General features: G+C 39.4%; 2 protein-coding genes and 1 pseudogene across 4 annotated transcripts in view; 2 read left to right on the top strand and 1 right to left on the bottom strand.

The window, feature by feature from the left end:
* The window catches only part of DSE (dermatan sulfate epimerase), a 49,749-nt gene extending 24,527 nt beyond the window's left edge, over positions 1–25,222 (top strand). For 2 of the 3 annotated variants that reach the window (XM_077770839.1, XM_077770840.1), the window contains exons 2-5: positions 12,200–12,453; positions 17,157–17,396; positions 19,733–19,940; positions 22,537–25,222. In XM_077770839.1, the coding sequence (XP_077626965.1) occupies positions 12,200–12,453; positions 17,157–17,396; positions 19,733–19,940; positions 22,537–24,292 (2,458 nt within the window). In that variant the 3' untranslated portion in view covers positions 24,293–25,222. Of the gene's footprint in view, positions 1–12,199; positions 12,454–17,156; positions 17,397–19,732; positions 19,941–22,536 lie in introns of those variants that run through there. The other variant, XM_077770841.1, reaches the window with a different exon arrangement.
* An 11,588-nt stretch (positions 25,223–36,810) lies between these two features.
* Positions 36,811–37,737, bottom strand: LOC144237157 (DNA repair nuclease/redox regulator APEX1 pseudogene; annotated as a pseudogene).
* Positions 37,738–57,802: 20,065 nt separating this feature from the next.
* On the top strand, positions 57,803–66,382 carry CALHM6 (calcium homeostasis modulator family member 6). The gene is made up of 3 exons (XM_077770836.1): positions 57,803–57,893; positions 65,083–65,192; positions 65,831–66,382. The coding sequence occupies exons 1-3, from the start codon at positions 57,803–57,805 to the stop codon at positions 66,251–66,253; spliced, it is 624 nt and encodes a 207-aa protein (XP_077626962.1). The 3' UTR covers positions 66,254–66,382.
* Positions 66,383–72,089: the final 5,707 nt, after the last annotated feature.

Here is a 72,089-nt window from a genome sequence, read left to right as displayed (position 1 = left end):
AAAAATTTAAAAAAAAAGAGAAGAATGTGTATTCTGCTACTGTTGGATGGAATGTTTTCTAGATGTATATGTGGGGGTCCATCTGGTCTAATGTGTAGTTTAAGTACAATTTTCCTTACTGATTTTTTTTGCCTGGATTATCTATTTATGGTTGAAAGTGGGGTATTGAAATTTCCTATTACTATATTGCTCTGTTTCTTCAGATCTGTTAATATTTGCTTTATACATTTAGTTGTTTCTGTGTTGGGTACATTATATTTATAAGTGTTACATCGTCTTGGTGAATTGATTCCTTTATCATTACGTATTGACCTTCTTTGTCTCTTGCTACCATTTGAGATATCAGCACGGAACCTGACATGGGGCTCAGACTCCAGTGGTGAGATCATGACCTGAGCTGAAGTCAGGACACTTAACTGACTGAGCCACCCAGGCGCCCCTGATGACTTTACTTTTAACACATACAAAAGCTCTACATTTTTACACTCTTCCCCACCATATTTTGTGTTTCTGATGTCACAATTTACATTTTAACTATTGTATATCTATTAAGAGATTATTATATAGTTATTTTTAATGTTCTTTTAAAATTTATATTAAAGTACTAAGTGTTTTACTCACCACCATTACAATATTAGAATATTCTGAATTTAAGTATATATTTATTTTTACCTGTGAGTTTTATACTTTCTTATGTCTTCATGTTAGTAATTAGCATCCTTTCATTTCAGCTTGAAGAAGTCCCTTTTAATACTTCCTGTAAAGCTGGTTAGTGGTGATGAACTCCTTCAGCTTTTATTTTGTTCAGCTTTATCTTTTCATTTCTGAAGGACACCTTTACTGGGTAGAGTATTTTTTGACTGGCAGGGTTGTTGTTGTTGTTATTATTAATATTAAAACATTTTCAATGTATCATCCCACTCCCTTCTGGCCTGAAAGGTTTCTGCAGAGAAATCTCATAGTCTAAAGAGGGTTTCTAAGTATGTTAACCACTTATTCTTCTTATGCTGCTTTTAAGATTCTTTCTTTCTTTTTTAATGTTTATTTTTGAGAGAAAGAGAGAGAGATGTCTGAGTGTGAATGGGAGAGGGGCAGAGAGGGAGACACAGAATCCGAAACAGGCTCCAGGCTCTGAGCTGTCAGCACAGAGCCTGACACGGGGCTCGAACTCACCGCAAGATCGTGACCTGAGCCGAAGTCAGACACTTAACAGACTGAGCCACCCAGGTGACCTAAGATTCTTACTTTATCTTTAAATTTTGACAATTTAAATGTATCTTGTGGGTCTATTTTGATTCATCCTTTTTTAACCCTTTGAGCTATCTGTATCTGGATGTCTGTTTCTCCCCAATTTAGCCATGATTTCTTTGAATAAACTTCTGTCCCTTTCTCCCTCTTTTGTTTCTGATACCCCTATAATGTTTATTTTGGTCCTCTTCACAGTGTCCATTAAGTCCCTTAGGCTATCTTTCCTTTTTTTTTTTCCTTCTCTGACTGGATGAATTTCACTGCCCTGTCTCTAAATTTATTGGTCCTTTTCCCGCTTGAAATAGTCTACTGATGAATCCCTCTATTGAATTTTTCAGTTTTATTGTTATTTTCTTCAGCTCTGTGATTTTCATTTGGTACTTTTAATATTTTCTTTGTGTTGAAATGCTTGCTTATTTCATACGTTGCTCCCCTGACTTTGGTAAGCATCTTTATGACTATTACTTTAAACTATCTATCAGGTAATCATTTCTCTGTATTTCATTAAGATTGCTTCCTAGGGATTTATCTCATTCTTCTTTTTGGACCATATTGCCCGTTTGTTCATTTTTTTTTTTAAATCAAATCCCAAACATTCATTTCATTTCAGTATTTATTTGACTTACATTTAATTTAAAATATTTGAAACACTTACATAGTTCACAGTGTGCCATATCAGAAACATATTACACATGATCCATGATAAACAACCTTATGCATGTGTGCTTTTTATTTGTGGGTTTATATTTCTGTAAGTAATGTAAATAGGTCAAAAGATAAAATGTTCATATAATTTTGTTAAATTATTGGTAAGCTCTACTGTATAGGATTTGTACTATTTTGTATCTCTACAGCATTTTGAGAGTGACCTTGTTTCTCTATAGCTTTTACTAGAGTGTTTGTCATAGTTTGATATTTTACTAATCTGGATGTTACCTTATTGTTGATTTAATTTACATTTCTTTTATTATAAGTGGAGATGAGAATTTGGGAGGGGAGATATTTACCTTTCTTTTTTGTTAACTGTCTTATTTGTCTTCTGTTCATTTTTCTAGTGAGGTTTTGATCTTTTTAAAAATATTTAAGAGCTTTTTGTATGTTTGGATAAGTGTACTTGTATTCCAAATATATGATGCAAATATTTTTTTCCCAATTTGTTATTTGTGTTTGACTTTGCTTGTGGTGTTTTCCCCCCTATGCAAAAGTTGTTTTTAAAGTTTTATATGGCCAAAACGATCACTTTATTTTTTCTATGCTTTCTGTTTTTGATTCATGATTGGAAAGGTTTCCCTTCCCCAGGTCAAAAAGGAATTCATGATTTCTTCTGAGAGTACTATGATTTAATAATTTACATTTGGATGCCTAATTTATTTAGAGTTTACTTTGTTATATTCCTTGAGGTTTGGATTCAATTTTATCTTTTTTTCAAATGACTATCCAGTTTTTCCAATATAACTTATTTAAAGATATTACTTTTTCCTATTGATTTTGATCCCACCTTTATCAGGTGCCAAATTTTCACATGTTTTGCACCTTTTTTCTCTTTTGCTTCATTGGTGTGTCTGTCTGTTCATATGTCAGTAACACTCTGTTTTGATTAGTGAAGTTTTACAGTGTGTTTTCTCCTCTGGAAGAGCTAGTCACCTTCCATCATTGTTCTTTTAATTGACTTCCCTGGCTATTCTTGCATGCTTACTTTTTGCAATCAAGTTGACTATTTTAAGACATTGTTTCTTACATGATCGCTGGATGCTTGCATATCCACTGACTGAAGCAATGACAGCAATAAGCTGTCCTGCTGAACTCTTTGAAACATATTTTACATTGTTAACGTATATATGTATATGTTTATAACAGTAAGTGTGTTTCTGCTTATAAAATACCAAGATACTTTTTTAAACGTGCAAAAATCATTTGATTAAGCTTTGTGAACAGTATAGGCAAATCTGTGTTATTCTCTCCTATTCTTTGTGGGTTTCAGAATTTCTCTACTATAATGGATTCTTTGATAGTTTTTCATTAGAATTTGATAGGTAAGGACTAGGGTCCTTTGAGCTCTGCCATTCCAATGAAACAGAGGTCTTGTTATCAATTTGAATCATCTTGCCTATCATGTTTCTCCCCTTTATCTTTTCAAGCTGGACACTAGCCCAGGCTGGACACTGGCCCACTGGTCAGCTAAAAGGGATTACAAATCATAAAAGCTATTTGATTCTATTTAAATAGATTATGCTTGGATGACATACGTGGATATTTGGTTAAGACTTTGTGTCAGTGAATTAAACATTGGAATAATGACACAGCAGTGCCTTTTCCCTTTAACAACACTACTCTACATTTTATTTGCATTAGCTTGGTATATTTTGACATTCAAATTAATTAATTTTCTCTACACATTATTTAGAATATTTTTAAGTAAAATAGAATATTCCCTTTAATTTTTGCTTTTGCATAAGTGATTCCTCAATATTCTGCTTCAGTGAAGCCAACCTAAACTAAACTTTTGTATTTTAGGTTTTGCTATTTGAGATACTGAATTCTTAGCTTTAAAATGAAATTGGTAATGTTTTGCTATACTGAATCTAATAATTTAATGAATATAGAAATATAGATAGTGGGAGAAAATGTCTTATTTTTTAGGGTGATAAGGTATTTTTCCTGAAGATTTCTTAATGTATATATATTCCTTCCAGTGATACTTTTACCGAGTAGGGAATAAAGTAGATGTTGAAAAAAGAAAGCTCACTGACCGTTTCTGTTTGTTGCAACTCTGTCCTGCTTAAGGGGCTCAAGGTTCTGGGTATGCAAGTTCAGGCCCACTAGTCCCTTTACCAACTATACCTGGAGTAGTATTTGGGAGCCCCAAGCTCAGTAGACATCTATGGAGAGAGAGTTGTTTCAGGCATTCTACATGATTGGTATTTCATGTTCCTTGGGTTGAGTGTTGACCAACCATATGAACACAGAATAACAGTATCTCTTCTTCTAATGTCTGCCTTTTTTCTCACATCTCTTGCCTTGTATCTGCCTTGGTGTCCTGCAAATGGCAAGAAATGCCATGTCAGCCTAAGTGCCCTTCTGCCTGGCTCTTGGTAGGTCTGTTAACTGTAGCACTTCCTTCTTGCTGGGTTCTTATTGCAAACTTGGTGACACTCTTTGAAAGCACTGTGCTGTCCCCTCACTAAGAAGAAGTAAAAACAGTTCTAGATTCAGGTAATCTTGGATTGCATTCTTGGCTCCACCATTTAACTGTGTGATCTTAAGCATGTAATTTTCCTATCTTTAAATGCCACTTTTATAATTTATAAAATGGGCATGTAATACCTGATGTGAGTTTTGAAGATTAGATAAAGGACATAAGGGTCTTGGCACATACCATGTGCTTAATATGAAGTATAACTTCTCTCTCTCCTCCCAGTTATAAGTAGTGAATTTTGCTTGATGATACAAATGCCACTCTTAGCCACCTGATCAAACACTTGGAATATGGACACCAAGCGAGGCCAGGATTTAGCTGAATATGCCCCTTGGATACCTGGCCACCCACTCAGAGGCCCCTCCATCCAGTCTCTCTAAATTCCAGGTTGATTCTGCTCTTCTTGGCAAATCACTGTCAAGGCCCCAATGTGCTTCACAGGCAAGGCCACATGGCTTAGAAATCCACTTCCTTTGGCTAAATTTTATAGGAATAACTTACAAAATTTAACGTATTAACTGACATTTAACATTCATCGTTAGTTTTCATGTTTAACTTACGGAGGGAAAAAAGATGAATCACCACTGCCATTAGTCATGTTTTAAAAACAGTGGTAATACATGGCTCTCCTAACTTATTGGAAGTTGTTTCCAGACACACAAAGGCATTTAGTTGAAAATTGAATGACTTTCTATCAGATTACCATCTTCAGGACGATTTTAGAATGAATAGACTAATTTACATCTTAAAATAGAATTGACCTTAATTTGGCATAATTGGGTGGTGTGACCAAGTGCACACAGTAGGCAGAGAATGTGGCTTATATACAGTAGACACAATAGCAGTGAAGGTAGCAAAAGTGAAGTTTACTCTTGGGAGTAATTTCTGAGTGTTCGTTGCTGTGTTCCACATTTAAATTCCTAATTATTTTAAAGCTTCTTTTTTTCTTAAATTTATATTTTATATTGCTATAAGTATCTAGTGTCTGAAATAAACCGGATTTTTTTTAACATTAAATTTTTTTTAATGTTCATTTGAGAGAGAGAGAGAGAGAGAGAGAGACATAGCGGGAGCGGGTAAGAAGCAGGGAAAGAGAAAGACACAGAATTCAAAGCAGGCTCCAGGCTTTGAGCTCTTAGCACAAAGCCTGACGTGGGGCTTGAACTCATGAACTATGAGATCATGACCTGAGCCAAAGTTGGATGCTTAACGCCCAGGAGCCCCTAAACCAGATTTTTTAACATGAATCTTCTACTTTATGAATTTACTAAATATTTTATAGGTTAATAAAACTAAATGGTATCTCAAAATGAGAACAAGGATTGTTTTGAGTTCTGCTTTTTGTAAAAGTTAAACAGTAGAGCTTCATTTTAATATGCTTATAAAAATGTATAAGTTTGCCTATACCATGGGTCAAATCATGACCTTCAAAATATAGTTACATTTGGAAAAGCCTGACATAAAATTGTTAGGCTGTAAAAAGTGCTAGAAAATAGGACTAATAACCATAATAACATTGTAAAGGGAGTTACGAGCTGTCTCATTGTTTCTAATATTTATTTTTTCTATACTATTGATTCATTTAAATAAATATCAGTGATTACTTGACCCCTCTTAGATGTTAAATACCAAACTTATGTTATTCCAAGTATTTACCTTAACAATGTTTGTGTAAATGAAATAACATAAAAAGTTAAACAAGATTACGTAAAGAGTAATCTGTGAACCTTGTAATAATAAATGTTAATCTTTTCACAGGTGGCTATTTTCTAAAGACTGTATATCTATTGGAGCTGTAAGAAAAAGATTTAAATACAATCCTTTGATCATAAATTATACAAATAAAAATAGATGCCAACATTATTATTAAACTTCTTTTTATTCATTTTATCAAATAAGCTGTCCAATTTTAAGTAATACAGACTTCTTAGAATGCCCACCGTACTCTGTACATAATAGATGGCTCAAAAGGTGTTTAAGATAATGGAGGCAGTCTGTTCATATAAAACTGTTACAAAAATTTGGATCAATGAAGCTATTGCATTTTGGAAAGATTTTTATGCCACTTTTCTTCCTCTTATAGCCAACTTGATTCATGGAAGCAGCACATCTTGATAACCTCTATTCCTTTCCCCACCAACACTATACCCCCCAACCTAGGCCATTAATAGTTTGTTTTCGTGTTCTCATCCTCCTGTTTCAGATAAATCCACTTAAACTTTTCTTTAAAGTATTCTAGGCAGCAGTTTTTAAACTTTTTAGGGTCAGAACTGTTTTACACTCTTAAATATTAATGAAGACATCAAAGAGCTTTGTAAAAGACTTATACCTATCCATGTTTACTATGTTAAAAATGAAAGCCGAGAAATAATTTAAAATATGTATGCGTTCATTTTAAAAGTTCATTTTTTTCTTTAGGAAGAAAAGTCCATTTCATATTAACATCATATTTTTAAGAAGAAATAACTATTTTTTTAAAACAAAGTATTTAGCATGAAGGAAATCTTTGTTTCACATTTTTGCAAATTTTGCATGTCTGCCATATTCAGTCTGTTGCAGTGTGGTGTTTGGGTTGCTAGATATGAAGAAAATACAGCTGCTTCATATCAATATGTGATTGAAAAGGACGGAGTCCTTAAGAATCTTTTCAGATAATTATGGATATTCTTTGATTCTACAGTAGAACTTGACAAGTAGTAGTTTCATAATTGAACTCTGCCTCATAAAAGTCAGTTTGGAATTCAGTGTGGAATCTGAAACATGTTAATGAATTCCTCATATCTTTTAATTGGTAGAAAAATCCATTAGTAGATTTTACACTTCGAGGGGAATCTTTTATCTGTTCATGGTTTTGTAATATCTTGCCTTTTTTATTTTGAATGTTTGCTTGCTGAGTTATTCCAGTCTTCCAAGTGTTGACATATTTAGTTATACAATATAAAAATAAATCACATTTGTTATTACTGACCTCATCAGAAAGCTTTTAAGTATTGGTAAACTCTTAAGCACATAGTAGCAGATAACTCGTTTTCTAAAATTCTTATTTTCTCTTAGAAGCTCAAATTTAGTCATTGGCAGCAAAGGCTTTTAATTTTCTTTGAACCATCAGGCTTCCTTGTTTATCGTCAAGAAAACTTCCACTTAAATACCCAAGTCTAAATAACTGTAACTTGTCAGTTGTCACTTTCTACATAAAAATGATGTTTCATGAAAAAAAGGACCTACTTCAGCTCAGAATGCACAGTTTCTTTTCATTGTGATCATTACTACACTTTGGTGTCCTCTGTGCTTTTTACATAGTTTTCATTTCATCACACAGAATACGGAAAAGAGATATACTCAAAGAGTTGAGATTTTATAAAATTAATCATTTTTACCACTTTATCAAGGATATTCTTTTTTTTTTTCAATTTTTTGAATGTTTATTTATTTTTGAGAGAGACCACATAAGCAGGGGAGGGGCAGAGAGAGAGGGAGACAGAGAATCCCAAGCAGGCTCCAAGCTGTCAGCACAGAGCCTAAAGCGGGGCTCAGATTTTCAAACGTGGGATCATGACCTGAGCCTAAGTCAAATGCTTAACAGATTGAGCCATCCAGGGCCTCCTTTATCAAGATATTCTTAAGTGAAACTGACGTGTGTGTGTGTGTGTGTGTGTGTGTGTGTGTGTGTAACTTAAGAGTTCATGGCAGCATGTAGAATTATGCAAGCATTGCTAGAGCAGTTTGATGCCCTTGCCTGAATTCTTGCTTAAGGTGCCAGTGTTTTTATCCTGTAAGTGCTGTGGCACCATCAATGCAAATATCATCATATAACGTATTATTGAGAAAATAATTTTTATTTGAGGATTCCCTCAAAGAGTCTCCAAGACTCTGGAGATCCATGGACCTTACTTTAAGAATGATTCTTAAGGGGAGAAGGTATATAGCTTATAAAAAGAGGACTACAGTAAAAATTTTCCTAAACCTCCTCCTAACTAACTTTCCAGTAAAATTAACCTCCATTCCTGTGTCATCTGGCAGCAGCTCTCACAGAATGCTGAATGTCAAGGCTGCTCAGCTGTCCTCTGCATTCATCTCTATTCCCACCAGTAGAGAGATGTGCTTTGCAAATATCAGTTGTATTCTCAAATGAGTTTATGTCAGTTTCACTAATACTTGTAATTATACAATTTTAATAGTATTAGGTGAATAGAATAAGTGTGAGTTAAAAAAAAATGGTGTTTCTAAAACTAACTTAAATGTATTGGAATGACTTATTGTAAAAGATTGCTATCATATAATTTATTGTGGATGAGATTTGTAAAAGGTGAGGGAAAAACCTACAAATCTGGAAGGATTCTGCATTCCTTCACAAATAACACTAATTCCTATATTATAAAGAAACTAAAGTTTGAAATTGTGATGATCTGTTATGTGTGTTCTTTGCAGGAAAGAACAATGAAACTGATCTTTAGACCCACATTTGAAGAAAAGGCTTTTAACTCACCTTCAAAAGATTAGGGAATGTGTGTACATATAGATACATGTGTGTATCTTTTTTTTTTTTAAACAATTAAACACTTAACCAGCTTTTCCAGTAGCTTTATGGACCAGTAGTCAGGATCACACTGAATCAGACAGTTACTTTGCTGCCATCCATGTGCTAGAAGCAAATTTCCTTTGGTTTCCATGATAGTAAAATATGCTCTTTCCCATCATTGCACTTTGTATCTGTGGCTGGGTCAGATTGTATAGTTAGAAGTATAACTATTACAGGTTCGATTTCATAATGATATAGTGATAAGCTGGATTGTATACACCTTTTTTTTTTTAAATCAGTATGCCAGCATTTTGTTGAATTGGAAACTGCCTGGAATAAGCAAGTATATGGGGGATTTGGGGATTTGCACAGAAATTGCATAGAAATACTTCCTGAAGGATGAGAATTATAATAATAAATGATCTTTGATCTATGGATATAAGTTCACTGGTTGATCAGATGTGTCATGGTTGGATAGATGATAGTGGTTCATTGATGTCAGCCTTACCATGGCCAGGTATATATGCTGTCATTTATAGATGCATCGTGACATGCTACAAAGACATGGGCTCGGAAACAAAAAAACTTGATTCTCTGCCTGGCTTACTTAGCGACCACCAGGAGTCAGTGAAGATTGTGTTCCTAACTCCCTAACAGTAACCTTGCAGGATAAGTAGTTTTCCCTAGAAGTGGGGAATTAATTCACACTCTTCATAGTCTGTTTACAGCTAGTACATATTAGTTGCAAGGTGGCTTTGTACAATTAAAAAACTCATCAACCTTAGTTATTTTAGCACAAGGCTCTATCACCACACTAACTAAACACTGAAATTTTTAAATGCCAAGAGATTTCTCCAGATGCCTGTATTTCATGATGATCGCACATTCACTGTTAAAAGTGTGGCCTGGTTTTATAGGCCTGTTCCTTCTTTTTTCTTTCTTTCCAAAAATGTTTACTGAGCATCTGCTGTGTGTCAGACACTGTTGTAGGATTAGGGATCCAATAGTGAATACAATAGAGGAAAAAATAAAGCCCTGCACTTGTAGAACTTAAAATCTAGTAGAGGATACATATATACATACATATACATGTACATACACATATACATGTACAAACACAAATGTTAAGAGGACAAAGAATGAGAAAAGGAAATAAGACACTGTTAGTTGGAATTCTGCAGGTGACCTCAGAAGGCATCATTATGATCACATCTTTCATATAAACTCCTAAAAGAAGAATATAGTCTAGAGGAAGTGGTCTCTCAGAACATTGTTTTTGGTTTTGGTTTTGGTTTTTTTTTTTTTTTTTTTGAGAGAGAGAGAGAGACAGCGTGAGCAGGAGAGGGACAGAAAGAGAGGGAGACACAGAATCCGAAGACAGGCTCCAGGCTCTGAGCTGGCTGTCAGCACAGAGCCCAACACAGGGCTTGAACCCACAAACTGTGAGATCATGACTTGAGGCGAGGCCAGATGCTTAACGAACTGAGCCACCCAGGTGATTATTGTTTTGTGTGTGAAGAGAGAGAATCTTTTTCTTTTTTTTTAAATTTATTTCTAGGAGAGAGAGAGAGAGACAGCGTGAGCAGGGGAGGGTCAGAGAGAGAGGGAGATACAGACTCCCAGATAGGCTCCAGGCTCTGAGCTGGCAGTCAGCACAGAGCCCAACGCGGGGCTCGAACCCACGAACCGTGAGATCATGACCTAAGCAAAAGTGGGACGCTCAACCGACTAAGCCACCCAGGCGCCCCAAGAGAGAGAATCTTAAGCAGGCTCCATGGTCAGCCCAGAGCCTGATGTGGGGCTTGATCCCATCACCCTGGGATCATGACCTGAGCCAAAATCAAGAGTTGGCCGCTTAGCTGACTGAACTACTCAGGTGCCCTTTTCAGAGCATTTTTAAGTATTCTTGCCCTTGGATCTATAGGGTTTGTATGGGAGAAATATTGCATTTTAGTTTTCACAGACTCAAATTGAAATTTAGCATTTCTTCCAAATCATGTGCATAGGTAATCTCTATGGTAATATTGGGAGAATTTGTAACTTTGTTGCAGGCAGATATTTTCATATTCCATTATAATTATTGTAGATACTGTTGTTTCTGCTGATCACTACTTATAAATTATGGTAGTTACTACCCCTGCTACTAAATCTTGTTTTTTAGTGCGGTAATAAAGAAGCACAGAGATCACAATTTTTAAAAACTCTGTGTTGATAGTTAGATGTCAGAATAATAGATTTCCTTATATCCCTATGTATTCTATCCTATGAATTTTAAAGCATTGAGAAAGAGGCTGAGGATCCACCAGATTGCCAAGAGGTCAAAAGATTCATGGCGTAGAAATATTAAGCTTTCATTTAATCCCTAATCGAGAGTTTTCTTCTGCCTCCCAACCGTATAGCACTTCCTTCACTTGTGTCTTTCTCCTAGAGCTTAGTCAAATACATCTTGAGATGGTTGGGGCCTTCTGAATAGTTCCATAGAATTGTGATTGTGAAAGCTCCCCTTTAAAAAGCTTCCTGTGTAACACAAGCCACACAGTATTAAAATATTTGCAGAATAATGTAGCAAGTCCAGCAGAAAGTTGGCTTCCTAGAAAGTGATGGTTTCATAGTTCACAGGTCAGCTTTTACATTTCTCTGAAAGTTATTACTGAAAAGACCTTAAAGACAGTGCAGTTCATCTTCTGAGAAGGAACAAGATGTAGAAATCTGAGTTAGAATCCGTTCATTTCACTCACGTACACTAGATCTTATGGGCCATGATACCTTCACCTTGACCTGCCTGTGGAAAATAAGATGGGACATATGTATTCCACTGGTTTGGCAAGGAAGCCATAAGATTGGAACTGAGAACCTCTTATATAGGTAAAAAGGGGAGGATGAGTATTGGTTAAATGGGTACTCCTGAGAATTTTGCCCTGCTACTACTACATGTTATATGCTTTAGATCTCTTTGACCATATCCTTCTACCTCTCATCAAAAGTCAAAAGTCAAAATTCTCAACATCTTAATATTACCAGAAACCCGAGGGAAAAAATTATTCGTTCTGTCATTTTCCCATGAGATAAACCTTACGCCTGTGTCTACCTGTGGAAGAAAACGAATCCTGAGGCATTAAACCTCTTGGATTGTATCTTCAATCGTGCCCTTTCCTTCTAAGAAACAGACACTCAAAAAGTAGAATGAATGCTGTAGGACCATTACACTCACTCGCATGGTTGATTTTCCTTTGCAGGCTGGTGAAAGATGCTCCTTGGGATGAAGTCCCGCTTGCTCACTCCCTGGTTGGTTTTGCCACTGCCTATGACTTCTTGTACAACTACTTGAGCAAGACACAACAGGAGAAGTTTCTTGAAGTGATTGCCAATGTCTCGGGATATATGTATGAAACTTCATACCGGAGAGGATGGGGATTTCAGTACCTCCACAATCACCAACCCACCAACTGCATGGCCTTGCTCACGGGAAGTCTAGTTCTGATGAATCAAGGTGCGTGTGGATACAACCTAGGAAATGCCCAAGCCAGCATCAGTCATCGTTGCCTTGAGAGCAGAGAATTGTACCTAGCCTTGGTATATATGTTCATGCTTGGATCCTAAGCTCTTGAGATGAAGTAATATCTAGGGCATCTCTTAGACAATTGAGAGACGTCTCTTTCCTCATTTCTGCTAGTTATATTAGCCTACAGGTTATTTAAGTAAAGCTTTTGACTGTCCCAAGCCATATCCTTACAGCACACCATCAGTGGTAAATATTCTTTCTCCCAGAGAATTTTGACAGTGAAGACAGTTATCCTGGAGTTTTTTGTTTTGTTTCATTTATTTATTTATTCAAATTTTTATTTAAATTGTAGTTAGTTAACAAAGAGTATAATGTTGCTTTCAGGAGTAGAACCCAGTGATTCATCACTTACACATAACACCCAGTGCTCAGCCCGGGTGTCTTCCTTAATACCCATCCATCCATCTAACCCACCTCACACGTACCTCTCTCCATTAACCCTCAGTCTGTTCTCTGTCTTTAAGAATCTCTTGTGATTTGCTTCTCCCTCTCCCTTTTTATTTTCTCCCTTCCCATATGTTCATCTTTTTAAAACCTAAGTGGGTGGTTTATTATTTGAAATGAATGTTCTTTGCACATAGATGCCTATCATAACAATACTATTTTCTCTCTAATGACTTAAGCAATCTAGATCATTTAGCTCAGATTTGGAAGTGACTTTTGTGGATCACATAGCTACTTTGCATTAAAATATTATATAATTGCTGATGATGGATTTTCTCTGCTTTTATGATTCTGACTTAATTATAACACCTGTGAAAGTCTAAATGATTAAGATCACAGTGAATTATTAGGATATTATATACTTGGAATAGGCAAATCTAACAGAACTCTTGACTGCTTCCCCACAAGAGTTAGTATGCATTTTATAGATTATCCAACATCAGAGTTCCTCAAGTCTAGCTTTCTCCCTTGTCTTATCAACCAGCCATCACTTTTAATTAGTCTTAGAGGAAAAGAAACTAACTTTAACCGAGTATATGACATGTGTTAATCTGTGTCCCTTATCACACCAACCATATAAGGTAGCTGGATTTGGACCCAGTTCTGGCCAAACTTAAAGTTTACTCTCTTTCCATTATATTTTGTTGCCTCTCTTGGAATAGAGATTCAATTTATAGTAATTTAAGGAAAGCTTTAAGAGAGCAAAGATTCTTCCTAGCTCCCTTTGTTCCCTACTCTTACAAAAACAAACAAGATTTAAAAGATCAGAATGCAAATAAATAAATAGATAAATAAAATGAAAGATCAAAATGCAAACCTCCAAATATTTAGAAATCCTGAAGTCTGAGGGAAGACATCATTGTGAAATGGTGGAAGGACCCAAGATGAGCTAGATCTCAGCCCAGGGCCTTGCTTTTAGCCTAGTATAGTGTTCTTTCCTTCTTTCCTTCTTTCCTTCTTTCTTTCTTTCTTTCTTTCTTTCTTTTCCTTTCTTTCTTTCTTTCTCTCTTTCTTTCTTTCTTTCTTTCTTTCTTTCTTCCTATGTTTTATTTATTTATTTTGTTTTGTTTTGTTTTGTTTTATTTATTTCTGAGAGAGAGAGAAAGAGAGAGACAGCGTGAGCAGGGGGGGTCAGAGAGAGAGGGAGATACGGAATCTTAAACAGGCTCCAGTCTCTGAGCTGGCAGTCAGCACAGAGCCCAACACGGGGCTTGAACCCATGAACTGTGACATCATGACCTGAGCTGAAGTCAGATGCTTAACCGACTGAGCCACCCAGGCGCCCCTAGTGTTATTTCTTTATATAAAATTTTTGTTCTTTAGTAGCATGAAGAGAGCCTATTTCATGGTAGATAAAATTGCTCCAGATAATACACAGACACTGGAAATACTAGTTCAGGTTGGACCAAAATGTGTAATTCTCCTCTGACAGGAGTTTTCATGTGCATTTATTTTGTGATTACAGTTCTGGGTTGCTCAGAACTATGGGATACAGTCTTCCAGAACTCCCACATAGGCAGTGTACACATTTTTTTTTAAGTTTATTTTTTAAGAGAGAGATGGGGAGGGGCAGAGGAAAGGGGGACAGAGGATCTGAAGTGGGCTCTGTGCTGACAGCAGAGAGCCCAATGTGAGGCTTGCACTCACAAACTGTGAGACCATGACCTGAGCCGAAGTCGGAGGCTTAACTGACTGAACCACCCAGGTGCCCCAGCAGTGTACACATTTATAAGACGATCAGACAGACGAAGAGAAGAAATCTCTGGCCCTGCACATCTCAGTTAGTAATTATAGTCCTGGCTTCGTTGGCATACTCCCTGCCTTTAGGAGCTACCTCACAGATTGTTTCAGCAATTCCACCTTCTCCATACCAGTCTCGTAGACACTGACCAGGTAGCTTAGTATATCGGTAGTTCTCAGTGGACTCACATAAAAGCTCAAAAGTGGGAGAATTAGAACTTGGTGCACAGGGACCACAGGATCACACATAAGCAGTTTACACATCAGTTGGAAAGAAGACAGATATGAAATGTTTAAATGATTATGCAATAGTTATAATAGCAACAGAGAATAAGACGTATCATGAAGCTATGGTTAAATATCAGTTGAGTGTATTAAGTTTGAATTCAGGAAAACAGTATTCTTTAGGTGAGTTTGAGAAGGTTCATAGAACTTTGAAAGATAGATAGGATATGGATAAGTGAAAATAATGAAGAACATTCCAGACAAGGTCTATGGATGGTAGAAAAACACAGAGCATAGCATCAGTAACAATACCAGTGCCTCATATTGACAGATTTGAAGTTTACAAAGGTAGACATTGCCTCATATCTCCTGAACAAGGTTGTTGTAAGGAACAAATAAGGAAACACCAGGTAATGTGATATCAGGGAGCAGTAAGTTAGCAGACCCGATTTTAGGCATCACATTGGTGTCTGGTTGGATATGGAGGATATGGAGAAGAAAAAGATGATGACTAGAATTTCTATTTTTTATTTTTTTAATGTTTATTTTTGAGAGAGAGAGTACAAGCAGGGGAGGGGCAGAGAGAGAGGGAGACAGAGAATCCAAAGCAGGCTCTGCAATGTCATATTTTGCCTCCATTGTGGGGCTCTAGTCCTTAAACTGTGAGGTCATGACCTAAGCCGAAGTTGAACGCTCAAATGACTGAGCCATCCAGGCACCCCTGGAATTTTAAACCCTAATGATTAGAGAATGGAGACTGAAAACTATTCAGGAGACTGGCATTTCAGGTGTAGAGCTAGAGAGGAGGAGTCAATGTATAATTAACAGTCACCTCTGCAAAGCTGAGCCTGAGACGGTGCTGCCCTCATGAGATAGAAGCCAGGTCTTACATAGCCTGGGACCTTGGATTTAGGCTGGGATCTGGGGGTCCTAGGGCCCCTGGAAGCCCTCACCTCCAGCACAAATAGTAAGCCATGGTAGTATTCGGCACTGCTGATCACACACGTCTGTGGGGTAAAGCCACAAAACTCCATCCGCACCAGGAGACAATGAGCTTAGTTTTATTCTCACTGTTATATGTTTTAAATATAAGCAAACAAAATAAACCTGAAATGTAAAGACCTAGGTTCGGATCAAAGTGCTCTTCATTTTTACTTGGGTGTCAGAGTTCTTGAACAAGGCAAGCTTCCTGTAATTTTGGAGTAATAATACCTAATTGAATTGTTAAAAGGATTAAGTAAGATTGTGTTCAGTGCTGTGTAGATAATAAATGTTTTAGAAATGTGAATTCTATAAAAGTTGGTAGGCCTTTAATTTTCAGTTGCAGAAATAAAAAAATGTGACAGGATGAGTGCTTGAACAAAATTTTGGACCTGATTTTAGGCAGATTCAGGACTCTAAGTTGTTTTCACCATTAGATTGTCACTTCAGTGGTCTCTACCCCGCTGTGCTGCCTTTTGAGATCCTCTGGAATCTAAAAGCACATAAAGAATGAGAAACTGTCTTCTAATGACAAGACAAATTGGAGACTATCTGCTGAGCCTTTATAATATTTGTAGCTTTATACTTTATAGTATTTGTAGCTTATTAAAAATCCTATAAAATAATGGTGCAAGTTTTATGAAGTATTAAGCTTCAAAAATATTTTCAATTAGTAGTATTTATAAAACTTGAAGGGGCACCTGGGTGGCTCAGTCGGTTGCATGTCTGACTTCGGCTCAGGTCATGATCTCATGGCTCTGTGAGTTCGAGCCCCACGCCGGGGCTCTGTGCTGACAGCTCAGAGCCTGGAGCCTGCTTCAGATTCTGTGTCTCCCTCTCTCTCTGCCCCTTCCCCGCTTATGCTCTGTCTCTCTCAAAAACATAAATATTTTTAAAAATTTAGAAAACTTGAATAAAATCTCAGTATACAGATCTTTTCCTATAGACATAAAGTTATCTTAGATGTGATGGAGTTTCAGTTTAAGGTTGGAAAATGGTACTCATTTCAGGGTTTATCTTCATTTGATTAATAAATGACTTGTATTCAAGAACTTTTTAACTTACATCCAACCCAAACCTGGATTAGCAGAATGTTGTTTGTAATGTTGAGAAGTGAGTTTTACAAAATGCCATTTGTAATATAAACTAGTCAGACGACTCAGAGGGTTTTATTTGGCTATAATTTTGTTTGTGCTTTATGAGAGCCATGGTCATTGTTTTCATGTGTTTTCATCCTTCAGGGTATCTCCAAGAAGCATACTTATGGACCAAACAAGTTCTGACCATCATGGAGAAGTCTCTGGTCCTGCTCCGAGAGGTGACAGATGGCTCCCTCTATGAAGGAGTTGCCTATGGCAGCTACACCACTAGATCACTCTTCCAGTACATGTTTCTCGTTCAGAGGCACTTTGACATCAACCACTTTGGCCACCCGTGGCTTAAACAACACTTTGCATTTATGTATAGAACCATCTTACCAGGTATGGTGAGGAATCAGAAGTGGGAAAACATTACCTATCACCGTTTTTTCTGATTATGAAAATGGGCTCGACGAGGAAAAGAAATGTGGGGGTTGAGTCATATTGAGGTTAAATTTTTTGTAAAAAAAAAAAAAGAGTCAAAGAAGAATTCAGGAGTTACATAATACATGGAACATTTTGGGGAGTTAATGTGAGGATTTGTGATTTACGTACTACAAAGCTCAGAGCATAATGGATCAGATATAATTTGTAGCCCCCATAGTACTTTTATTTCTGTAGATGTAAAACTTGGGTACGTGTACAAATAACTTTTCAAGAATCTTGACAAAATATAAACATTTATGATTACATGTTAATTTTCCTTGACTGCTTGATCCTGGATTGATTCTCTTTAATTTTTTAGTTTTTAGTGTTTATTTCCAAACTATATAGATATTCAGAATGAGAGATTATACCTACGTATTTGCTGGAACGTTAGTGTTTTCTTTAAACAGTTTATTGAAATAAATAATATAAAATATTAAAAAATGATTGACTATAGGGGCCCCTGGGTGGTTCAGTCAGTTAAGTGTCCAACTTCAGTTTATGTCATGATCTCAAGGTTGGTGAGTTCGAGCCCCACATTGGGCTCTGTGCTGACAGCTCAGAGCCTGGAGCCTCCTTTGGATTCTGTGTGTGTCTCTCTCTCTGCCCCTCCCCTGCTTATGCTCTCTCTCCCTCTGTCACTCAAAAATAAATAAACATTAAAAAAAATTTTTTAAAGGAATTGTTATAAAACTTCTAATTCTGTGTTGTTATGTAGGTTAGGCTTCTAAGAGAACTGGCTCTAAAGATGTATATGATTTAAGAATGCATTCATTTCTAGGACAGCCTTGTAACTCTCATTTCTAAACAAGATTAAGATGTTAGAAAAAGTTTAGAAGTTAGATTTTCATCAGGATGGGGAGTCCCCCCCCCCCAGTGAAATGCAGCTTTTAAATGATGATTCTAGACCTACATTAAAGAATCCAGTCTTTAAATCTTTTGCTCTGGTTGTGTACAAATGGACTGAATAGAATCTCCATTATTGGATTAGATATCCAGAAAATACTGCAGAGCAAAAGAACCCTAAGATTCTTAAAGTTTAGTTGAGACTTAACATTACTGCTTATTCTTAGATAGGCAGGAGAGGTCTGTTTTGTAGTTTATCTTGATAAAAAGGCCATCTAAAGCAAGGGGTCTTGAAGAGGTCTCAGAGCTTTATAATTTGAGCTGAGATCTAACAGGCAGCCACATCACTGCCATGAGCTGTGTCCCTGACTGCATTCTAAACTGGAAAAGACAGTATAAATACCTCTAAGAGAAAGATTCATGTATTTGTGTCAATCAATCTAGCAAACCTATATCGAACATCTTTGTTCCAGGCATTATACAAGGTAGGGGATTCAGAGATAAATAAAGCATATCATCTGCTTTCAGGGAATTCACAGATTAATAGAAGATTCAGAAAGTCACATTTTATCATAAGTCTTTCTTGGGGTAGCATTCACTAAGCTGGTAGAAGCAAAAACAGTAGCTGTAAATTATGTAAATATAGTCATGGTATCTTTTCAGAAGGGATTATGTGTTAAAAGTCAGTCTGTTCTCAAGAGCCTTTCTTTTTTTTTCCCCTCTACAATGTCCATTCTAGTACTGATTATTCTTATTTCTGGCTCAGAATTGTCTCCCATTCTTTTTCAAGAACACCTGGGGCATATCCAGTCTTACCTGCTTTTGTTTTGCTGATATTCCTGTATGATCTTTGCATTTTCTCTCTAACTTCCAGCATTAGCAGGCTCTTCTATGGGAATTATTTTCTTCCTATAGAAATGGAGTTTCTCTCCTAAACTTATAACTTCCACTTTATTGGATGCCAGATCGAAGCATCTTTTGTCATTATCTGGGCTTAGAATGTGGGATGAGTTGGTAGCAGAGCTGGTGTACATTTGAGGTTCAGGAGCTCACCATACACCAGAAGATAGCCAATGTGTCTATGCAGATATAATTACACGTAGCATGGACATTGGAAAATGAGGAAGTGGGCAGTGTACATATGTGTTAATAATTGTGGAACTTCCATTAGCAATAATAAGCTGCCACATAGCAGACATAGACTTGCACACAAGATTTGTTGAAGGCCTTCAGAGGGATTCTGATACACTGGGCTGGGGTATAGTATGGACGTTGCATTGCGTTTTTTTAATCCAAGATACACAGTTGATTCTAATTAGCAACCAGGGTTGAAAATAATTGTTTAGATCTTTATGGGAGTATATAGTCTTCCATTTATCTTAATTCTGTCAAACTTCGTTCCCCAGGGTTTCAAAGAACTGTGGCTATTGCAGACTCCAATTACAACTGGTTTTATGGTCCAGAAAGCCAATTAGTGTTCCTGGATAAATTTGTCATGCGTAACGGCAGTGGTAACTGGCTGGCTGACCAAATCAGGAGGAACCGTGTGATGGAAGGTCCAGGGACACCATCCAAAGGCCAGCGCTGGTGCACTCTCCACACGGAATTTCTCTGGTATGACACGTGGGACTGCTGGGAGGAGGAGGAAGGAATTGTGCCAGGGATACAGCGTGCTAGTTTTTTGCAATTAAAAAAAAAAAACCAGCTATCTAAAGTTCTTTGTAACCCTTTCTCCGTCCCCTCCGCCCTTGCAACTTCAATTCATATCCCACAACAGCAGCGTTTGACACTGTTAGAAACCTTTCCTTACATGTAAGATCTCATTACTGTTTGCAGTTTTTGGTTTTCTCATATTGGGAGGTGCCTTAGGCTCACATATTTAATAGATGTGCATGTTTTGATTAACACCATTTTTGAAATCATATAAAGAGAAAAGCACAAAATTTAGATTCAGTTCCTCTGACAATCACACCAAATAAATAAATAAAGGTAGTAAAGTGTTTTTGTTTTAGTAAATGGAGCATTATAATCTTCTAATAGCAAAGCTTTTACTAAATTTCCAAAACTGTTTAAAAGTGTTTGACAGTATTTGACAGTTTCACTTTGATAATAAAAGAACCATGTAATTTTTTTTGCCTTAATCTTTTAAGCCCAGAAAGAGAAGCCAGGGCCTCCTGTTTAAAGTACTGCCAAGTATATTGTTGGCATCCAATAAATTAAAATAAAATTACAGGGAACTGGTTAATCATTAATCCTTGATGTCTTTTCAAGCTATTGAAATGTGTATTCAACTCCAAAATAAGCTTCTGTGGTTTGATTTACTTCTCTTGGTTATTATTTTTTTAATTTAAAAAAGAGGGAAAAAAACATTAATAAAGTTAAAACTGGTTATACTTTAACCAGCATTTTTAAAAACTATTGTCACAGGAAAAGTAGTAATTTAATGTGATTTCACTTCACTTAGCCTAAATAAATGACCAGGAGAGCCCTAGAAAGCTGACTATAGGAATCAGATTAATGCTAAGTTTAACTTGGTTCAAATTCTGCCATTTATAGGAGTATGCAGAGTGACCAAAATCAGAGGAGTATTGCCAGTTTGTCTTGTATCTGGATTTGTTAAATCACAATAATTAAGTCAACATTATTAACTAGACCCAAACAGAGACACAATTTCTGATGTCCTGAGATTCCAGCACAAGAGACAAGTGACCAAAATCAAACACCAGTAAGATTAACTCTGCCATTGGCGATTGATTCATTTTAGAGAAAAGTATCTAAGAGCCAGTAATCAAGGCCCTCCTTTCTTCCCTTGCGCAAGAAATCCTCCAAACCTGTCAGAAATGTTATCTCAAATCATCGAAAGCAAACAGTCTTGTTTATGATTACTTTGGGGGCTTTCCTGAATCACAAACTTGTGTTCTTAATCACTGTGAAAATGTAATGTTATTTATTATATTAATTTTACAGTTTTACATTCTTTTTTTAAGTTTATTTATTTTGAGAGAGAGTACGCACAAGCGAGGGAGGGGCAGAGAGAAGGAGAGACAGAATCCTAAGCAGGCTACACCCCATCAGCATAGAGCCTGATGTGGGGCTCGAACTCACAAACCGTGAAATCATGACCTGAGCTGAGATCAAGAGTCAGACACTTTTAAAAAAATTTTTTTAATGCTTTATTTTATTTTTGAGAGGGAGACAGAGTGCAAGTGGGGAGGGGCAGAGAGAGGGAGACATAGAATCTGAAGCAGCCTTCAGGCTCTGAGCTGGCAGCACAGAGCCTGATACAGGGCTCCAACTCACAAACCTTGAGATCATGACCTGAGCCCAAGTCTGACACTCAACCGACTAAGCCACCCAGGCACCCCAAGGGTCAGATACTTAACTGGCTGCACTGCCCAGGTGCCTGTCATCCACTTATATTCTTTTTTTTTTTTAATTTATTTTTAGTATTTATTTTTTGAGAGAGAGAGCAAGAGAGAGAGAGCACAAGTGTGAGTAGGAGACGGGCAGAGAGAGAAGGAGACACAGAATCTGAAGCTGTCAGCTCAGAGCCCAACATGGGGCTCAAACTCACAAACCACGAGATCATGACCTGAGCTGAGGTCAGACGCCTAACCGACTGAGGCACCCAAGTGCCCACCCCACTTATATTCTTAAGTGTGGTATTGGTAGTAAACTTTATCTAGTGTGTGAAGTTCAATTCTATTTAAATTTATTTTTTTAGAGGCTGAAAGTACTCTACCAAACTTTCAATAATATCAGCCATGGCAGAACAGCACTTCCTTACAACTCGAGGCTTGTTAGAGTCTAGATCCTAACATGGGGTTCTCTAGAACAGGAGCCCCTGGACTAGAAGTGTAGATGGGAGTTTAATTCTATGAGCCCCAGTCATTTGAATGAGATAGCAGCTCTGGGATCGTTAGATGAAGAAGGTCCGTGTAGTGATTAACAGCAGCAGCCATTTCAGGCTTAAACCCAAGGATCCCATGGTGTGAAGAAGTACTCCTGTCCCATTCACTAGGGTGCTCCCCTGTGCATGCTTATTCACAGGTGTTTCTGGAAATGTCCCTAATACAGAACACACTGCCGGCACTCTAGGTAGCATGTGTGGTTTCCTCCAGTCACGTCACAGAGTGGCATCACAGTCCTGATGTGTTATTTTAACTTGTACTAGAAACCCATTTAATTGTTTAAACATGAATCCTTTCAGGTACGATGCCAGCTTGAAATCTGTCCCTCCTCCAGATTTCGGCACCCCTACATTGCATTATTTTGAAGACTGGGGTGTTGTGACTTATGGAAGTGCCCTGCCTGCAGAAATCAATAGATCTTTTCTTTCCTTCAAGTCAGGAAAACTTGGGGGCCGTGCAATATATGACATTGTCCACAGAAACAAATACAAAGATTGGATCAAAGGATGGAGAAATTTTAACGCCGGTCATGAACATCCTGATCAAAACTCATTTACCTTTGCTCCCAATGGTGTGCCTTTCATCACTGAGGCTCTCTATGGGCCAAAGTACACCTTCTTCAACAATGTTTTGATGTTTTCCCCAGCTGTGTCAAAGAGCTGCTTTTCTCCGTGGGAGGGTCAGGTCACGGAAGACTGCTCATCGAAATGGTCTAAATACAAGCATGACCTGGCTGCCAGCTGCCAGGGGAGAGTGGTTGCAGCGATGGAGAAAAATGGAGTGGTTTTCATCCGAGGGGAAGGTGTGGGAGCTTATAACCCCCAGCTTAATCTGAGGAACGTTCAGAGGAATCTGATCCTCCTGCATCCACAGCTGCTTCTCCTCGTGGACCAAATACACCTGGGAGAGGAGAGCCCCTTGGAGACCGCGGCAAGCTTCTTCCACAATGTGGATGTTCCCTTTGAGGAAACAGTGGTAGATGGGGTCCACGGGGCTTTCATCAGGCAGCGGGATGGTTTGTACAAAATGTACTGGATGGACGATACTGGCTACAGTGAGAAAGCAACCTTTGCTTCAGTGACATACCCTCGGGGCTATCCCTACAATGGGACAAACTATGTGAATGTCACCATGCACCTCCGGAGTCCCATCACCAGGACCACTTACCTCTTCATAGGGCCGTCTGTAGATGTTCAGAGTTTCAGCATCCACGGGGACTCCCAGCAACTGGATGTGTTCGTAGCCACCAGCCAGCATGCCTACGCCACTTACCTTTGGACAGGAGAGACCACGGGACAGTCTGCCTTCGCACAGGTCATTGCAGATCGTCAGAAAATTCTGTTCGACCGGAGCTCGGCCATCAAGAGCGCCACCGTGCCTGAAGTGAAGGACTATGCTGCTATTGTGGAACAGAACCTGCAGCGTTTTAAGCCAGTGTTCCAGCTGCTGGAGAAGCAGATCCTGTCCCGAGTCCGGAACACAGCCAGCTTTAGGAAGACCGCTGAGCGCCTGCTGAGATTTTCGGACAAGAGACAGACAGAGGAGGCCATCGACAGGATTTTTGCCATATCGCAGCAGCAGCAGCAGCAGCAAAGCAAGTCCAAGAAAAACCGAAGGGTGGGCAAACGCTATAAATTTGTGGATGCCGTCCCTGATATTTTTGCACAGATTGAAGTCAATGAAAAAAAGATTCGACAAAAAGCTCAGATTTTGGCACAGAAAGAACTGCCCATAGATGAAGATGAAGAAATGAAAGACCTCTTAGATTTTGCAGATGTAACGTATGAGAAACACAAAAACGGTGGCTTGATGAAAGGCCGGTTTGGACAGACGCGGATGATGACGACAACTCGCAGCAGAGCCCCGTCTGCTTCATATACCAAACTATTCCTGATCCTGAACATCGCTATTTTCTTTGTCATGTTGGCAATGCAACTGACTTATTTCCAGAGGGCCCAGAGCCTGCATGGCCAAAGATGTCTTTACGCAGTCCTTCTCATAGACAGCTGTATTTTATTGTGGTTGTACTCTTCTTGTTCCCAGTCACAGTGTTAGCGTTAAAGCCATGCATTGCTTGATTGTTGTGTGGTCACAAGAGTCTATGCAAAAGAAAAAAAAAATCTTTTCTAAATTGCCCTAAATTGTTACTGGACGTTTTATCTCAGATTCATCTTAACAAATTAAAGGGAAGATGTTTTTCATACAAGAAAGCAGGCATATGGAGAAATCGGAATCGGAGAGGAAAAGGTTTATCAGAGGAAGAAGAATAGTGTGGTTGCCCCATGATTGTTTCTGGAAGGAATTGGCTTGGCTAATTTAGCAGTGCATACAGTTCTACTCTTAGAAGAAACGACAAGTCTGGTCTTAAGTAATATTTTTTCTTGAGAGAAAAAGATTGAAATAGATTTGGGTTTTATTAATATTAATTTAATGCTATTAGTTTCAGATACTATTTTATGGAAAAGACTGAAGCCCACAGTTCTGAGAAATTCAGAAAAAAATGTCTAATGGTGTAATCACATTGACAAATAAGTATTGCTAAGTCCTGGTATGGTGGTGTTCACTTTCTTGGAGAGTAGTTCATGAGTGAATTGACAGCAGGAGCTGCACATTGGATTACTATTCGGACAACATAATAAAATGATGACAGATGATCATTAAAAAATTGAAATATATTTTCAGTAGAAAACACATATCAGTGAATGAATATTTCCTTGATGATATTGGTCTCTGCACACATAATGCATCCATTGGTTGTTCAATAAGTAAGACAATTACAGACAACTTCATTTTCTGTTTTCCTTCCTTATATGGAAAACTATTGTAGACCCAGGGACTCTACTTCAAAGTAAAATATTTTATACCCCAAACATTGATTTCAATACCAAAGAAGATGGGGAAGCTAAAAATCGGATATGAGTCTTATGTTTTTTAATAGAAAACTTTAAGTTTATTTTGCTAAATAAACATCATAATTATGATTTATCTAAAGTGTCTTCATTGTTCTATTACATTAAATGCAGATGCAACGGTTTTGAAATCTGTGAAGGGAACTGTTATTTGGACCATGTGTTAATTAAACCTATAAAGTAGTGTTTGAAATGAAAGAAGTAATTTCTCTGCCCTGTACCTTTTCATTGTCTATTTTAAACATTTCAAACAAATTTGAAAGGTTGTCTATTTTAAACATTTGAAGCAAAAGCCAATTTCTTTTTCTTTTTTTTTTTTTTATTTCTGACACTTAAATATCAAACTTAAAAACCTACAATTGCCATGGTTATTTTTAGTTAAGTTCTCAGGTGGTAACAGGAGAGCGGAGTACTGGAAACATATTCCACAGTGTATATTTCAGCATAAGAAAATGATCTACTTACAAAGAACTTAAGAGTAAATTATCTCACATTCCACATAGTTGAGTCTTACAGATTTCTTCCTTGAAAACAGAAAATATGCTTCGCTCAAAGTTTACAGTAAGGACGAATGCACAGATATGGAGGTTGTAGTAAAGGCAATCTTTTCTTTTTACTTGTCCTTTTCGTTCATGGACATCCCAGTATGTAACAGAAAACAAGGAAATGGAGAAACTTTCAGTAGCGCCTTTTTGCAGTTCTAATTTTGAACTTTCTTGCGTAAAGTAAACCCAAGTTTTAACTTTTAACTGTGCTTCACCATTACACTTGGAATTGAGAAAATGACTTCTGAGGAAGTATTTTTCCTTCTTTCATGGGAGAAATCTCTGGGGAGGATGTCATTACACACTGTTTAAAAGAATAATGTTTTCAAAAGAATAATGCTTCCGTTTGTCCTGCATGGATGTTGTTACTGGGATTTAAACTTGCTTTATGTGACAGTTTCTCCGTTTACTTAACCTCATTCAAGATTCCTCTCTTGTCTTTCTCATTCAAAAGGATGAATTGTCTGAAATGATCAAAAGCAAATTTAAAAAGGGGGGGGGAGGGAGGATTGCTCTCTGAGGCTACCAAGCAAACCTGATCTCAGATCCAAACACTCAACACATACTTTCTAATACGGATAAAAAGTGCAAGCGAGTGCCAGATTCAGCTTTCCTTTTGTTTTCATTAGGTTAGGGCAGACAGTGAATTAGTCATCGTAGCATGGCCCAGTCTAACACATTAGTTCATTTTTTAAGCAATTTTTAAAAATATGGTAATCACGCGTCTTTGAAGCAAAATTCATTAACTGGGTTTTTTTCCCTTCTAATTGGACCTCGTATTTCACTTAAAAAGAAACTTCCAGAAGCAGTGACTTAAGTGGTTTAGTAAAAAAGAAAATGCTGAAACAAATCACAGCTCTTTATAAATGAGACATGTTTTATATCGGGGATAGTGCATATTTGAATAAAACCAAGCAATGTTAACTCTCCCTTGTAACTGAGTAATCAATTATGAAATCTGTTTCAGGGCTGCTCACTGCAAGGTGTGTTTCAAGTTCATTGAATAATATGTAAGCTGTTTTTCAGGAGATTGGCAGGACTCTAGCCCTAGCCTTAAAGAAACTTTGGGAATTAATAGCATACACATTTTGTGCAGTGGAAGGAGCATGCATATTCCTTGGTTGGTAACTGATTAGCTAACAAACAGCTATGGTGATGGATGAGACATAACATCTGCTAAGAACAGTCTTTTGAGGTCGTTGTTACAATTGTTAATAAAGTCAGGTGGAAGACCTTATTCTGGGATTGTTTTAATGATTAAAATTTATTGTATTGCCTAGAATATTGAATGAAGTCTTCCACAAATATTTTAGTCATGATTTTAAAGAAATAGCAAATGTCCTAAGTTTGATAGTTTTATCAGAATATTATGCACCGTGAATGTTTTCTTTCTTTTTATGTTTTATTTTTGAGAGAGAGAGAGAGTGACAGCGTGAGCAGGAGAGGGACAGAGAGGGAGATACCGAATTCAAAGACAGGCTCCAGGCTCTGAGCTAACTATCAGCACACACAGAGCCCGACGTAGGGCTCGAACCCACAAACAGATCATGACCTGAGCCGAAGCCAGACCCTTAACTGACTGAGCCACCCAGGCATCCCACCCTGAATGTTTTTTAAAAGAAAAATTTACATTATAATTGATTCCGTTTTTAAAACAAAATCTTGATCATTCACAAAACTGCCCACAAAGGAATTCGAGACTTCTCCAGATTTTTCAGAGGAAACAAGTTGTGAAATGTTGAATTTGTAAGTTAAAAAATACATTCATGTTTTTCCTTAGAAATATAAACAAGACTAAAATGGATATGATGATAGGGAGGAAGCCCATGTAATTTATCATCTGAACTAGGCACTTACGAGAGTTAAAGGAAGAGCAAACCACAGATATAAACCAAGACTGTTCTGGGAACACGAGGACATACAGCCATCTATGCTATAGATAATTCAGGAAATGAAAGTTCTGTCAGTCAGGGAGGTGCGTGTGAAGGTCTCACTTGTACTTTAGTGCTAAAAAGAAGGAACTTGAGATGATCTCATTTTGCCTCCAAAATATGCAGGTGGGGAAACAGCCTTCAGCAAAGGGGCTTTCCTCCCTCCCACTTCCTGTCATGCTTATTCCTGCACTCTTTCCATTTCCATTGGCAAAGCCTGTTGCCTTGATTCTCCCGTCTTTAGGATCACGTTTTGACGAGGTCAGTTTCTGTAGCTTGTTTAGCTCACTGGCAAAGATAAATACTTTCCCAGCAGTGTTTCAGCTAGATATTTGCTTTATGCTGTCACATCGATGAACTGCTGACATTTCTCAGGAAATGACTACAAACAATCCATTCCTTTGTCTTAAATAGTTAATTTTCGGTCATCTATTTTAATAGGTTCAAACTCGCTTAAGCAAGACACATCACCACTTGCAGAACAAAGGTTGCATTGTGACTTTCTGGTTCTTCTGGGCTGTATAGTTTCTCTCTCTTTTGGGGAAAGAGGTTTTTGGGAGTTCCTTTTCAGTTTTAGATTTTTTTTTCCCCTAAGTTATACATGAGTTTAAAAAGTAAAATAGTACTAAGAGGCTTTTTATGACCTAAGCTTTTTATGACCTTTTTATGACCTAATAAAAATAAATAATTTTTATTATTTATTTATTTTTAAATGTTTACTTACTTTGAGAGTTTGTGTGCAAGAGTGTGAGAAGGGGAGGGGCAGGGAGAGAGGGAGGAGGAGAATCCCAAGCAAACTGTCATTGGAGAGCCCAACACAGAGCTTGATCTATTGAATCATGAGACCATGACCTGAGTCAAAATCAAGAGTTGAACATTTTGGGGCACCTGGGCGGCTCAGTTGGTTAACTGTCCAACTCTTGATTTCAGCTCAGATCATGATGTCACAAGGTCCAGCCCTGCGTCAGGCTCTCCTGAACTGACAGTAAGGAGCCTGCTTGAGAATCTCTTTCCTTTCTCTCTCTGTCCCTACCCCGCTTGTGTTTTCTCTCTCTTTCTCTCCCCCCCATAAATAAATATTTTTTGAAAATTACCCAAAAAAGGTGGATGCTTTACCAACTGAGCCACCCAGGTGCCTCAAAAGGCATGTAATTTTAAACACATTCTGCCCACTCCTTTCTCACTCTAGATTTGTGCTTTCCAGAAGTAACTAATTTCGGATTGTCTTCACTGTTGAGTCCATTATGTCCTTGTTTATGATAAGGTCTAAAACTTCTTACCAATGAAGAAGAAGATTTAGCTCCCGGGACGCCTGGGTGGCTTAGTCGGTTAAGTGTCTGACTTTCGCTTAGGTCATGATCTCGCGGTTCGTGGGTTCAAGCCCTGCGTCGGGCTCTGTGCTGACTGCCAGCTCGGAGCCTGGAGCCTGTTTCAGTCTGTGACTCCCTCTCTCTCTGACCCTCCCCTGCTCACGCTGTCTCTCTCTCTCTCTCTCCTAGAAATAAATAAAACATTAAAAAATAATAATAATAAATAAAAAAAATTAAAAAAAGAAGAAGATTTAGCTCCCTTGTCCATCTCCCTCTTCACACATTTCATTCACCCCCAGCCTTCTAACAGAGCTGTCATAATTTTTGGTTAAGTCAGTATTCAGCATTTACGTACTATCACCATGATAAGTAGGACTCATGGGTTAGCCATGTAGAGCACTATTTTATTTATTTTCATGGAGAATTTTGTTTTCCCCAAAGTTAATGACTATTTCTTTTTTCCATTTGCTTAGTTGTCAAGCAATTTCATCTCATCTCCCAATTTTTCCCGTAGGAGTGGGAATCTCCCCCAAGTTCAGTCACCTCTGTAATCGGGTAAGCTCTCTGTGTTCTTGGGACCAGCCCTTCTTACATGGTATTTGTGCTCAGATCTCTTTTCTCCATCATTCTAAGGATTCTCTCTGCCTTTTTCTGTGTAGATCTTCTGCTTCTTGAACTTCATGCTTCCTTTTTCTTCATTAATATCTCATCTTGGTGGAGCATATCCTCCCTGAGATTTCTTTTTATTATTTTTTTTAACATTTATTCATTTTTGAGAATTGAGAGACAGAGCACGAGCCAGAGCACAAGCTGGGGAGGGGCAGAGAGAGAGGGAGACCCAGAATCAGAAGCAGTGTCCAGGCTCTGAGCTGTCAGCACAGAGCCCGGTGTGGGGCTCAAACCCACGGAGTGCAAGATCATGACCTGAGCTAAGTTGGATGCTTAATCAACCGAGCCACCCAGGCGCCTCCCTGAGGAAAAACACATGAGTGCTAAATATCTTGCCTCTTTACATGTCTGAAAAAAATGTTTATTCTCTCCTCTTGATCAGTCACTTAGCCAACAACTGTAGGTTGGAAATAACTTTTCCTCAGAATTGTGCAGGCATAGCTCTATGACTTCCCAAATGTTACTGAATTTTCTCTTGGACAGAGCAATTTTCAAAACCAAAGGCTCCACTTTCCTCCCTGGTTACTTCAGCAGAGGGATGCTGGCAGAAAGAGGCGCTTAATAAACCCAACTGCATGTGTTCTCAAGGTCATGGAGGAAGGCAGGTAGAGGTCTCGCTTAGCCTCTGATAAAGCTCAGCATCTCCGCTCTCAGCCGTGTTGTGTCTTTAATTCATCCCTCTTCTCAGTCTCTCCAGGGAGTCAAAGCCTCATCTTCTACTGGAGTCCAAGTGCACTCTGCCTGCTGTGGTTGGATTTTCCACTTCCAGCTGCATCTTCCCCTTACCCCCCGCCCCTGATCAGGGGTGCCTGCTGCCAATTCCTGAGCCTCCTTGCACTGCTGCAGAGCTGTTGACGACAACCCCATTCTCTTGCTGGCTTGGATTTCAGCCTCATGTTTAGTTCCCATTCATCCATCTTCTCTCAGCTTCCACAGTCTTATTCTATTCTCCATTCGTTCTACAAATATATATTACTTTTACTGAGCACCTACTATGTTCCAGGTACTGTTTTAGGAACTAGAAATTTGATAGAGAACAACAAAATAGAATCTGGTCCTTGGGTAGTTTATGTTCTGATATCAGTGGGTGAGTGGGAGAGGCAAATAACAACTACAATAAAAAAATATAATGTGTCAGGTACTGATAAACATTATGGAGAATAAATAACGGGAGGGGATAGAAAGTGATGGTGAGCTGGTACTATTCTATAAAAAGTGGTTTCATATGTGACACATATGAGCAGACACTTGAAGAAAGGAAGATTTCTAGGAGAAGTGTGTTCCAGGTAGAAAGAAGTTACAAAGGCCCTGAGGTCAGTGTGTGTTTGAGGTGTTTCAAAAACAGGAGACCCGTGTGGCTGGAGCAGAGTAGGAAAGGGGAGAATACTGGGAAGCAAGATCTGATCATACATTCCCTCATAGGTTGTAGCAAAGCCTTGGAGTTTGAGGTGAGAAGTCAGTGGGAGATGTGGCTGGCTGCAGGAGGAATAAGTAGGGAGAGGTGAGTCCAGGAGCTTCTTATTTTCTAGATACCCAGCTGGTCCTAGAATACAGAAACAGGCTGTGGCTGAAGATGTAGTTGTTGGTGCCTTTATTTTTTTAAGTTTATTTATCTTAGAGTAGAGCCAGACATGGGGCTCGATCCCACAAACCGTGAGATCATGACCTGAGCCAAGATCAAGAGTCAGACGCTTCACTGACTGAGCCACCCAGTGGTTGGTATGTCTTTAAAGGTTCAGTGGAAAATCCCTAGCTGTGTAAAGGGAGAAATGCATTCTGGGTAAATGGAATAGCATAAAGAAACAGATGTATGAAAAACCAAGACTTATTCAAGAATCCACCCAGATTGGTGGGGATGGCTCATAGGACATGAAGTGGGGAGTGGTTGAAGATGAGACTGGAATGGAGAACCAGGAGAATATTAGAGAGGATTTTGCATGGCATGTTAAGAAATTTGAACTTCATTCTGCAGTGAGGGCTTCTCAATCTTTCTTATGCTTCAGCATAACTGAGGGATACAAACAATGCCCATTACTGAACCAACATGGCAGTGCTTTTCACCTTTGGGATATGTGGATAGGGTGGCTAAGGGGACTCGAAGGAGCAGAGGTGAAGGTAGCGCACATCTGTGTGTGTATGTATGTGTGTGAGGTTTCGAAAAATCCTTGTGGTGCTCATGTGCCATTTCCCATCTGTTCACTCTAGTGGAAGGTTTCCTTCTAGTTGGAAATCACTGCAAGCAATGGAGAGCCATTGAAAGATTTTCTTTTTAAATAGACAGATTTGTGTTTTATTCTTATATTTTCAATCTTTATTATTTTTGAGAGACAGAAAGAGACAGAGCACGAGCAGGGGACCTGCAGAGAGAGAGGGAGACACAGAATCGGAAGCAGCTTCCAGGCTCTGAGCTGTCAGCACAAAGCCCAACACGGGGCTTGAACCCATAGACTGTGAGATCTTGACCTGAGCCGAAGTTGAACACTTAACCGCCTGAGCCACCCAGGGCCCCCCACAGATTTGCATTTTAGAAAGACAGCTTTAGCTTCAACGTAGAGGATGGACCCAATGGGGGAGAGATCGGAAGCTATTTCCACAGTTGTTCCATAGGTAGAAGATAATCAGCTCTTAAAGTCTAACGAGGGAGTATTTAAGATCCAGCTCGGGGCGCCTGGGTGGCTTAGTCGGTTAAGCGTCTGACTTTCGCTTAGGTCATGATCTCGTGGTTCGTGGGTTCGGGCCCCGCGTCGGGCTCTGTGCTGACTGCCAGCTCAGAGCCTGGAGCCTGTTTCAGTCTGTGACTCCCTCTCTCTCTGACCCTCCCCTGCTCACGCTGTCTCTCTCTCTCTCTCTCCTAGAAATTTAAAAAAAAAAAAAATTAAAAAAAAAAAAGATCCAGCTCACACTCAAAACAAATGGCCAAAAGGATATATATTTTGTGGAAATATAGGTCAACAGGTAATAAATCCAGGAGCCCTCAGGATGTATGTGTCTCTGAGTCCCATTTACTATAGAAGAGCGCAATTGCCTGCCACACCTCTGCTCCAGTCCTCTTGACTGTCCCTTGATAAACTTTGGAAATTGTCCAGGTCTTCCTGCCACTTCTATTTTCAGCCTGCCTGTTGCAGAGACTCCACATAAATTGGTGTGGCTGGGGTCAAGGGTGTATAATGCAGGGTGGTGGAAAACAAGACTAAAAAATTAGACAATGATGGGGCGCCTGGGTGGCTCAGTCAGTTAAGCTTCCAACTTTGGCTCAGGTTATGATATCACAGCTTGTGAGTTCGAGTCCCAAGTTGGTCTCTGTGCTGACAGCTCAGGCCTGGATTTGGATTCAATGTCTCCCTCTCTCTGTCTCTCCCTGGCTCATACTCTGTCTCTGTTTCTCTTTCTCTCACTCTTTCTCTCTCAAAAATAAGTAAACATTTAAAAATTTGAAAAACATTAGACCGTGGGATAGAGGGAATGCCCCCTCTCTCCCCTTAATTTTTTAATTCAATTTTTAAATAGTGCCAATTGTATAGGCATTTTGACTAATGCAGGCAGTCGAAATACCTTCTAAATGGGAAAACTAGAGGTGCTTCTTCCTCCTCCTGCTGCTCTAGAAGTTAGTTACAGGGCAACCTTTGTCGTGGAAGGACCATATGATTTTAGTGGTGAGTCCCAAAGGAAACATGAATGATTGGGGATGGGCTTTTGAGGCTTTGGCTTAAGGTTGATTTTCTTAAGGCAAGAGCTTTTTAAGACATTTCACTCAGCCCACACTTTCCAAATTAAACAAGGAGAAGTGATTTTAGTATATATTTAGGAACTATTTTCTGAATTAAAAAAATTTCCAGTGGTTTAGACACCTTCTATTTCTTTCAAAGAAAGTGTAATAACAGGATACTGGAATTACCCTTCACTGTGAAGGGGACCTCTTAGCAGTCTTCTCTACTTTTCACTTTTTAGCACTTGCTGTTTACCACTTTTTAATTTTATCCAGGATAAGAGACAGCCAGTAAAATACAAGAAATTCTCATTTCTTGCCTTCCTCTGCAGATAATCTTGATTTCTTATTTCCTTCACCCCACTCTCTAAGGAATCTGTTTTAATGACAGAAGAGTGTATCTATGCCATTTATTCAAATTCTAAGGAGAATTCTTGGAACACTGTATATATTTAAAGCTCTGTTCCTGATACAAAAAGGTCTCAAGAAAGGAAATTGTGATCATTTTGAAAGATGAATTCACAGAACTTCTTATCAAAGTTGAAATATAAATTTTAATAACTCAAAACATTACTATTATTGAATATTGCCCTTGGGTAGCTCACACTTAGAAGACATAAAGAGAACATAAAAATCACTACTCTGACTTCCCCACTAGATAATACTTCTTGAGGGCAGGAGTTGAATCTCCTGCTCATTGTGTTTTTTACTTTTATTTATTACTTTGAGAGAGAGGATGAGCAGGGGGGAGGGGCAGAGGGAGAGAGAGAGAGAGAGAAAGAATCTCAAGCAGGCTCCATGCTGAGCATGGAGCCCAACACAGGGCTTGATCCCACTACCCTGGGATCATGACCTGAGCTGAAATCAAGAAGCAGATGTTCAACCGACTGAGCCACCCAGGCACCCCTCCTGCTCATTGTATATACATGATTCTTAACACAGTGCCTGGCACACCCATGGTATTCAAAAAATACTTGACGAACTGACTGACTGAATACATGAATGGAACACAGAAGACCTTAACATATAGAACTCCAGCTGGTACAATGAGCTAACGTCACTAACCTGCCACAAAGCAAACTTTGGCCCTGAGAGATGCTCCAACTAGATCCTAGAGCTGTTTTAGCACTGAAATCTCTGGGCTCTGGTGGTTCTAAAATTCAATCTCCAGGACAAGGCACATGAGAAAGACAGATGTGAACTTCTGCTAGATGGCTGTAATAATACATGTGGTGGTCCCAAGTGGGATAGAAAGCCCAGATGCCAAAGCGCAACTTAAAATAACACACCATTTGTGTGGGATGTTGTAAACCACCAGTGATCAACAGACTGTTGCTAAGATTTAGTAATTGCCCATGAGAATGCCTTTTGAGTTCACAACATTGTATAATCCAGCAAGCAGGGCGACGCCAGCACAGCTGACTTCCTAGAGAACACAGGACAATGAGCTGTGGGTGCAGGGGATGTGGGCAGACAGTGTGGCCAGGAGGGTTGGTTATTCAGCTGGCTCTTTAGCTGCACCTACACACGTGGAGAGTCACACCATGGCACCTAGGAGTACATGGGACTTCCTGGAGAAACTGGCAAACAGCATAGCTCATATAAGTTACTGCATGTTTTCTCTACTTCTAAATAGGCTTTCTGTGTTGCTTAGTGGATGTTTTAAAAGTCTTATGGATGATGAGAGGACCTTTGTGAATTCACTGCTTAGGAGAGGTCATTTTTTATTAAAAAAAAAATAAATTGGATGCCAGAGGAAGAAATGAGGAATGAAAGAATATTTGATGATTCTGTAAAATAAGTTTTGTTTTTAAAATAGGATATAAAGAGAGGCACCTGGGTGGCTCAGTTGGTTAAGCATCCGACTTCAACTCAGGTCATGATCTCCTAGTTGGTGAGTTGGAGTCCCACATCAGACTCTGTGCTGAGAGCTCAGAAGCTGGAGCCTGCTTCGGATTCTGTGTCTCCCTCTCTCTCTGCCCCACCCCTGCTTGCATTCTGTCTCTGTCTCTCAAATAAATAAGTATTTTTAAAAAGCATTTTAAAAGAGGTTGTAAAGAACCTACAATTCATGAAAACACTGCCCTGTCCATGTTTCCACCATTATCATGTGAAAGCATACAGGCTAGCAGTGATAATAACAGCCATCTTACTGAGGCCTGTACAGCAAGAATTTTGCAGACATCTACACACCTCTTTGATAAGGATGTAAGGAAGATGTAAGCTCTAGCTCCATCTTATAAATTAGGAAGTTAGTCTCAGAGAGGTTAAGAAATAGGACTAGAGACACATAGCAATTATTATAGACTAGGTTATGAACCTCAAAATACAACAATGTTTTGGGGCACTTTGGTGGCTCATCATTTCAATGGCAACTCTTGATTTTGGCTCAGGTCATGCATGATCTTGTGCGGTTTATGAGTTCGGGTCCCACACTGGGCTCTGCGCCGACAGTGCGGAGCCTGCTTGGGATTCTCTCTCTCTCTCAAAGTAAATAAACTTAAAAAAATAAAGCAATGTTTTAATGTTTGCTTTTAATTACTTGAAATGTTCAAAATATCACATTATAACAATTTAAACTATTAATTGAGTTATGAGCATAATTATGTCAAAACTATTAGTGTCACTGCAATTTTGAGTTATGAGCACAATTATGTCAAAACTATTAAAGTGTCACTGCAATTTTTACTTTTAATCTTGTGAAACTGAAAAGAGCAACAAAAGGGAGTCAAACTGGACTTTAAAAAATAAAATAGACTTGGGGTGCCTGGATGGCTCAGGAGGTTAAGTGTCTGACTTGGCTCAGGTCATGATCTCACGGGTCTGGGAATTTGAGCCCCGCATCGGGCTCTCTGCTGTCAGCACAGAGCCCATTTTGGATCCTCTGTCCCCATCTCTCTGTACCTCCTCTGCTTGTTCTCTCTCAAAAATAAATAAACATTAAAAAAAGATAGACTAAAAGATATCTCCATATTTTATTTTTTTATTTGATTTTTTTTAAACTATGGCTCTGTATTTTCAAGTGGACAGTTCAGAGGAAGTCATCAGTAGCTTTTGTTTAATGCAAAAGAAGAAGAGAAGAAGAAGAAGGAGAAGGAGAAGAAGAAGAAGAAGAAGAAACCCACCAAAAAAAAAGAGAAATTTTGGGCTTAAAGGAAACCTAAGTGTCACTAAGAGCCTGGTTGTATTCACGTTTTTAGAAGGGAAATACGGTGCAGATTTCTCCAATGAGCAGGGTTTTTTTTTTTAAGTTTATTTATTTATTTTGGGAGAGAGAGACAACATTCGCATGAGAGAGACTCCCAAGGGGCTGACAGCGCAGAGCCCCATACGGGGCTAAAACTCACAAACTAGGAAGTCATGACCTGTGCGGAAATCAAGAGCCCAGTGTTTAACCGACAGAGCCACCCAGGCACCCCTCTTCAGAGAGCAGTTTTTAAAGAAGTTGTGGGTGGGTGTTAAGTTTTAAAGCTAGCTTGGAGGGTGTATTTCCCAGCCTTAATTTAGGGAAGGTGCCAAAGTGCTAGGTATGGGGTGATGGGACACAGGTCATGGCCCAGGGCTGTGAAACGGATCTTGCTGTCACACAATGCAAGGTAACAGAGAATGACACAACAAAAAATTAATCAAGGTGCCAACCAACATTGTTGGATGGAGCATGCATCACATAGATCCAAAGGTGCCCCAAATTGTCAGCCCCTGGCACAGCCTGTAGCAATTCCCTCAAGTCTCGACGCTCTTGTGGAGAGAAGCCAGCATTCTTTTTGTTTCTCTTGGGGTTGCGAAGTTCCATTTCATCATGAGCCACGTTGAGGCCGCACATCGCACAGGGGGCTTGAGGGCAGCCAAGCCCTTCAGGAAGTTGTGAAAGGCTTCACCCCTGCATGGCTGGTACTCCATGCCTGCATTCGGTACATAGGCTATTCCCGGCATGATCGGACTTCCTGATCATGCTCCTCCCCACCAGTGCCCTTGAAGACTTCGAGTTGGCACCTGTGGGAGGGCAGGACCACACCACCGTACCCCTCCTTGTCTCACGCTGCTGCCTAGTACTGATGGGATAGTTCAGGCAGCTCCTGAAGTTCAGCTGGTAGTTTGTTCTTGGAACATTTGGCATTGTGGAGCTACAGGGTATCTGGGGCTTCTTCCTTTATCCAATCTCAACCTTTCTTCTAACTCTGGGCTCGAAGCGCACCCACATTCCAGGTGCAGATCTTGAGCATGGCCAATTTGCCACTGGGCAAGGTTTTCCCATCTCTCTGTGTGGGCGGAGGGGGGGAATGGGATTCCTCGTACAGGACTGGCCCCTCTCCTGCTGCCTCTTTTCCATTTTCCTTTGCTCCTGCCTTACTCTTCTTGGCTTCTGGCTCAGTTTTGGGGTCTTTCCCATCTTTCCTGCCACAACTCGCTTTTCCCCCATGCTTCAGCATCGGTAACGAATGCCCTTCTGAACCTTCACCTCACCGCCCACCAGAGCGCCTTACCTGCTCAGTCCTAGTCTGGCTGGTCCTCTAAAAGACATCCCCATATTTTAGAAATTACAACTATTTGTCATAGTTTAAGATTCTGCAGCACAGCTTAGAATATAAGATATATCATCAGTGCAAAATCAGACTTCTGCTTTTTGTTTCTGGTCTCATCTTGCATCCAAACTGTAAGTCACTTTGATTCTTATGAGGTAGACATGCTTCATAAACATAAAAACAGGGGTGCCTGGGTGGCTCAGTTGGTTGGGCGTCTGACTTCAGCTCAGGTCATGATCTCACACCTTGTGTGTTCCAGCCCCTCATAGGGCTCTGTGCTGACAGCTCAGAGCCTGGAGCCTGTTTCCGATTCTGTGTCTTCTCTCTCTGCCCCTCTCCTGCTCATGCTGCCTCTCTCTCTCTCTCTCTCTCTGTCTCTCAGAAATAAATAAAAAACATAAAAACAAATTATTTACTGATTCCTTCATATTCATCTCTTAACTTAATATTGTTATCTGGACTTTGCCCTTACTCATAAATGTTTGTGAGTTTTTCAGGTTGTTTGAAATGAATGAAATCATTGTAAAACTATAATGCTGACTTATAGTGGCTGGCTAATACCTTATATAAAATAAGCCTACCTTATCACTCTCCCTTAAGACAGAGATTTGTCTGCAATAATTATTAACAGGTGTGGCGATATAAAAGAGACTAGAAAATACTTCACAATCAATGTATCTTTGATATAGTCAGTCACTTGTTACTCACACTGCTTTTTATTATTATTTTTTATTATATTTATTTTTGAGAGAGAAAGAGAGGCAGCATGAGTGGATGAGGGGCAGAGATAGACACACACAGAATTTGAAACAGGCTCCAGGCTCTGAACTGTCAGCACAGAGCCCGACACAGGGCTCGAACTCATGAACTGTGAGATCATGACCTGAGTGAAGTCGGGCGCTCAACCCACTGAGCCACCCAGGTGCCCCTCACTGCTTTTTAAACCCCAGCATTCTATGGAAGGAAAAAAATGAAACTGTTTTTGTTTTGTTTTTATCTTCCTGTTTTGCAAGATTTAAAGAATTATTTGTTTTTTCACTTTGAATTTTGTCACTTTTCGGTTGAATGTTTGTAACTTTTGGAGATCACGCCTTTTCCTTCTAGACCAGAATTGTATATTACAGAATGTTAGAATTGGAAAGGACCCTGGAGCTGGTTTAGCCCAATCCTCTCTCTTCACAGCTAAAGAGTCACCATGTTGGGCATTTTTTCAATTTGGTGCAGGTGAAGGCATCACCAAAACCAACACTGCCCGCTTTGACATTTCCCGCTGTAAGATGGACCAACCCTAGGTTGAGGGGAATAAACAAAACACAGATAAAAACAAATTTATGATGCCATCAATCCAGTAATTGGATTGTTCTTCCTCCAAATAATTTCAAGTTACAGACTTAAATTCTTGAACTACAGTCATTTATTTCCCTGAATAAAGATGGCTGATAATTTGTTTACTAAACTGTCTTTGATTCTCTGTTAGATGATCAAGTCAGGTGTTAACACCCCATAGAGCAGAAGAGCCTATTATGGCAGGGAATTAGCGCCCTCTAGCACATTTCTGCGTCACCACTGCTAAAAAAAATCTTTTCTAAAATCTAACTGAAACCGAAGTGTTCTAAGTACTGTGCTCAATTCCTTTCACTATCGCACTTCAATTCTCACAAAAATTGTATGACATCAATTGAGACAGCTGAGAAGGAGAGGCAGCTAATATGCAGTGCGGTGAGGGTTCCTTCAGGAGCGAGAAGAGCTATGGGCAGGCAATGACTGACTTCACTGAACGACACAGTGATGAACACGAAGAGGTCCTGGCCCTCTGGGAGCTCCCTGATTAGTAGGGGAGACCGAACTCTGGCAAGGAATGCTGCAGTAAGCACAGTGAGAACTATTGCAGACTTACTTCCTTATTTATTTTATAGTGTGGAGCAAGGAAACAGAACCACTAGCTCCGCTTGGGGGTTTTGAGGGTAGCTTCCATGAAGCCACACACGACATCAGACGAAGTATCAAAGGAGGAGAGTAGTTTGTCAGGTGAAGAACAGAGAAACGGCATTCCAGGCAGCAATCAGAGCAAGCGAAAAGGCACACAAACGAGGAACGCCATGATACATAAGTACAGGTCATGTAGGGGGTCAGTGCTGTTGGAAACTGGGGTGCATGGGATGGAGAGGACAGAGGTGGCTGGAGCAGGACTGGGAAGAGATTCCATATTGCCCGGAATACAGAACTTCAAAAAAAATTTTTTTTAATGTTTTTATTTATTTCTGAAAGAGAGACAGGGTGAGCAGGGGAGGCTCAGAGAGAGAAGGAGACGCAGAATCTGAAGCAGGCTCCAGGCTCTGAGTTAGCTGTCAGCACAGAGCCCGACGTGGGGCTCAAACCCCTGAACCGTGAGATCATGACCTGAGCCAAAGTCGGATGCTCAACCGACTGAGCCACCCAGTCACCCCCAGAACTTCTCTTCTTGACAATGGTAATATTGAGGATTTTCAACCAGAAAATAATGTGACTGGATTTTTTCATTTTCTGCCTGGTAAGTTAAGAAATATAACCACAGTCAGAAAACTACTAAAACAAATATACTGTATAAAGCATAGTTATAAAGCAAACACTTCTGTATCCCTCACCCTGGTATAGAAATATACCGTTGTGAGCATTCGCCCCTTCTTTCTATCCCAATCATAATCTCATTCAAGCCCCAAAGACAATAACCACTGTGTCTATGATTCTTCCTCATTATTTTGTTTTTCTTTACTGTTGCATGACTTCTATAAACATCCTCAGAAAATAAAATTTCATTTTAATTGTTTGTGAACTTTTTATAAATGGAGTCATACTTAAAATTTTCGTTGTGTTTGATTTTTATTGCTTAACATAATGGGTTAAAAATTTTTTTTGTTAATGTTTACTTTTTGAGAGAGAAAGAGAGAGAGAGAGCAGGGAAGGGGTAGAGAGAGAGGGAGACACAGAATCTGAAGCAGGCTCCAGGCTCTGAGCTGTCAGCAGAGAGCCTGACATGTGACTTGAACTCACGAACTGTGAGATCATGACCTGAGCTGAAGTCGGATGCTTAACGACTGAGCCACCCAGGCAGTCCAACAACATAATGTTTTTAACGTGCATCCTTGGTGATTGTTGCTGTGGCAGCATTTGTTTATTTACACTGCTGTATAGCATTGTCCTGTTTGGATATTTTGCAATTTTTCCTTTATGATGCTGTTGGATGTTTGTTCTTTGATTTCTTTAAACCAGTTTTTGCCTAATTCAAGCAATACTGCTATGAGCTTTTGTACTTTGTACTTTTCACATGTCCATAACAGTTTCTCCAGCCTAAATCAGATTTCTTTCAGGAAGTTAACTCTGATAGGACCATGTGGCATCAACTAGAGTGTAGTGAGGGAATAAGGGCCTGGTCCACTTTCAGTGGGTGTGGAGAAGAGGTCCAATATGAGGGACAGTCTGGGGGCAGTATCGAGCTGCACAGGAAATGGAGTGGCATTCACAGGTGACCCTAAGTTTTCCAGCCTGAAAGACTGATATCCTTAAATGACATCAAAATTCTGGAGGAGAAATCTGGAGGAGAAGTAAGTTTTAGGGGAAAACGAGTTCTATTTTGGGTATGAGATGATTGCTGGACATATAGCAGAAATGTCTGCTAGAGGCAATCAGAAATACCCATGAAGAATGTAGGAAAGGGAAGGACTTGAGATGGAGATTTGGCAATGGGAGCATACAGTTGGTTGTCAAAGACATGGGAAAACAGAATAACAAGCACATTGACAACACATTCTGAGCATTTACCACGTGGCTGACACTAGTCTAAGAATGTTACATGTATCTCAAGAAACAAGTGTTGGTGAGGATGTGGAGAAAAAGAAACCCTTGTGCATTGTTGGCAGGAATGTAAACTGGTCCAGCCACTGTGGAAAACAGTACGGAGTTTTTCCTCAAAATTTTAAAAATAGAACTACGCTATGATCCAGTAATCACACTACTAAGTATTTCCCCAAATAATATGAAAATCTAATTTGAAAGGATACATACACCCCTATGTTTATTGCAGCATTTTTTACCATCACCAAATTATGGAAGCGGCCCCAAGTGTCCACTGATAGATGAATGGATAAAGAAGAGGTGGTATATATACACAATAGAATGTTATTCCACCATAAAAAAGAATGAAATATTGCCATTTGCATTGATATGGATGGAGTTAGAGAGTATTATACTAAGTGAAAAAAGTTAGTCAGAAAAAGTCAAATACCCTATGATTTTACTCATGAAACTTAAGAAACAAAACAAATGAATAAAGAGAGAGAGACAAACAAACCAAGAAACAGACTCTGTTTTTTTAAAAAAATATTTATTTATTTTTGAGACAGAGAGAGAGTGTGAGAAGGGGGTAGGAGGGGCAGAGAGAGAGGGAGACAGAGAATCCCAGGCAGGCTCTGCGTTGACAGCAGATGTGGGACTTGAATTCATGAGTCATGAGATCATGACCAGGGCCAAAACCAAGAGTGAGACACTTAACCAACTGAACCACCCAGGTACCCCAAGAAACAGACTCTTAACTATAGGGAACAAACAGATGGTTACCAGATGGAAAGTGGGTGGGGAGATGGGTGAAATAGGTGATGGGAATTAAGAGTACCCTTATCGTCATAAGCACTGAGTAATGTATAGAATTATTGAATTACTATATCATACAATTGAAACTAACAGAACACTGTATGTTAGCAATACTCAATTAAAATTAAAAACTTAATAAAATTTTTAAAAAAGAATGTTACCTGTTTCAACTCATTTAGTCTTCACAACACCCAAGGAGGCACATAATACTATTCTTTCCATTTCACAGGAGAAAGAACTGAGGCACACGGAGGTCAATAGCTTGCCCAAGGTCACACATCTAGCTAGTGGTGCACCAATAGGAGATGATTCAGGAAGTGTATGTGGAAACGATTGAATTTTAGTGAGTACCAATATTAATGGTTGGAGAGGAGCCTGGGAAGAACACTTAGATGAACAGTCACCAAGTTAGGAAGAGAGCCAGAAGAGTGTCATTAATCCAAACTTTAATTAAGTTAATAAAGTAAGTCAGGTGCCTGGCACTCCTGGAGGATGTCAGGTAGAGGGCCAAAGTGGAGTCACAGTAGTCAAACTTGAGACTTAGTGTCCACAAAACCTAAAAAGAAAAATCCCTCCCTTAAGAAATTCAGCTATGTGTGTTATGGGAAGGTGGAGAAATGCGGCTGGTTGTGGGGAAGATGAGTGCTATACACCAGACAACTCTGCTGAGTAAACAAGCTGAGCTGGGCAGGAAGGAGGAAGTTGTGGGAGCCTCACTACTCTGTCAGCGCCTGCAGCTCCACCCCCAGCCCCCACTGTAGCTTTGGTGACTCTGACGAAAGTGGGTGGGAGTGGGTGTCCAGATGGCCCTTCAGCTATACCTGGAACCTGTCTTATGGCCCTGTTATCTCCATGATGTTGCCCTGTATCTCCCTGGATAGGATTACCTATTGTTTGTCACAAGTTTGGCAATTCAGGAGGCTCAGACAGACATGATCTCTGTAGAAGGGTTCAGGTTCTGAGCTAAGCAAAGTAGACATGGTGCTGACTCTGCAGAAAGAGAAGAGAAGAATCCAAGTCTGCTTCTCATCCATCCATCCATCCATCCATCCATCCTTCCATTCATTCATGCATTCATCCATTAATTCACTCCTTATACCCACAGATATTTATTGAATGCCTATAATGTCCTGGGCATTATGCTAAGGCTTGTGTAACTAAAAAGGAGTTAGATCCTTGTCATCATTAAACCTATAATCTTAGCTGGGGAGATGAAAAAATAATAAGCAACAAATAAAAGATGAAAAAACTGTTCTTTGAAATAAGAAAACAAATAGGTGTAAAAGAAAACTAAGGGGTGGATGGGGGAATTTAGAAAACCTGAGCATACAAGGCATGATAGACTTCACATGCTCATGTTTGTCCAGTTCTCTTCGCCTTTAAGGCACAGGAGGGGACTGTACTCCCCGTTTGGTGGAGCCTTGTGACCAGTTTGGACCAAATATTGGTATTTGATGTGGGGGCACTTCCATGATAATAATAATTTCTCATCTTCCTCACTATCTGCCCCATTTCTTCACTATCTTCCCATACCCACACATATGAGGATGAAATATGGGAGGAATTTTTCTTTTTTACTTCAGCGTAGACGACAACTAAAAGGAAATAACTTTTTCTACGTTTTATTATTAGATTGCTTAAGGAAGTTTCACTTCCCTTCCTAAAATATGTGGTGTTAGTTTAGTAAGCTAGTGGTGAACAGCATGGAAGTTGATAATGGCAGCTAGTGAGGCCACAATTCTTATTTGGTTGCTGATAAAATGAACTTCTGCATTAATTTGGAAAGATTATGCAGCTAAAGAAAATGTGGCTCTAGGAGAAATAATTAGAAAACAATGTTTCTAGTGTCTGTTGATTGCTGCTGGCTATGTTTTGGCAAGACTTTATAAGCTCAAAAAAGAATTGGTTGGTTTGTAAGCAAAAGTGAGAAGGAATAAAAATATTTCAGAAAAGTGAGGACTTGCAAAATTGGAAAACCTGACATGTTTTAGACTCCAAACTCAAGACAGAATTTAAGGAAGCCTTGAAAGACAAAGTCCATTAAAATAAACCCATGGGAAGGCCAAATTAAAAATATGGCTTCTGCACCTATCAATACCTCTCAATAAGTTCAGGAACTTTGGGGAAAAGATAAAATTAAGGCATTCAATTGGCAAGAGCCATAGAAAGATCAAAATAAAGGTGTAGCTTTCCCATAGAAAACTATAGTCTCATGTTTACTCAGGGTACCTGTACTGGCAAGAGAAAAAGACAGATACATACAAATTATTGGGGGGAGAGGGAAGAAGAGACGGGCAAGAAAGCAAAAGCACATAGTAGATCTGAGAACTGTGTTTTGAAAAGAACTGTTACTGTATTGGCAAATATATCTTACTGAAATCAGAGACAAGAATCTTACTAAATAATTTTGGGAGCTATTTCAGTCAAAGGAATCATAAACCCAACTGGACTTGTGGTCTCCAACATTGTACAAGCAGCACATGAACTAAGAACACTAGTCTACTCCCAGAAGAGCATATACCCATTGAGTATGTGGCCAAGGACAATAACATAAGAAGACTCTTCAGAGGGTAGAGTCAAGAGATTCAAGGAGCATTTTTCAACTGCCTTGCTTAGAGTAGAGACCCTTCTGCTGTTTGCCCAGAAATAATTTCAGAAACATAACAGGTCAATCAGTGCCTGCTGCTGGCTTCCATTTTTTCCTTTCAGAATGAAGTGTTTCTTATGGTTGTTCTGGCCCTGTTCCTTCACTGTACACTGTCTGTGGAGGGGACAGATTAATCTATTACTGTTAGTTCATGGGTCTGTAGCCCAAGAAGGGCCACATGAAGACCTGATGTAGAGACTGTAACACACCACCCAAACTCTGGACTGTGAGCTCCATGTTTGGACTTGTGTGTGTGTGTGTGTGTGTGTGTGTGTGTGTGTGTGTGTGTTTTGTTTTGTTTCATTTGTGGGGTTTTTTTTGTGGGGGTGGGGAGAAGGTTAGTGAGTTCAGGAGTGGGAAAAGAAGTGACACAAAAGAGTAGCCTATAGTAGAACTAATGATTGTTCCTTTCCTTCCGGCAAATGGAAAGATTACATGTCCTCGTCCCCTTACAGTAAAGTAGACCACAAGAATGTGCTGAAAAACTGAATGGCTATTGGGAGATATCCACCCCCTAGGAGCTAGAGATCTTGCTGGAGCCTCTTTTATAAGAGCACTAATCCCACTCTTGAAGACTCTCATGACTTAAACACCTCAGAATGGTCCCACTTACTAATACCATCACTTTTTGAGGTTAGGGTTTCAATGTATGAATGTTGGGGACGTATTCTGATCACAGCACTGTCTATAACAAACAGGAAGAAGGACCAGAAAATGCCTTGGAGGCAGGGTATTATGGAATTACCCAAACTTTCCCAAGATGCAAATGCTGCCTAGTAGAAGAATGTGGACACAGAGAAGATGACCTATAAGCTCATCGTTGAAAAGCAATCCCTAAAGAAGACAGAGTTACTTCCTACAGGAGAAGAGTATGCAGCCCCCAGGGCTGGAGCAAGGAGAGTGTGGGGTTCCTGGGAAGAGGCCAAGACTCCATCTAGAAGACAGTGGTATCCCTCCAGCCTGGTTTTCTAGTAGCCCTGAAGATTACCTGTCCATGTGTACAGATGAGAAGCCATTTCAATTAAGTAATGAATTCCCAGAGTGCTTTCTAATATCTGCCCCAACTCCCTCCTCCTTCCATGAGAAAAGAGTAACACTTTAATGGTATTTCTTTTCTTACTGTTCTTGCAACCTGATAATAGCCTCCCAGGAAAGAGATCCTGGGATAAATTGAAATCACTTCTGTTTCCCTAACTCTGTTGCTTAGTTAGGAACAGTTCCCAGCCTACATTAAACAATATCTTAGCTCATCAAACACTATTGGTTTTCTGGATTTTCCCAATATATAGCTTGTTTTTAATGAAGCTAGGCCAAAACAGGTAGCTCCTGGAAACTCCGGAAAAACTTGTCTGGATCAACATTTAAAAGAAGCAATGGTGGTTTCTAAACTGCTGGAAGCTAACTGTCTATTACCCTTCAAAACCTCCACGATCTAAACTCTCACCCATCTCCTTTCTTTACCATCTGCCTTTCCTTTCTGCCTTGTTTCTGTGACAGTAATGGGTACATAGGATACTCTACAGAGTAGGGTTGAAGAGGAGGCAGATGGGTCTTTCCATTCTGTTTCCCCCAAGATTTGGACAAATGCCACCCAATTCCAACCTTTCAACTTGATCTTTTCCTCTTCTCCTCCTGCTGCTTTTTGCCATCTTCTTGTTCTCAAACACTCAGTTTCTTTATCATCTGTATTCTTCAAACACAGTCAGTTTCTCACTATGATTTATTACTTTTGGCAAGGAGAGGTGAATTATGGCATTCCAGGCTCAGGGAGCAACCCTTGACATAAGCCCTTTGTGTAGAGAAGGAAGGACAAAGACCCTGTGAAAAGCCTCTTTCCAGACTTGTTCCTCAGAGACTCCATTAGATGAAGACATTTCATGTTTAGTGTTTTTTAATTGTAGAAGAAACTTCCGTGTTTTAAAAAAGGCAAACACTGAAGAAAAATATACAAGAGAGATTGCTCTCTCCCTGCATTCATTTCCAACCCTCTCCATTACTTCTCAAAGGTAAACATTGACAGTATTTTTTTAAGTTTATTTATTTTTGAAAGAGAGGGAGAGAGCAAGCTGGGGAGGAGCAGAGAGAGAGAAAGAGACAAGGGTCCAAAGCAAGCTCTGTGCTGATAGCACAGAGCCTGATGTGGGGCTCAAAACCATGAACCATGAGATCATGACCTGAGCCCAAATCAGACACTTAACCAACTGAGCCATCAAGCCACCCCTTGACAGTATTTTTTAATCTTGCAGAATATTGTACGCATCTGCAAGGGAGATATATAGATTTTCTTTTTCTTTTCTTTTTTTACACAAACGTATGACATGCAGAATTTTTGTTTACCTTTTCCAATTAACATGTCAACTCTGTCTTTTCACCCATACCAGAACATACAGATCTACCTCAATCATATGCACTTACCTTGTATTCCATTTGCATAGATGTGACTATTTTCAACATGTGGCATATTTCATATGATATATTCTTACTTTATTTTATTTATTTTAAGTAATCTCTATATGCAAGGTGGGACTTGAACTCATGATCAAGAGTCACAAGCTGTACCAATTTAGCCAGCCAGGTGCCCCTCGTGTGATATATCTTTTAGGAAAGATCTTCCACAACACTTTTTAAGTTCTCCATAGAGTTAATGTAATTTTTGGGGGGATTTTGCAATAACTTTATTTATAATTTGAAGAAACCCAAATTTCCTCCTATTGAATTACTTTTTTCTTTATTCTTGTCCTTTAGTCTTATTTGCTATTCACTATTATTATCTTTGGAAATCCAAATCTTTGATCATAGTTCACAAAATGGAAACCAAATTTGACTGCAGGGGAACTGAGGCTTGTGATGAAGCAAAGTATAAGTAAGTGGCCATTGACAATGAAGCGCTAGCACACATTACAATCACCTATGAAATAATTTGAGTCAATAGAAAAACATAATTTAATTTACCAAAATTCCAAATAGACATGGGTTTTGAGAACCATGGAGGGAAAAGTAGAACCTTTAATAGACTTAAGGTGTCAGATGATGACAATGATAATGACAACAGTGATGACAGTAAAGACTGGCCACATCTAGATTCTCAGAGTTAAAATAATCATCTTTTGAAAAAAAATATTTTTAGTGTGTGATTCAGTGAACATTTAAAATTTTGTGATAGCTTTAGAAAATTCATGCTAAGAAAAAGAGAAAATAATCTGTAAGGTTACTTGAAACGTCATGGGATTGCCATTTAATAAATGACATTCCTGTGTTAGGAAAAGGGTATGATCTTTCCCTCCTTCTGCTTTAAACTTCCATTGAAAGAACATTGATAAACATTCAAAAATCCTCGGGGCGCCTAGGTGGCTCAGTCCGTTAAGCGTCCGACTTCGGCTCAGGTCATGATCTCATGGTTCGTGGGTTTGAGCCGCGCGACAGGCTCTGTGCTGACGGCTAGCTCAGAGCCTAGAGCCTGCTTTCGATTCTGTATCTCCCTCTCCTTCTGACCCTCCCCTGCTCTCTCGCTCTCTCTCTCTCAGAAATAAAACCTTAAACATTTTAAAAAAAACATTCAAAAATCCTCAAAAAATAACAGGCTAAGATTTTCAAATACATACATAAACAATAAATCCATAAATTATAATGCACAGAAAAGAATTCTCTAAGACTGTCAGATTTTTAAAAATAGCTTGTTATTTTTGGCATTTAAAGTTGTGTCTTGTACATGGTGGATACCTACATAATAGTTAAATTTGGTTTGACTTTACTCTCCTGGATGGGTCTTGGGGCCAGGATCAACATGCTGCTAAAATTTAGCAGTCATATTCCAAGCAGGATCATACCACTAGTCTGAATTCTCATGAAGACTACCGAGAATAATGTTTGAGAACTAGCTCACTCGAAGATGACTAAAAGGCACTTTTATTTTTTTTAATATAATTTGTTGTCAAATTGGTTTACATATGATACCCAGTGCTTATCCCAACAAGTGCCCTCCTCAATGCCCATCACCCATTTTCCCCTCCCCCCCACCATCAACCCTCAGTTTGTTCTCTGTATTTAAGGGTCTCTTATGGTTTGCCTCCCTCCCTGCTTGTAACTATTTTTTTCACCTTCCCTTCATCCATGGCCATCTGTTAAGTTTCTCAAGATCCACATATGAGTGAAAACATATGGTATCTATTTTTCTCTGCTTATTTCACCTAGCATAATATCCTCCAGTTCCATCCACGTTGCTGCAAATGGCGTGATTTTATTCTTTCTCATTGCCAAGTAGTATTCCATTATATATATATATAAATGACATCTTCTTTATCCATTCATCAGCTGATGGACATTTAGGCTCTTTCCATAATTTGGCTATTGTTGAAAGTGCTGTTATAAACATAGGGATACATGTGCCCCTGTGCATCAGCACTCCTATATCCCTTGGGTAAATTCCTATTGCTGGGTCATAGGGTAGTTCTATTTTTAATTTTTTGAGGAACCTCCACACTGTTTCCCAGAGCAGCTGCACTAGTTTGGATTCCCACCAACAGTGTAAGAGGGTTCCCATTTCTCTACATCTTCACCAGCATCTATAGTTTCCTGATTTGTTCATTTTAGCCACTCTGACTGGTATGAGGTGATATCTCAGTGTGGCTTTGATTTGTATTTCCCTGATGATGAGGGACGTTGAGCATCGTTTCATGTGTCTGTTGGCCATCTGGATGTCTTTTTTGGAAAAGTGTCTGTTCAAGTCTTCTGCCTATTTCATCACTGGATTATTTTTGAGGGGTGTGTGTGGAGCTTGGTGAGTTCTTTATAGATTTTGGATACTAGTACTTTATCCAATGTGTCATTTGCAAATATCTTTTCCCATTCCGTCGGTTGACTTTTAGTTTTGTTGATTGTTTCCTTTGCAGTGCAGAAGGTTTTTTATCTTGATGAGGTCCCAATAGTTCATTTTTGCTTTCAATTCCCTTGCCTTTGGAGATGTTGTTTCCCTTGCCAAAGAGGCTGTTGCCTGCTTTCTCCTCTTGGGTTCTGATGGTTTCCTGTCTCACATTTAGGTCTCTCATCCATTTTGAGTTTGTTTTTGTGTACAGTGTAAGAGAGTGGTCTAGTTTCATTCTTCTACATGTTGAGGTCCAGTTCTCCCAGCACCATTTGCTAAAAAGACTATCTTTTTTCCATTGGATGCCCTTCCCTGCTTTGTCAAAGATTAGTTGGTCATACATTTATGGGTCCAATTCTGGGTTCTCTATTCTCTTCCATTGCTCTGTGTGTCTGGTTTTGTGTCAATACCATACTGTGTTGATGATTACAGCTTTGGAGTAGAGGCTAAAGTCTGGGAGTGTGATGCCTCCCACTTTGGTTTTCTTCTTCAGTATTACTTTGCCTATTCGGAGTCTTTTGTGGTTCCATACAAATTTTAGGATTGTTGTTCTAGCTTTGAGAAGAATGATGGTATAGTTTGTATTGGGATTGCATTGAATGTGCAGATTGCTTTGGGTAGTATTGACATTTTAATAATATTTATTCTTCTGATCTGTGAGCATGGAATGTTTTTCCATTTCTTTGCATCTTCAATTTCTTTCATAAGCTTTTTATAGTTTTCAGCACACAGATCTTTTACATCTTTGGGTAGGTTTATTTCTAGGTATTTTATGGTTCTTGGTGCAACTGTGAATAGGATCAGTTTCTTTATTTCTCTTTCTGCTGCTTCATTATTGGTGTATAAAAATACAACTGACTTCCGTACATTGATTTTGTACCCTGGGACTCTGCTGAATTCATGGATTAGTTCTAGCAGTCTTTTGGTGGAGTCTTTTGGGTTTTCCATGTAGATTATCATGTAATCTATGCAAAATGAAAGTTTGACTTCTTCTTCCTCCATTTTGATGCCTTTTATTTCATTTTGTTGTCTGTTGATGCTAGGACTTCCAACACTATGTTAAACAACAGTGGTGAGAGTGGACATCCCTGTCGAGTTCCTGATCTCAGGGGGAGAGGTCTCAATTTTTCCCCATTGAGGATGATGTTAGTGTGGGCTTTTGATATATGGCTTTTATGATGTTTAAGTATGTTCTAGAAGGAACTTTTAGATTCACAGTGTGAAATTCTTTCAAGAGTTTCTTTTCTTTTCTTTTCCATGACATTTTCTTTTTGTGGTTTCTGAAACCCATTCTGACAGTGGTAATGATAGTGCTGAGAAACAAAGTACTATGGTTAAAACAAAACCAAACCCATAACCATTGGTTTTCCAATGTGCTTACCATGAGAATCTCTCACGCATTTTTTAAAAGCTAAAGTAAATTGGTGTTAAATTATAGATTTTCAAAAGTGTAAAGGTCTCTCAAATATTATTTAGTGTACTCTCAAGAGAAAATTCTTGAATCCTCTCCACACCATTAGTATGTTACTCTATTTCCACTAAGCGCTGAACTCTCAGCAATTTCTTCTCCAAACAGAGCTGGGTACAAAGGGCTGGGTAATCTTCAGACTCAGAACTCACTAGACTCAGAACTAGAACCACCCACTGCTCTAGAGATGGCAGGGATAGATGTCAGGGATATCACCAGCAGGATAGATACTCATCTGCTGGTGCTGGAAGAAAATTCAGACTGGCAGACAGAACCCAGACTCTCACAGTAATGGTAACCTGTAATAAGCTGGGGAGCACGGTGGTGGCAACCCCAGGAGGTAGTGTTTGGAGACATAAGCTGACAGGATAATAGGCCAGGAAGCAGCTCAGTCTGTAATGAGTTTCAGGGGCAGGATTCTAAACCACATACTGTGGTCTATAAAGCCCCTAAACCCAACCAATCACCTGCAGCTCTGCCCTCAAAATGTGCCAACTGCCTTCTCACCTTTAATGTCCCATCACTCTGGCTTTCTTTCTAACCACAGAATTCCAAGATCCCTTGAACTCCAGAGCTTTGGTCATTCAGATTTATCCTTAAATGTCTTCCCCTTGCAATGGCTTTTTCAGGAAACTCTCTACTATATGATTCTATTTTAATTATTTGCAAAACCTTGAGAGTTGCCTCCCCTATCGATCTCCTCACTAATACAAGCTCAATGAAAGGAGGGTATCTATTTGTGTTATTCCTTATAATACCAGGCATTCTTATAAGTTCCTATCATATCCTGAGGGGGTATTAAATATTTTAGATGAATGATTGAATGAACAAATGAACTAATAAACTGTTAACAGACGAATTACTCTAGTCAGATAGGGGACCAACAAAATGAAAGTTCCCATAACTAAAAATATTTGAACCAAATCCTTGAATAAATAACAGGAGCTAGGAAGAAGAGGAAAGCTGTCACCAGATGCAAAAGTCTTGATAAATGCAGCGAATGAGCACGGATGGCAAGAGTGAAGTGAGAGAAGAAGTTGTGTGAGTAGATTGAGTCTTAGTGGAGAATAAACTACTAGAAGATGGACATTGTAATGGGAGAATGGCAGCTAATCCTCCTCCTTCTTGTTTTGAGAAATGTGCAAGAATAAAATAAACCTCACTCAAGAGGACAGAGGGGCACATTTTAGTTTGGTTACAGTTACGGGAGATTTGGATAAAGCCATCAGCATAAAGGTTGTAGATATAAAGGGATTTGTTCACGGTGAAATGTGGAAAGTGTGGAGGGGGAAGGCAACATCTTTAGGAGATGTGTGGTGGGAGTGAAGAAGAATCTAACAATAAGAGGGCAGAACCACCTGAGGGAAAACAGGAGAAAAAAATTTTTGAGATACAGAAATAAAGAGATGATAGTTATAGTAGAAGTGATGTGCCTCAAATACAGACTTTTGCTGCAAGTTTACAGGGACAGAGAAATGGTCCTCAACTGTCCTGCATGGCAATTTAGGCTCTGATCTGTGGACATCTTCTTAAGACTCACATAGAATAGCTTTTCATCAAAATGCTAAGGAATGGTGATTTTGTCCCAGGCACTGGTACTGGGAGGTTGCTAAGAAGGCAAGTTGGACTAAGAAAAGAATAATACATTTCTTTCCCATTCTNGAATGATTGAATGAACAAATGAACTCATAAACTGTTAACAGACGAATTACTCTAGTCAGATAGGGGACCAACAAAATGAAAGTTCCCATAACTAAAAATATTTGAACCAAATCCTTGAATAAATAACAGGAGCTAGGAAGAAGAGGAAAGCTGTCACCAGATGCAAAAGTCTTGATAAATGCAGCGAATGAGCACGGATGGCAAGAGTGAAGTGAGAGAAGAAGTTGTGTGAGTAGATTGAGTCTTAGTGGAGAATAAACTACTAGAAGATGGACATTGTAATGGGAGAATGGCAGCTAATCCTCCTCCTTCTTGTTTTGAGAAATGTGCAAGAATAAAATAAACCTCACTCAAGAGGACAGAGGGGCACATTTTAGTTTGGTTATAGTTACGGGAGATTTGGATAAAGCCATCAGCATAAAGGTTGTAGATATAAAGGGATTTGTTCACGGTGAAATGTGGAAAGTGTGGAGGGGGAAGGCAACATCTTTAGGAGATGTGTGGTGGGAGTGAAGAAGAATCTAACAATAAGAGGGCAGAACCACCTGAGGGAAAACAGGAGAAAAAAATTTTTGAGATACAGAAATAAAGAGATGATAGTTATAGTAGAAGTGATGTGCCTCAAATACAGACTTTTGCTGCAAGTTTACAGGGACAGAGAAATGGTCCTCAACTGTCCTGCATGGCAATTTAGGCTCTGATCTGTGGACATCTTCTTAAGACTCACATAGAGAGAATAGCTTTTCATCAAAATGCTAAGGAATGGTGATTTTGTGCCAGGCACTGGTACTGGGAGGTTGCTAAGAAGGCAAGTTGGACTAAGAAAAGAATAATACATTTCTTTCCCATTCTCTAACAAGCCACATGGTTCTTTAGCCTACTTACTCTTCCCAGGTAAATAAGGCATACCTGATGGATGGGTGCTGACAGTAACCAGTTCACTGTGACCTGCCCACCCAGACTCCATAACCAGATACCCTCCTTGTAGTGAGGACCTCGTGGTGGACCACGAAGGGCACACCAATTCTCTTCAGGCAGGAGAGGATCATTGACTCACTGAATATAACTCTTGGTCTAAAACTGAGCATTAATACACATTCTTAAATTATGTACAACACAGTTATTTGTTGTCTCTTCCCAGCATTGCGATGTAAAAGGTAACCCCTCACATTAAACATTCATTTAATGGGCACACCTTATATATAAAGGTGTTTTACATATGGTACTCGATTTACTTGTCTCAACAATCTTGAAAAGCAGGACTATTCTGCTTTTACAAATGGGAATGCAGGGTCTCAGAGGGGCGAACTTATTAAATACACACGCAGACACAATGCACCTGACTCCAGAGCCTATGTTCTTTCAAGTACATCTCACCTCACTCTGGAGCCACACACCAAAATGGCTCCATTTCGCCGAAATGGTTACAGTTTGAGTCAGAGCGATGATGCTTTTTGAGAAACGTGAAGGTGGAGGAAACAACACGTTAGTTAGATACAGCTGCAGTTGGGATTTTGGGGGTTCAATCAGTGTTTTTCGAATAACCATGTCTCCCCTGCCTCACCACCCACCTCTGATCAACTTGGTGGTCACTGAGTAAAAATTGGACATTTGTCCAGGTACTGACAGTGTTAGGACATGCCTGGGGTAATAAAGGAGGCAGAAGTCAATACAATATATTCAGTCTAATGACCAGTGGGAGACCAGAGAAGTCAGTGTGAATTAGGCTGGTGATTCTGTCCAGAAGCAGGACAAGAGGGGAACAGAAGATCACGGAGGTACTAGAACTTGAGCCGGGCTTCGCTGCGACTTAGCTTATGAACGAGAAACTAGAAATTTGTCCTTGAGTAATGTTTCCTGTAAATGACCAGTTTTTTTGGTAATCATTTGTCCTGACTCAGAGTTGGCTTGGGAACTAGGGTGGTTACAACAAGGGAGAATCGAGTGTTTTCCTGTCTGCCCAAGTAAAATGTATCCTTTTCACTGGNGTGTGTGTGTGTGTGTGTGTGTGTGTGTGTGTGTGTGTGTTTTGTTTTGTTTCATTTGTGGGGTTTTTTTTGTGGGGGTGGGGAGAAGGTTAGTGAGTTCAGGAGTGGGAAAAGAAGTGACACAAAAGAGTAGCCTATAGTAGAACTAATGATTGTTCCTTTCCTTCCGGCAAATGGAAAGATTACATGTCCTCGTCCCCTTACAGTAAAGTAGACCACAAGAATGTGCTGAAAAACTGAATGGCTATTGGGAGATATCCACCCCCTAGGAGCTAGAGATCTTGCTGGAGCCTCTTTTATAAGAGCACTAATCCCACTCTTGAAGACTCTCATGACTTAAACACCTCAGAATGGTCCCACTTACTAATACCATCACTTTTGGAGGTTAGGGTTTCAATGTATGAATGTTGGGGACGTATTCTGATCACAGCACTGTCTATAACAAACAGGAAGAAGGACCAGAAAATGCCTTGGAGGCAGGGTATTATGGAATTACCCAAACTTTCCCAAGATGCAAATGCTGCCTAGTAGAAGAATGTGGACACAGAGAAGATGACCTATAAGCTCATCGTTGAAAAGCAATCCCTAAAGAAGACAGAGTTACTTCCTACAGGAGAAGAGTATGCAGCCCCCAGGGCTGGAGCAAGGAGAGTGTGGGGTTCCTGGGAAGAGGCCAAGACTCCATCTAGAAGACAGTGGTATCCCTCCAGCCTGGTTTTCTAGTAGCCCTGAAGATTACCTGTCCATGTGTACAGATGAGAAGCCATTTCAATTAAGTAATGAATTCCCAGAGTGCTTTCTAATATCTGCCCCAACTCCCTCCTCCTTCCATGAGAAAAGAGTAACACTTTAATGGTATTTCTTTTCTTACTGTTCTTGCAACCTGATAATAGCCTCCCAGGAAAGAGATCCTGGGATAAATTGAAATCACTTCTGTTTCCCTAACTCTGTTGCTTAGTTAGGAACAGTTCCCAGCCTACATTAAACAATATCTTAGCTCATCAAACACTATTGGTTTTCTGGATTTTCCCAATATATAGCTTGTTTTTAATGAAGCTAGGCCAAAACAGGTAGCTCCTGGAAACTCCGGAAAAACTTGTCTGGATCAACATTTAAAAGAAGCAATGGTGGTTTCTAAACTGCTGGAAGCTAACTGTCTATTACCCTTCAAAACCTCCACGATCTAAACTCTCACCCATCTCCTTTCTTTACCATCTGCCTTTCCTTTCTGCCTTGTTTCTGTGACAGTAATGGGTACATAGGATACTCTACAGAGTAGGGTTGAAGAGGAGGCAGATGGGTCTTTCCATTCTGTTTCCCCCAAGATTTGGACAAATGCCACCCAATTCCAACCTTTCAACTTGATCTTTTCCTCTTCTCCTCCTGCTGCTTTTTGCCATCTTCTTGTTCTCAAACACTCAGTTTCTTTATCATCTGTATTCTTCAAACACAGTCAGTTTCTCACTATGATTTATTACTTTTGGCAAGGAGAGGTGAATTATGGCATTCCAGGCTCAGGGAGCAACCCTTGACATAAGCCCTTTGTGTAGAGAAGGAAGGACAAAGACCCTGTGAAAAGCCTCTTTCCAGACTTGTTCCTCAGAGACTCCATTAGATGAAGACATTTCATGTTTAGTGTTTTTTAATTGTAGAAGAAACTTCCGTGTTTTAAAAAAGGCAAACACTGAAGAAAAATATACAAGAGAGATTGCTCTCTCCCTGCATTCATTTCCAACCCTCTCCATTACTTCTCAAAGGTAAACATTGACAGTATTTTTTTAAGTTTATTTATTTTTGAAAGAGAGGGAGAGAGCAAGCTGGGGAGGAGCAGAGAGAGAGAAAGAGACAAGGGTCCAAAGCAAGCTCTGTGCTGATAGCACAGAGCCTGATGTGGGGCTCAAAACCATGAACCATGAGATCATGACCTGAGCCCAAGTCAGACACTTAACCAACTGAGCCATCAAGCCACCCCTTGACAGTATTTTTTAATCTTGCAGAATATTGTACGCATCTGCAAGGGAGATATATAGATTTTCTTTTTCTTTTCTTTTTTTACACAAACGTATGACATGCAGAATTTTTGTTTACCTTTTCCAATTAACATGTCAACTCTGTCTTTTCACCCATACCAGAACATACAGATCTACCTCAATCATATGCACTTACCTTGTATTCCATTTGCATAGATGTGACTATTTTCAACATGTGGCATATTTCATATGATATATTCTTACTTTATTTTATTTATTTTAAGTAATCTCTATATGCAAGGTGGGACTTGAACTCATGATCAAGAGTCACAAGCTGTACCAATTTAGCCAGCCAGGTGCCCCTCGTGTGATATATCTTTTAGGAAAGATCTTCCACAACACTTTTTAAGTTCTCCATAGAGTTAATGTAATTTTTGGGGGGATTTTGCAATAACTTTATTTATAATTTGAAGAAACCCAAATTTCCTCCTATTGAATTACTTTTTTCTTTATTCTTGTCCTTTAGTCTTATTTGCTATTCACTATTATTATCTTTGGAAATCCAAATCTTTGATCATAGTTCACAAAATGGAAACCAAATTTGACTGCAGGGGAACTGAGGCTTGTGATGAAGCAAAGTATAAGTAAGTGGCCATTGACAATGAAGCGCTAGCACACATTACAATCACCTATGAAATAATTTGAGTCAATAGAAAAACATAATTTAATTTACCAAAATTCCAAATAGACATGGGTTTTGAGAACCATGGAGGGAAAAGTAGAACCTTTAATAGACTTAAGGTGTCAGATGATGACAATGATAATGACAACAGTGATGACAGTAAAGACTGGCCACATCTAGATTCTCAGAGTTAAAATAATCATCTTTTGAAAAAAAATATTTTTAGTGTGTGATTCAGTGAACATTTAAAATTTTGTGATAGCTTTAGAAAATTCATGCTAAGAAAAAGAGAAAATAATCTGTAAGGTTACTTGAAACGTCATGGGATTGCCATTTAATAAATGACATTCCTGTGTTAGGAAAAGGGTATGATCTTTCCCTCCTTCTGCTTTAAACTTCCATTGAAAGAACATTGATAAACATTCAAAAATCCTCGGGGCGCCTAGGTGGCTCAGTCCGTTAAGCGTCCGACTTCGGCTCAGGTCATGATCTCATGGTTCGTGGGTTTGAGCCGCGCGACAGGCTCTGTGCTGACGGCTAGCTCAGAGCCTAGAGCCTGCTTTCGATTCTGTATCTCCCTCTCCTTCTGACCCTCCCCTGCTCTCTCGCTCTCTCTCTCTCAGAAATAAAACCTTAAACATTTTAAAAAAAACATTCAAAAATCCTCAAAAAATAACAGGCTAAGATTTTCAAATACATACATAAACAATAAATCCATAAATTATAATGCACAGAAAAGAATTCTCTAAGACTGTCAGATTTTTAAAAATAGCTTGTTATTTTTGGCATTTAAAGTTGTGTCTTGTACATGGTGGATACCTACATAATAGTTAAATTTGGTTTGACTTTACTCTCCTGGATGGGTCTTGGGGCCAGGATCAACATGCTGCTAAAATTTAGCAGTCATATTCCAAGCAGGATCATACCACTAGTCTGAATTCTCATGAAGACTACCGAGAATAATGTTTGAGAACTAGCTCACTCGAAGATGACTAAAAGGCACTTTTATTTTTTTTAATATAATTTGTTGTCAAATTGGTTTACATATGATACCCAGTGCTTATCCCAACAAGTGCCCTCCTCAATGCCCATCACCCATTTTCCCCTCCCCCCCACCATCAACCCTCAGTTTGTTCTCTGTATTTAAGGGTCTCTTATGGTTTGCCTCCCTCCCTGCTTGTAACTATTTTTTTCACCTTCCCTTCATCCATGGCCATCTGTTAAGTTTCTCAAGATCCACATATGAGTGAAAACATATGGTATCTATTTTTCTCTGCTTATTTCACCTAGCATAATATCCTCCAGTTCCATCCACGTTGCTGCAAATGGCGTGATTTTATTCTTTCTCATTGCCAAGTAGTATTCCATTGTATATATAAATGACATCTTCTTTATCCATTCATCAGCTGATGGACATTTAGGCTCTTTCCATAATTTGGCTATTGTTGAAAGTGCTGTTATAAACATAGGGATACATGTGCCCCTGTGCATCAGCACTCCTATATCCCTTGGGTAAATTCCTATTGCTGGGTCATAGGGTAGTTCTATTTTTAATTTTTTGAGGAACCTCCACACTGTTTCCCAGAGCAGCTGCACTAGTTTGGATTCCCACCAACAGTGTAAGAGGGTTCCCATTTCTCTACATCTTCACCAGCATCTATAGTTTCCTGATTTGTTCATTTTAGCCACTCTGACTGGTATGAGGTGATATCTCAGTGTGGCTTTGATTTGTATTTCCCTGATGATGAGGGACGTTGAGCATCGTTTCATGTGTCTGTTGGCCATCTGGATGTCTTTTTTGGAAAAGTGTCTGTTCAAGTCTTCTGCCTATTTCATCACTGGATTATTTTTGAGGGGTGTGTGTGGAGCTTGGTGAGTTCTTTATAGATTTTGGATACTAGTACTTTATCCAATGTGTCATTTGCAAATATCTTTTCCCATTCCGTCGGTTGACTTTTAGTTTTGTTGATTGTTTCCTTTGCAGTGCAGAAGGTTTTTTATCTTGATGAGGTCCCAATAGTTCATTTTTGCTTTCAATTCCCTTGCCTTTGGAGATGTTGTTTCCCTTGCCAAAGAGGCTGTTGCCTGCTTTCTCCTCTTGGGTTCTGATGGTTTCCTGTCTCACATTTAGGTCTTTCATCCATTTTGAGTTTGTTTTTGTGTACAGTGTAAGAGAGTGGTCTAGTTTCATTCTTCTACATGTTGAGGTCCAGTTCTCCCAGCACCATTTGCTAAAAAGACTATCTTTTTTCCATTGGATGCCCTTCCCTGCTTTGTCAAAGATTAGTTGGTCATACATTTATGGGTCCAATTCTGGGTTCTCTATTCTCTTCCATTGCTCTGTGTGTCTGGTTTTGTGTCAATACCATACTGTGTTGATGATTACAGCTTTGGAGTAGAGGCTAAAGTCTGGGAGTGTGATGCCTCCCACTTTGGTTTTCTTCTTCAGTATTACTTTGCCTATTCGGAGTCTTTTGTGGTTCCATACAAATTTTAGGATTGTTGTTCTAGCTTTGAGAAGAATGATGGTATAGTTTGTATTGGGATTGCATTGAATGTGCAGATTGCTTTGGGTAGTATTGACATTTTAATAATATTTATTCTTCTGATCTGTGAGCATGGAATGTTTTTCCATTTCTTTGCATCTTCAATTTCTTTCATAAGCTTTTTATAGTTTTCAGCACACAGATCTTTTACATCTTTGGGTAGGTTTATTTCTAGGTATTTTATGGTTCTTGGTGCAACTGTGAATAGGATCAGTTTCTTTATTTCTCTTTCTGCTGCTTCATTATTGGTGTATAAAAATACAACTGACTTCCGTACATTGATTTTGTACCCTGGGACTCTGCTGAATTCATGGATTAGTTCTAGCAGTCTTTTGGTGGAGTCTTTTGGGTTTTCCATGTAGATTATCATGTAATCTATGCAAAATGAAAGTTTGACTTCTTCTTCCTCCATTTTGATGCCTTTTATTTCATTTTGTTGTCTGTTGATGCTAGGACTTCCAACACTATGTTAAACAACAGTGGTGAGAGTGGACATCCCTGTCGAGTTCCTGATCTCAGGGGGAGAGGTCTCAATTTTTCCCCATTGAGGATGATATTAGTGTGGGCTTTTGATATATGGCTTTTATGATGTTTAAGTATGTTCTAGAAGGAACTTTTAGATTCACAGTGTGAAATTCTTTCAAGAGTTTCTTTTCTTTTCTTTTCCATGACATTTTCTTTTTGTGGTTTCTGAAACCCATTCTGACAGTGGTAATGATAGTGCTGAGAAACAAAGTACTATGGTTAAAACAAAACCAAACCCATAACCATTGGTTTTCCAATGTGCTTACCATGAGAATCTCTCACGCATTTTTTAAAAGCTAAAGTAAATTGGTGTTAAATTATAGATTTTCAAAAGTGTAAAGGTCTCTCAAATATTATTTAGTGTACTCTCAAGAGAAAATTCTTGAATCCTCTCCACACCATTAGTATGTTACTCTATTTCCACTAAGCGCTGAACTCTCAGCAATTTCTTCTCCAAACAGAGCTGGGTACAAAGGGCTGGGTAATCTTCAGACTCAGAACTCACTAGACTCAGAACTAGAACCACCCACTGCTCTAGAGATGGCAGGGATAGATGTCAGGGATATCACCAGCAGGATAGATACTCATCTGCTGGTGCTGGAAGAAAATTCAGACTGGCAGACAGAACCCAGACTCTCACAGTAATGGTAACCTGTAATAAGCTGGGGAGCACGGTGGTGGCAACCCCAGGAGGTAGTGTTTGGAGACATAAGCTGACAGGATAATAGGCCAGGAAGCAGCTCAGTCTGTAATGAGTTTCAGGGGCAGGATTCTAAACCACATACTGTGGTCTATAAAGCCCCTAAACCCAACCAATCACCTGCAGCTCTGCCCTCAAAATGTGCCAACTGCCTTCTCACCTTTAATGTCCCATCACTCTGGCTTTCTTTCTAACCACAGAATTCCAAGATCCCTTGAACTCCAGAGCTTTGGTCATTCAGATTTATCCTTAAATGTCTTCCCCTTGCAATGGCTTTTTCAGGAAACTCTCTACTATATGATTCTATTTTAATTATTTGCAAAACCTTGAGAGTTGCCTCCCCTATCGATCTCCTCACTAATACAAGCTCAATGAAAGGAGGGTATCTATTTGTGTTATTCCTTATAATACCAGGCATTCTTATAAGTTCCTATCATATCCTGAGGGGGTATTAAATATTTTAGATGAATGATTGAATGAACAAATGAACTCATAAACTGTTAACAAACGAATTACTCTAGTCAGATAGGGGACCAACAAAATGAAAGTTCCCATAACTAAAAATATTTGAACCAAATCCTTGAATAAATAACAGGAGCTAGGAAGAAGAGGAAAGCTGTCACCAGATGCAAAAGTCTTGATAAATGCAGCGAATGAGCACGGATGGCAAGAGTGAAGTGAGAGAAGAAGTTGTGTGAGTAGATTGAGTCTTAGTGGAGAATAAACTACTAGAAGATGGACATTGTAATGGGAGAATGGCAGCTAATCCTCCTCCTTCTTGTTTTGAGAAATGTGCAAGAATAAAATAAACCTCACTCAAGAGGACAGAGGGGCACATTTTAGTTTGGTTATAGTTACGGGAGATTTGGATAAAGCCATCAGCATAAAGGTTGTAGATATAAAGGGATTTGTTCACGGTGAAATGTGGAAAGTGTGGAGGGGGAAGGCAACATCTTTAGGAGATGTGTGGTGGGAGTGAAGAAGAATCTAACAATAAGAGGGCAGAACCACCTGAGGGAAAACAGGAGAAAAAAATTTTTGAGATACAGAAATAAAGAGATGATAGTTATAGTAGAAGTGATGTGCCTCAAATACAGACTTTTGCTGCAAGTTTACAGGGACAGAGAAATGGTCCTCAACTGTCCTGCATGGCAATTTAGGCTCTGATCTGTGGACATCTTCTTAAGACTCACATAGAATAGCTTTTCATCAAAATGCTAAGGAATGGTGATTTTGTCCCAGGCACTGGTACTGGGAGGTTGCTAAGAAGGCAAGTTGGACTAAGAAAAGAATAATACATTTCTTTCCCATTCTCTAACAAGCCACATGGTTCTTTAGCCTACTTACTCTTCCCAGGTAAATAAGGCATACCTGATGGATGGGTGCTGACAGTAACCAGTTCACTGTGACCTGCCCACCCAGACTCCATAACCAGATACCCTCCTTGTAGTGAGGACCTCGTGGTGGACCACGAAGGGCACACCAATTCTCTTCAGGCAGGAGAGGATCATTGACTCACTGAATATAACTCTTGGTCTAAAACTGAGCATTAATACACATTCTTAAATTATGTACAACACAGTTATTTGTTGTCTCTTCCCAGCATTGCGATGTAAAAGGTAACCCCTCACATTAAACATTCATTTAATGGGCACACCTTATATATAAAGGTGTTTTACATATGGTACTCGATTTACTTGTCTCAACAATCTTGAAAAGCAGGACTATTCTGCTTTTACAAATGGGAATGCAGGGTCTCAGAGGGGCGAACTTATTAAATACACACGCAGACACAATGCACCTGACTCCAGAGCCTATGTTCTTTCAAGTACATCTCACCTCACTCTGGAGCCACACACCAAAATGGCTCCATTTCGCCGAAATGGTTACAGTTTGAGTCAGAGCGATGATGCTTTTTGAGAAACGTGAAGGTGGAGGAAACAACACGTTAGTTAGATACAGCTGCAGTTGGGATTTTGGGGGTTCAATCAGTGTTTTTCGAATAACCATGTCTCCCCTGCCTCACCACCCACCTCTGATCAACTTGGTGGTCACTGAGTAAAAATTGGACATTTGTCCAGGTACTGACAGTGTTAGGACATACCTGGGGTAATAAAGGAGGCAGAAGTCAATACAATATATTCAGTCTAATGACCAGTGGGAGACCAGAGAAGTCAGTGTGAATTAGGCTGGTGATTCTGTCCAGAAGCAGGACAAGAGGGGAACAGAAGATCTCGGAGGTACTAGAACTTGAGCCGGGCTTTGCTGCGACTTAGCTTATGAAANGAAATGTGGAAAGTGTGGAGGGGGAAGGCAACATCTTTAGGAGATGTGTGGTGGGAGTGAAGAAGAATCTAACAATAAGAGGGCAGAACCACCTGAGGGAAAACAGGAGAAAAAAATTTTTGAGATACAGAAATAAAGAGATGATAGTTATAGTAGAAGTGATGTGCCTCAAATACAGACTTTTGCTGCAAGTTTACAGGGACAGAGAAATGGTCCTCAACTGTCCTGCATGGCAATTTAGGCTCTGATCTGTGGACATCTTCTTAAGACTCACATAGAGAGAATAGCTTTTCATCAAAATGCTAAGGAATGGTGATTTTGTGCCAGGCACTGGTACTGGGAGGTTGCTAAGAAGGCAAGTTGGACTAAGAAAAGAATAATACATTTCTTTCCCATTCTCTAACAAGCCACATGGTTCTTTAGCCTACTTACTCTTCCCAGGTAAATAAGGCATACCTGATGGATGGGTGCTGACAGTAACCAGTTCACTGTGACCTGCCCACCCAGACTCCATAACCAGATACCCTCCTTGTAGTGAGGACCTCGTGGTGGACCACGAAGGGCACACCAATTCTCTTCAGGCAGGAGAGGATCATTGACTCACTGAATATAACTCTTGGTCTAAAACTGAGCATTAATACACATTCTTAAATTATGTACAACACAGTTATTTGTTGTCTCTTCCCAGCATTGCGATGTAAAAGGTAACCCCTCACATTAAACATTCATTTAATGGGCACACCTTATATATAAAGGTGTTTTACATATGGTACTCGATTTACTTGTCTCAACAATCTTGAAAAGCAGGACTATTCTGCTTTTACAAATGGGAATGCAGGGTCTCAGAGGGGCGAACTTATTAAATACACACGCAGACACAATGCACCTGACTCCAGAGCCTATGTTCTTTCAAGTACATCTCACCTCACTCTGGAGCCACACACCAAAATGGCTCCATTTCGCCGAAATGGTTACAGTTTGAGTCAGAGCGATGATGCTTTTTGAGAAACGTGAAGGTGGAGGAAACAACACGTTAGTTAGATACAGCTGCAGTTGGGATTTTGGGGGTTCAATCAGTGTTTTTCGAATAACCATGTCTCCCCTGCCTCACCACCCACCTCTGATCAACTTGGTGGTCACTGAGTAAAAATTGGACATTTGTCCAGGTACTGACAGTGTTAGGACATACCTGGGGTAATAAAGGAGGCAGAAGTCAATACAATATATTCAGTCTAATGACCAGTGGGAGACCAGAGAAGTCAGTGTGAATTAGGCTGGTGATTCTGTCCAGAAGCAGGACAAGAGGGGANCTGCGGGTCCCAGCTGCCGCTGGCGCCCTGCCACCAGGCCCGGGCGCCCGACGCGCAGGACCTCCTGAAGGAGCTCAAGGCCCAGTCTCAGGTCAGGGGCGCGCGCTGGACGCTGCTGGGAGGAAGGGAGAGGGGCCGGGGGAGGTGGGAGCCGGCGCCCTCGCCCCCGACACGCGACCCCGGAAGACAAACTGGAACGGCAACTATTTCAGTACAACGAACCAAAAGTAGGGAAGGCACCTGCTCTGTGCCGGATACCGCGCCAGGCCCTTTAGCTCCTACCCTACATTATTCTCTTTTTAGCCAAAACACCAAGTCCAGGTCAAGGTGTTTGTGCGGCCGGAGGAAGGCAGAGTTGTTACAATAAAATGAGTCTTCCCGGCTCTAAGGCCACTGCCCCGCACCGCTTCGGGGAATGTAAAGCTCAGAGAGTCTTGAAAATGAATGCTGGTTTTATTGGATTTGCCGAAATTCCACGGTTTCGATTCTAGCCGCGTGACATAGAGGCTTTTCCCTGGGCCCTCGGCGGGACTTGGAAAATGACCTGTCAAGCGGTTGTACTGAGGCGGTTGGGAGGTTACCACCTCTTCTTTCTCTTAAGAGACTAAGACCTAAAACTGTTGCTTGTACATCAGCATAACTGTGAGTAGTTCATACTTTATGTAAGGATTCTGAATTTTTTTAATGAAAAAATGCCACCAAATCTCTGTTTCGTGGTCTTTTCCTCAGGTGCTGGGCTGGATCCTGATAGCAGTTGTTATCATCCTCCATCTGATTTTTACCTCTGTCATCCGATGCCTTTCTCCAGTTAGTTTTCTGCAGCTGAAATTTTGGAAAATCTATATGGAACAGGAGCAGCAGATCCTTAAAAATCAAGCCACAGAGCATGCGACAGAATTGGCCAAAGAGAATGTGAAATGTTTCTTTGAGTGCTCACATCCGAAGCAATACAGCACCCCAAGCATTAGAGACTGGCAGCAAATTTCATCACTATATACTTTCAATCCAAAGGAGCAGTACTATAGCATGTTGCACAAATATGTTAATAGAAAGGAGAAGAGTCAGAGCATCAGATCCAAAGATGGTGATGCAGTGATTCCCATTCTCGGCTTTGTAGACACACCTGGTATGCACACTACTGCTGAGTTATGACCTTATTAACGGCTACAAGGAAAGTTCTCTTGAGTTATCGCTTCCTTTTTAAAAAATTGTTTAGGACTGTTTTTTTTTCGATTTTTCAAATTGTGGAAATAATTTTAAATAAAAAAATTGAGAACTTTATTATATTCATTTTTAAAAAAGGAAGCAAAGTCAAATGATTTTGTCAAAGTGACAAACTGGAGCTAGATCAGAAGTCTTATATCCCTAGTTCAGGGTCCTTTTCAATGAATAATAATGTTGTCAGGTAAAAGGCTTTAGTAGCAAAACAGCGAAAGAATGATTGAACTTGTGACCTTTCTTTTAGGTTATCTGATGTTAATTTCAAATTCACTTTCTTGCAGATAATAAATTGTTTCGAACTTTAAAATATGACATCTTATGGCTCTAATGTAGCTACTAAACAAGCAAACAAAATTATCATGAATAGGAAAGTCAATTTTTTCAAAATACAAAGAATGAAAAACCAGGATAATTGCAAGCCTAACTGTTGGTTTGTTTGTAGGGTCAGAGGGCACATTTTAAAACTGTTTATTTTGGTAAATTTCAAATATGCACAAAAGTAGAGAAGATTGTGTTATAAACCCTGGTATAGTTATTACACAGCTTTGACAGAGTAGGGAGGTCAGATAAAACCCATTCCAGGCAAACAAACAGAAATACCCGTTGTGGCCTGATTTAGAGTATGGGAGGGGGCTGGGGAAATCTGTTAGAAACTGAAACCTGAGGAACAGAAGAGCATTTCAGTTTGCGGAACAGCAGGACAAAGACTGAGGTGAGACCGATCTGAGCACAGCTGGAAGCCTTAGAGGTGACTGGAAAAAATGAGCAAGGGACAGTTCGCACAGGTCCTTGGAGTCATGGGAAGGATTTTGGTTTTCATCCCATGAGCATTTTAGGAGGACTGTTCTGATTTTCTTGTGGAAAAAGGAGTGGCATGGGGGAAGGGACAGAGCCAACATGGAAACAGACTCAAGAGGACACTGCAGTGAACGTAGATGGGAGTGAATATGAAATGGGTTGATGATGATAAAGATAGAAAAAGTGGATACATTCAAGGTAAATCTTGAACATAGACATGACAGGATATTTGTTGATGGAGAGGATGCACACATTTATTGAGAACAACAGTATATGTAGACAAAACTATTTTTTATTTTTTTAATGTTTATTTATTTTTGAGAGACAGACAGAGCATGAGCGGGGGAGGGGCAGAGAGAGAGGGGGAGACACAGAATCTGAAGCAGGCTCCAGGCTCTGAACTGTCAGCACAGAGCCCAATGCAAGGCTCAAACCCACAAGCCAGGAGACCATGACCTGAGCCAAAGTCAGACGCTTAACTAACTGAGCCACCAAGGTGCCCCACAAAAAAAAAATTTTTAAGTTTATTTATTTTTGAGAGAGGAGAGAGAGACAGAAAATGAGGGTGGGGGAGTGGCAGAGAGAGAGAGGGAGAAAGAGATGATCTCAGGCATGCTCTGCATGACACAGGGCTCAAACTCACAAACTGTTAGATCATGACCTGAGCTGAAATCAAGAGTCAGATGCTTAGCTGAGCCACCCAGGCATCCCTAGACTAAATTTTGTTGCTTAACAATATGGGGGGACGTTAGCTTGTCATTCCTGCACATCTCCCAAATTTATGGTTGTTTTGTGCATTTAAAAAAACAAAATAACGGGGCGCCTGGGTGGCTTAGTTGGTTAAGTGTCCGACTTTCGCTTAGGTCATGATCTCGCGGTTCGTGGGTTCGAGCCCCGCGTCGGGCTCTGTGCTGACTGCCAGCTCAGAGCCTGGAGCCTGTTTGGGAGTCTGTATCTCCCTCTCTCTCTGACCTTCCCCTGCTCACGCTGTCTCTCTCTCTCCTAGTAATAAATAAAAAATATTAGAAAAAAATAAAAAAATAAAAAAACAAAATATGAAAACTGTAAACTGTAAAGGAACTGAGCACTGAGCATATATAGCCCTTCTTCCTCTCTGGACAGATCTCTATGTTGGCTTCTATTTGTCCTGTGTTGCACAGGATCATTTAAAGGAACTAGTCAGCAGAGCTGAATATCCTATTACTGAGTCTGTATTATAAGAAAGTCAGCGGCAGAAACTACATGATCGTTCTTGTTTTTATTCCATGATGAATAATTTTGAAAATCATATCACCCTTACATTTGCTTTGTTTATTTCATTTTCCCATTTCTTTTGTATATTCTTCTCTTGCAATGCTTTTTCCTTCTTTTGGTCTAACATGGGTACTTGCATCTTTTATAGTATATTGTCTCCATTTTGTTGACTTATGACCCACTTTCTCTTGCACATTCTTTATTAATTATTGTTCAAGTATGTATGCTTAAGGAAAAATGATAATGATAGAGAACTGTGTGAAGTAAAACGTACACTTACCTCATTCCTTTGCAATATACTTTTACCAGAGCAAGTCATATACTCTGTGTCTACACAAATATTATTGTACTATAGATGTGTTTCTGCAACTTTTTCACATAAAATATCATTGGTCCATGTCCATATATAACAATTTCCCTCATAAAAAAATTCTACTGATTAGAATTTTTAGAATTAGGAAAGAGTTATGATTCCTTTTTTGTTAAAGCATAAATATATACACATGCATTCATAAAGTATATAAAGATTAGCACCAAATTGTCAAATTTGGTCAATTCTAAAGACTAGTAATGATGCAGAGGATTTTTTCTTTAAGTCTTATGTGTTTTGGGGGCACCTGGGTGGCTTAGTCAGCTGAGTGTCTGACTCTTGATTTTGGCTCGGGTCATGATTCCAGGATCATGGATCGGACTCCATGCTGAGTGTGGAGCCTGCTTGGGATTCTCTCTCTCTCTGTCTCTCTCTTTCTCTCCCCCTTAACCCCTCTCCCCTGCTCTCTCTCTTTCTCTAAAATTAAACAAAATAAATAAATGAAACCAAACCAAACAAACAAACAACCCACCCCAGAACAAACAAACAAAAACCTCATGTGTTTTTAATCTTTGGATGTTTTTTGTGATGAATAATAACTGTTAACTGTGTAGTTAGAAAAGATTAAAAAGAACCCTTACAATGGTGTAGGGCTTTATGGTCAACAGGAAGTTTTATATCTTTCTCTTCAGTTTATTTGTACAACATTGTAGGATACCCAGGAAACATATCACTCACCGTACAAGTGAGGAATCGAAGGCTGGAGTAGTTACATTACTAGACCAAGGTCATACAGTCAATGGCAGAACTAAAGTAAGTGGGCTGAACCTGTCTGGATAGTGTGGTTCAAAGTGGCCACCTGGTATCCTTACTACTGAGCCAGTTTTGTTTTGTTTTGTTTCCTTTTAAGCCCATGTGCCCTTGTGAGCAGAAAAGATGCAGATGTTCTTAGTGACCCCTAACATTTTTTATCTCATTCAGGAGCTTGGCAACTGTTGATACCTGAGACCACTCTGAATAAACATAGGGGGATCAGACACATGTTATTTCATGGTGGGAACATGATCACCACTGTTTGGTGGGACACATTACTTCTTGGAGCCTAGCCCCAAACAGGCCCCATCACGGGCTCAAGAAGCATTTCTACACTCGGNCCACCCCCACCTGGCACAGTCGAAAATCCATGTATAACTTTTGGCTCTCCTAAAACTTAAGTACGAATAGCCCATTGTTGACTGGAAATATTTGTGATAACATAAACAGTTGATTAATACATATTTTATATGTTATATATATTATTTACTGTATCTTACAATAAAATAGAGAAAAGAAAATGTCGAGAAAATCATAAGAGAAAATATATTTACAGTATTGTATTGAAAAAAAAATCTGTGCATAAGTGGACCTTGCAGTTCATATCTGTGTTGTCCAAGGGTCAACTGTATATATTTGCTGGCTCACTAAATGAGAGATTATAAATGATTTTTTATAATCACCCTGGTTCTATGCTGCACTAAAGGCTTAAGCTTAGAAGAGATTCAGACACAGCATCTACTAATAATATTTGCTGCAAGACAACCATATTGTTCTAAGAGATGACTCTACACTGTGTTGAGTTAAGCAAGATGATACCATTTACAGAGCCTAATAAGATTAGGCATGATCTCTTTGCTCCATCCAGAGCCATGGATAGATATATCAATGTTCTACAAACTGATTAAAGAAGCAAGTCCTGAGGGATCATCTGCAAACAGAATTATATACAAGTGCCTACATTTGTAGACAAATGTCTCCACAATGTCCCCCACAAGTGGCTCTGGCTGGAAAACATCTGGGAACCCCTAAATTTCACAACATCTTATCTACCAGGTGGCCTATTGTAAAGAACTCTTCCTAAAACAAAAGATTGAGAAATACTCCCTGTCTGAGTCAACCTCCGCAGCAGCTGTCATTGCCTATTTAGTCAGCAGCAAGCTTCCACTGGGTGCCTACCCTCTGTCCCAAACTGGGTCTGCCCTGAAAGCTAAGCCTTTAGTTCATCTTAATTTGTTCCTTCTTCTTTATTGCCTCCTTTAGAAATATCTCCTGTGAATTGCAATATAAGGGCTGTGGAACTGATTGTATTACATTCTTATCTAAGGAAAGAGACCTGTATCAAAAAAGGGATATTGTCTATCAAGATCCTTTGCCACAAGGAACAAAACCTGAGAAACTTCCAAATGAAAGAAATCTCTATAAGATTAGGCAGTTTATTGTCATTTTAAAAATTGTGGGATATCAAACAGAAGAGTATATGAAACATTTGTGTGCATTTTAAAGAATAATTACACAGTAAACATGTATGTAACCACCAGGGAGGGGAAAGGAAAAGGACATCTCCAGCACCCCAGAAAACTCCTGACTCCATCACTTCACTCTACCTAAATGTGGGGGGATGATCATTCCCTTATTTTTTAAAAAAAATTTTAAAGTTTATTTATTTATTTTTGAGAGAGAAAAGAGAACAAGCAAAGGAGGGGTAGAGAGAGAGGGTGGGAGGGACAGAAGGTCTGAAGCAGGCTCTGTGCTAATGACAGAGAGCCCGATGAGGGACTTGGACTCATGAACCGTGAGATCATGACCTGAGATGAAGTCAGGTGCTTAACTGATTAAGCCACCCAGGCGCCCCTCATAACCTTACTTTTACTTATAGTTTTACTGTCTATGTGTGTATTCCTAAATTATTAATGCTTATTTTTGTCTGTTTTTGATATGAACGAAATCACTCTCTAATTCATTCTCTAAGAATTCTTTTATCATTTTTGTTTTTATTTGATAGATTCATCCATAGTATGCCTAGAACAACTTATTTGTTTTGATTGCTGGATAGTATTCTACTACCTGAATTTACCACAATCCAGTTATCTATTTAACTGCTGATGGACATTTGATTTGCTCCCAATTTCTGGTACTTGTGAGCAGTGCTGGCATGAACATTCATGTATTTGGATTCTGGCAGATATGTGCAAGTGTTGCTTCAAGGTGTGCTCCTGAATAGATGGATGCATGAGGGTATATATATACATACATATATATATGTATGTATATATATATATTTAATATCTATATAATAACAGGGTTATTCCAATGTAATGCTACTCTGAAGTTTCCCACTGCTTCTCACCTCTGCAGCACTTGGTATTTCCGATGATTTATTGTTTGTCACTGTGGTGAGTATGTAATGGTATTTCTCATTGTGTGTTTAGTTGGCATCTCCCTAACTATTAGAGGTTTTTGGCATCTTTTCCTAGATTTACTAGTCATTTGGATATCCTCTTTTATGAAATGCCTATTTTAGCCTTTTGCCCATTTTTTAATATTTGGGTTGTCTTTTTCCTATTGATTTCTATGATTTCGTTATTATTC

This window comes from Crocuta crocuta, unplaced genomic scaffold (genome assembly GCF_008692635.1).
Source record: "Crocuta crocuta isolate KB4526 unplaced genomic scaffold, BGI_CrCroc_1.0 scaffold562, whole genome shotgun sequence".
Classification (NCBI taxonomy): Eukaryota; Metazoa; Chordata; class Mammalia; order Carnivora; family Hyaenidae; genus Crocuta; species Crocuta crocuta.
This window is presented reverse-complemented; position numbering and strand designations above follow the sequence as displayed.